Below are 72089 nucleotides of genomic sequence, written 5' to 3'. Positions count from 1 at the left end.
CATCTGTGTCTTTGGGGTAAACACCCAGAAGTGCAATTGCTGGGTCATAGGGGAGCTCTATTTTTAAATTTTTGAGGAACCTCCACACTGTTTTCCAAAGTGGCTGTACCAACTTGCGTTCCTACCAACAGTGTAAGAGGGTTCCCCTTTCTCCACCACCTCTCCAACATTTGTTGTTTCTTTCCCTGTCCATTTTTGCCATTCTATCTGGTGTAGGGTGGTATCTCAATGTGGTTTTGATTTGAATTTCCCTGATGGCTAGTGATGATGAACATTTTTTCATGTGTCTGTTAGCCATTTGTATGTCTTCTTCAGAGAAGTGTCTTTTCATATCTTCTGCCCATTTTTTGACTTGATTATTTGTTTTTTGGGTGTTGAGTTTGAGGAGTTCTTTATAGATCTTGGATACCAGCCCTTTATCTGTAATGTCATTTGCAAATATCTTCTCCCATTCTGTGGGTTGCCTCTTTGTTTTGTTGACTGTTTCCTTTGCTGTGCAGAAGCTTTTTATCTTGATGAAGTCCCAAAAGTTCATTTTTGCTTTTGTTTCACTAGCTTTTGGAGACGTATCTTGAAAGAAGTTGGGGTGGGCGATGTCAAAGAGGTTACTGCTCCTCTAGGATTTTGATGGATTCCTGTCTCACATTGATGTCTTTCATCCACTTTAAGTTTATCTTTGTGAATGGTGTTAGAGAATGGTCGAGTTTCATTCTTCTGCATGTGGCTGTCCAATTTTCCCAGCACCATTTATTGAAGAGACTGTCTTTTTTCCATTGCAGGTTTTTTTCTGCTTTGTCAAAGATAATTTGACCATAGAGTTGAGGGTCTATATCTGGGTTCTCTATTCTGTTCCACTGGTCTATATGTCTGTTTTTGTGCCAGTACCATGCTGTCTTGGTGATCACAGCTTTGTAATATAGCTGGAAATTGGGCAACGTGATGGCCCCAGCTTTGTTTTTCTTTTTCAATATTTCCTTGGCGATTCAGGGTCTTTTCTGATTCCATACAAATTTTAGGATTATTTGTTCCAGCACTTTGAAAAATGTCATTGGAATTTTGATTGGGATGGTATTGAAGGTATAGATTGCTCTGGGTAGCATAGACATTTTAACAATGTTTATTCTTCTGATCCATGAGCATGGAATATTTTTCCATATTTTTGTGTCTTCTTCAATTTCTTTCATGACTGTTCTGTAGTTCCTAGAGTATAGATCCTTTACCTCTTTGGTTAGGTTTATTCCAAGTTATCTTATGGTTTTTGGTGCTATTGTAAATGGAATAGTTTCTCTAATTTCTCTTTCTACAGTTGCACTGTTAATGTATAAGAAAGCAACTGATTTCTGTGCATTGATTTTGTATGCTGACACATTACTGAATTACTGTATGAGTTCTAGTAATTTGGGGGTGGAATCTTTTGGGTTTTCCACATAAAGTACGTCGTCTGCGGAAAGAGAGAGTCTGACTTCTTCTTTGCAATTTTGAATACTTTTTATTTCTTTTTGTTGTCTGATTACTGTTGCTAGGACTTCTAGTACTATGTTGAACAATAGTGGTGATAGTGGGCATCCTTGATGTGTTCCTGATCTTAAGGGAAAGGCTCTCAGCTTTTCCCCATTGAGGATGATATTTGCTGTGGGTTTTTCATAGATGGATTTTATGAACTTGAGGAATGTTCCCTCTATCCCTATACTCCGAAGAGTTTTAATCAGGAAAGGATGTTCTATTTTGTCAAATGCTTTTTCTGCATCAATTGAGAGGACCGTATGGTTCTTCCCCCTCCTCTTGTTAATGTGTTCTATCACACTGATTGATTTGCAAATGTTGAACCACCCTTGCATCCCAGGGATAAATCCCACTTGGTCGTGGTGGATGATCCTTTTAATGTATTGTTGGATCCTATTAGCTAGGATTTTGTTGAGGATTTTGGAATCCATATTCATCAGGGATATCGGCCTGAAATTCTCCTTTTTGATGGGGTCTTTGCCTGGTTTGGGGATTAAGGTAATGCTGGCCTCATAGAATGAGTTTGGAAGTTTTCCTTCTGTTTCTATTTTTTGAAACAGCTTCAGTAGAATAGGTATTATTTCTTCTTTGAATGTTTGGTAGAATTCCCCAGGGAATCCATCAGGCCCTGGACTCTTGTTTTTTGGGGAGGTTTTTATCACTGCTTCCATCTCATTACTGGTTATTGGCCTATTCAGGTTGTCAGTTTCTTCCTGTTTCAGTCTTGGCAGCTTATAGGTTTCCAGGAAGGCCTCCATTTCATCCAGATTGTTCAGTTTATTGGCATATAGTTGTTGATAATAATTTCTAATAATTGTTTTTATTTCCTTGGTGTTAGTTGTGATCTCTCCCCTTTCATTCATAATTTTATTAATTTGGGTCCTTTCTCTTTTCTTTTGGATAAGTCTGGCCAGTGGTTTATCGATCTTATTAATTCTTTCAAAGAACCAACTTCTAGTTTCGTTGATCTGATCTACTGTGTTCCTAGTTTCTAATTCATTGGTCTCTGCTCTAATTTTAATTATTTCTCTTCTAATGCGTGGCTTAGGCATCGTTTGTTGCTTTTTCTCTAGTTCTTTAAGGTGTAGAGTTCGTTGGTGAATTTGGGAATTTTCTATTTTTTTAAGTGAGGCTTGGATGGCTATGTATTTCCCCCTTAGGACCGCTTTTGCAGTATCCCATAGGTTTTGGACAAATGTGTTTTTGTTCTCATTGATTTCCATGAATTGTTTAAGTTCTTCTTTGATTTCCTGGTTGACCCAAACATTCTTGAGCAGAGTGGTCTTTAGCTTCCGAGTGTTTGAATTTCTGCCAAAATTTTCTTGTGATTGAGTTCCAGTTTTAAAGCATTGTGGTCTGAGAATATGCAGGCAATAATCTCAATCTTTTGGTATCGTTTGAGACCTGATTCGTGACCCAGTATGTGGTCTATTCTGGAGAAAGTTCCATGTGAACTCGAGAAGAATGAGTATTTTGTTGTTTTTTTTTTTTTTTTTTTTTTTTTTTTTAAGATTTTTATTTATTTATTTGACAGAGAGAGAGATAGCGAGAGCAGGAACACAAGCAGGGGGTGTGGGAGAGGGAGAAGCAGGCTTCCTGCCGAGCAGGGAGCCCGATGTGGGACTCGATCCCAGGACCCTGGGATCATGACCTGAGCCGAAGGCAGACGCTTAACGACTGAGCCACCCAGGCGCCCGAGTATTTTGTTGTTTTAAGGTGGAATGTTCTGTAAATATCTATGAGGTCCATCTGGTCCAGTGTATCATTCAAAGCTCTTGTTTCCTTGTTGATTTTCTGCTTAGATGATCTGTCCATTGCTAAGAGTGGAGTATTGAGGTCTCCTACAATTAATGTATTGTTATCAGTATGACTCTTTATTTTGGTTAACAGTTGGCTTATGAAAATGGCTCCTCCCATGTTGCCGGCATAGATATTTACAATTGTTAGATCTTCTTGTTGGATAGACACTTTAAGAATGATACAGTGTCCTTCTGTGTCTCTAATTACAGACTTTAGTTTAAAATCTAATTTGTCTGATATAAGAATTGCTACCCCAGCTTTCTTTTGAGGTCCACTGGCATGGAAGATGGATCTCCATCCCTTCACTTTCAGTCTGGATGTATCTTTAGGTTCAAAATGAGTCTCCTGTAGGCAGCATATGGATGGGTCCTGTCTTTTTATCCAATCTGCAACCCTGTGCCATTTTATGGGAGCATTTAGGCCATTCACATTGACAGTGATTATTGAAAGATATGAATTAATTGTCATCATGTTGCCTGTGAAGACATTGGTTTTATAGATTGTCCTGTAAATTTCTGTTCTATAGCACTCTTGGGGGCTTTCTCCTTTTATAGAACCCCGCTTGATATTTCTTGCAGGGCCAGCTTAGTGGTCACATATTCTTTCAGTTTCTGCTGGTCATGGAAGCTCTGCATCTCTCCATCCATTCTAAATGACAGCCTTGCCAGATAAAGTATCTTGGCTTCATGTTCTTCTCACTTAGCACCCTGAATATGTCTTGCCAGGCCTTTCTGGCTTGCCAGGTCTCTGTGGATAGGTCTGACATTATTCTGATGTTCCTCCCTCTGTACGTAAGGAATCTCTTCCCCCTAACTGCCCTTAAGATGGTTTCCTTGGTTCTAAGATTTGCAAGTTTTACTATTACATGCCGGGGTGTTGGCCTGTTTTCCTTAATCTTGGGATTAAGGTCCTCTCTGCCTCTAGGACGTGAATGTTTGTTTCATTCCCCAGATTAGGGAAGTTTTCAGGTACAATTTGCTCAAATACATCTTCTAGTCCTCTCTCTCTCTCCACTCCCTCTGGGATTCCAATTATTCTGACATTGGAATGCTTCATGGTGTCACTTATTTCTCTGATTCTATTTTCATGGATTCTGAGTTGTTTTTCCCTGGCCTCCTCTTTTCCCTTTTTATCTATTATATTGTCTTCCAGGTCGCTTATTCATTCTTCTGCCTCACTTACCCTAGCTGTTAGATTACCTAGATTGGATTGGACCTCATGGATAGCTTTTTTAAGTTCTGACAATTCAGTTTTCATTTCTGCCTTTAGAGACTCTATTTGCCATTAATTGATTTCTCCATTCTAGCCATTGTCTTCACAATTGCTAGCCTGAATTCCATCTCTGACATCTTGGTTATATCTACATCCATTTGTAAATCTGCAACATGTTATAATCTCTGAATCTTTTCTATCTGGGGGGTTCCTCCTCCTAGTCATTCTGTTGATGGGTGTTTGAGGGACTGTATAAAGTCCAAATTATTAACCAGAACCCAAGCAAGATGCACCTGTTTTCTTGGGACCTTAGGGTTACTGGCCTCTTGTTTTCCCAGCCTGTCTTCTGGGGGAGGGGCCTGCTGTGCTGTTACTCAGGCAACCCTGTTTGGGCGGAGTTGCCCTGCCCCCCTGTGGCAGGGGTGGGCTCAGTGGGAATCAGTTTTTGGGGCTTTTGTTCTCTGGCCAATTTCCCTGGTGGCTTTCCGCGTCTCTTCCGTGAGTCAGAGCAGAAGAGACCGTTTCCAACCCTCTGCCTCAGAGCAGAGAGACCGCAGTCTGTTCTTCAGTGAGCTCTCCAGGCCACACCGTCTCCATTTTTGTCCATGCTGCTATAAATTGCAGCATCCTGGGTTGTGTGCCCCTCCGCAGCACCCCCAGTCCTGCCTCCAGGTCAGGACATGTCTCTGCCCTTTGTGCTTCTAAAACCACCAGCTGCTCCCAGTTCGTATGCATGACTCCGCTGCTCCAGGTTTCTGCCCCGGGGGCTGCCCTAAAGTCCTTTCCCCACCACTACTGGGCTGCAAGTCTGTGCCCCATCCCCAGCGCGTGAGGCTGTTGCTCACCAGCAGTGTAGGATCCCCACGGCCAGGCACCCTCCTGCTGCCATTTATCCTCCAATATCTGCCCGCGGAATTATGGCTCCCCGCTTCATACCCCAAAACCAACCGCCTGCGATATTCTGTTTGCAGAGATAGAGATCTTCTTACATCTCAGGCTGGTTTTGTGGGTGCTCAGAGTGGTCTGGTAGATATCCAGCTCAATTCTGGGGACCAGTTGAAATAGGGTCTCCTACTCCTCCACCATCTTTCCTTCTCCTGTTTCTTTAACTTTATTTAAATGTAATTAAATTTAATTTTTACTTCATTTTTGGCAAGTTATCCTTTCATGATATTTGTTCCTTTGTGTGTTGGATTTGCAGTTCCTGTCACTTGTACGAGTTTGACATCTACTAAGGCTTTTGTCCCATTTTGATGGCTGTACATATTATGTGTTTGTGGATTCTTTGTTTATATCTTATCATATTATGGAAGGAATTTGAGTGTCCATCTTTTCATCCTGAGTGGATGGAGAATATATGTCTTTTCATTGTAATGAAAAGACAACCAAACTGGCCATACTAATTTCAGACAAAATAATCTTAAGTCAAAAATTGTCCCAAGAGACAAAGAAGAACATTATATATTATAAAAGGGTCAGTTCATCAAGAAGATATGACAATTTTAAATACATATGCATCTAACAACAGAGTTTCAAGATACCTGAGGCAAAAATTGAAAGAATCAAAGGGAGAAATGGAAAATTCAATAATAATGGTTGAAGAATTTAATAATGGTTAGAACAATAAGACAAAATTAACAAAGAACTAGACAACTTGAATAAGAACATAAACCAGTAAAACATAACAAACACTGAAAGAACATTCCAATCAACAACAGCAAAGTACACATTCTTTTGAAGTACACATGGAACAATGTCCACAATAAACTCTTAGGCTCTAAAAAAAAAATCTCAATAAATATAAAAGAATTAAAAAAATACAATTTTTTCTCATACTACAATGGGATATTAGAAACTAATAAAAGAAGGAAATTTGGGAAATGCACAAATATATAGAAATTAGACAATATACTCAAGAAATCAATGGGTCAAAAAAGAAATCACAATGAATACAGAATCAAGTATTCTTTTTTTTTAAAAGATTTTATTTATTTATTTGAGAGAGAGAGAGAATGAGAGATAGGAAGCACGAGAGGGAAGAGGGTCAGAGGGAGAAGCAGACTTCCTGCTGAGCAGGGAGCCCGATGTGAGACTCGATCCCGGGACTCCAGGATCATGACCTAAGCTGAAGGCAGTCGCTTCACCAACTGAGCCACTCAGGCGCCCCAGAATCAAGTATTCTTAACAAATGCTAGAAACCAAATCCAACACCATATAAAAAAGATTATACAGCATGAGCAAGTGAGATCTATCCAAATGCAAGTTTAGTTCAACATATAAAAATCAATAAAATTATACAGTATTAATAGAATAAAACAAAACCACAAGATCATTTCAAGAAATGCATAAAATATACTGAAAAAAAAACACTCTTCCATAATACCCAAAAACCAAGAAATAGAAGGAAATTTCCTCAACTTGATAAAGGGCGTCTATGACAATGCAGATAACATTGTTCTTAATAGTAATAATAGTAATTGGTCGATTACTATTTGTAATCTATTAGTACTCATTTAGCTTTCACTAAATTAGAACATAACCTGATGTCTCCAGCAAGGTCTAATGGGGGGTGGAGCTAAGGGGATAAGGGTGGGGAATCACAGTGAGAAGTACAGACAGTCAGGGTTTGAGTCTTGTCTTTGCCTCTCACCAGCCAGTGAATTTGGGCATCACTTAAATTAGCTGAGTCTCAGGCTTCATACCCATAAAATAGGGAATACTGAGACTTTCCCTATAAGCTTCTGGGGATGATGGCATCACTTGAAGTATGCAAACTACCTGTAGGGCTTGGCATAAGGTTATAATAATTTTATTTTCCTTGAGAAGTTTCTCATTTAATTATAAAGAAAATGTGTAACTGGTTGAACCATTTCTATATTGGGTTGTTTGCCTTTTTTTGCTATTGAGTTTTAGACATTCCTTTATTTACTCTGGACGTTAAAACCCTAAAACAGATATATGATTTCTAAATATTATCTACCATTGTGTGGGTTGTCTTTTCACTTTATTTTAAATCTCCTTTGAATTGCAAAATTATTGATGGGGTCCAATGTATGTTTTCCTTTGGTTATTTCTGTTATGGCATCATATACAAGACATCATTGCCAAATCCAAATTCATAAAAGATTTCCCCTATGTGTTCTAAATTTTAAATTGTTTTAATTTTTATATTTAGATTACTGATCTAATTTGAGTGGATTTTTGTATATGGTATAAAGTAGGGGTTCAACTTTATTTTTTTGTTTGAATATCCGTTTCCAGTACCATTTGTTGTAGAGACCAACCTTTACCCCCAGCAAATGGTCTTTATATTCTTGTTGAAAATCAGTTGGCTATAGATGTATGGTTTTATTTTGGACTATCAATTTTAGTCCATTGGTCTATATATCTATGTTAGGGAAGTACCACACTGTATTCCATACTCTATCTTTGCAGTAAGTTTTGAATTCAGGAAGCGTGAGTCCACCAACTTTGTTCTTTATTTTCTTTCTTTTTTATTTTCTTTTATAATTTTTTAAAGATTTCATTTATTTGAGAGAGTGCATGTGCACACACAAGTGAGCAAGCTGGGGGAGGCGCGGAGGGGGAGGTAGAGAGACAAGCAGACTCCACACTGATCATGGAGCCCCACACAGGGCTTGATCTCACAACGCTGAGATATGACCTGAGCCAAAATCAAGAGTTAGACGTTCAACTGATTAAGCCACCCAGGCACCCTATGTTCTTCATTTTCAATATTGCTTTGTCTATTCAGGGGCCCTTGAAATTCCATATGAATTTGAGGATCAGCTTTCCCATTTCTGCTCCAAAAGATCACTGGAATTTTGGTAGGAATTGCATTAATTCTGTAAATCACTTTGGGTAGCATTGCCATCTTAACAATATTCTATCTTCCAACCCACAAATATAGATGTCTTTTCATTTATTTAAATCTTCTTTAGTTTCTTTCAGCAATGTTTTAGAGTTTTCAGTTAACAAGTCATTTGCCTCCTTAGTTAAATTTATTCCTAAGTATTTTATTCTTTTGGGTCCTATGATAAAGGGAATTCTTTTCTTAATTTCCTTTTTGGATTGTTCATTGCTGGTGTGAAGAAACACATCTGATTTTTGCATTCTGATCCTATACCCCGCAACTTTGCTAAAATTATAAGCTTATAGTAGTGTGTGTGTGTGTGTGTGTGTGTGTGTGTGTGTGTGTGTGTGTGTATTCTTTAGGTTCTTCTACTTATACCATCATGTCGTCTATAAAAGAGTTTCATTTCTTCATCTCCAGGCTGGATGCCTTTTATTTCTTTTTCTTGCCTAACTGCTTTGGTTAGAACTTCTGGTACAGGGCTGAAAGCAGGCATCCTTGTCATGTTCCTACACTTATGAAGAAACTTTCAGTCTTTCACCATTAAGTTAGCTTTGAGTTTTTCATAAATGCCCTTATCATGCTGAGCAAGTTCAACTTCTATCATTAGTTTCCTGAATGCATTTTGTTTTGTTTTGTTTTGATCATGAAAGGGTGTTGGATTATCTCAAACACCTTTCTGAGCCAGTTGAGATAATGTTTGTTTTTACCCTTAATTCTCTTAATGTGAAGGATTACATTGATAGCTTTTCATATGTTGAAACACTCTGCATTCCTGAGATAAAGCCTACCTTGATCATAGTGTATAATTTTAATAATATGCTCTTTGATTTGGCTTGTTATCATTTTATTGAGGATTTTTGTATCTGTATTTATTGGGTGTATTTGTAATTATTTTTGCATATTAGCTTTCTGTATATCTTATACCTTTTTTGTTTCTCTTCTCCTCCACTTGCCTTGTTTGTGCTTAGTTGATTATTTGTGGTATACTTTTGATTCCCTTTCCATTTCCTGTTGCGTATGTTTTCCAGATATTTTCTTACTGGTTACCATAGGGGTTAAAATTAAGATCCTAAATTTATAACAGTCCAGTTTAAATTGAGGCCAATTTTGGTTCAATAACATAATAACTCTGCTCCTATACAGTTTCATTCTTCACCTTCATGCTGTTTTTTACCCCAAAAATTACATCTTCAGACATCATATGCCCACTAACATAGATTTATGATGATTTTTATATATTTGTCTTTTAAAATCATATAGGAAATAGAAAAAGGAGTCACAAACCAAAAATGCAATAATATTGGCTTTTATATTTACTTATGAATTTACCTTTATCAGTTCTTTATTGTTTTATATATATGGCTTCAAGTTGCCATCTAGGTTTCTTTCATTTCAGCCTGAAGTATCCCTTTAACATTTCTTGTTAGCCAGATCTACTAGCAATGAACTCCTCATCTTTTGTTTATGCTGGTGTGTGTTCATTTCCTTTTCAATTTTTAAGGATAGTCTTGCTAGTTATAGAATTCTTGACTGACAGGAATTTTTTCCATTCCTTTATAAATGCTATCTCAACTGTCTACTGTCTTCCATGGCTTTAGGTGATAAATTGGCTCTTTTATAGATCTTATTGACAATAAAATCAATAATTTCATTGATCTCATTTCCTGTATGCAATGAGTTGCTTCTATCACTTTATTGATCTTTTCATTTGTTTTTACATTGTTTCTCTGGTTTCTTCTAGTTCTTTGATTATATTTAAGGCAGTTAATTTAAAATCTTTGCCTAGTAAGTCCTGGGCTTCTTCAAGTATGGTTTCTGTTGATTTATTTTTTTCCTGTAAATGGACCATACTTTCCTGTTTGTTTGAATGCCTTATACAATTTTTTGGTGAAAACTAGACATTTTAATATTATAAGGTGTTAACTCTAGAAATCAGTTTATCCCCTTTCCCCAGAGTTTGCTGGTGCTGATTGTTGAGTTTTGTTAAAGGAGTTATGTGTTTATTGCCTTTTCCAAACTATCTTCACAAAGATTATATTTCTGGTTACATGTGGTTTCTGAAGTCTCTGATTTATTGTCTTGGTGATCAACCAGTGACCTGACAGAGATTCCCTTAAATGTCTGCAGCCAGAGAGATGGGGGCGGGGGGAGGGAGAGAGAAAAAGAAAGAAAGGAAAAGAAAGAAAGAAAGAAAGAAAGAAAGAAAGAAAGAAAGAAAGAAAGAGAGAGAGAGAGAAAGAAAGAAAGAAAGAAAGAGAAAGAAAGAGAGAAAAAGAGAAAGAAAAAGAAAAATACTTCTTTCCTGGTCTTTGTGGCTTAGCACTCCTTTACTACTAAACCAGGTCATCCATAACTCTTCCTTATCCTTCAAACCACCTGATTTTGCATAGCCCACTGATCTGCAATGTGAATATGTGAGTTCTTCAACTTTGAAGAAACTTGTTCTTCTTTTTGAATATTATATTGTCTAGGCTTTTGCTTTTTCAGAGGTCAAAAATAGTTTAAAATGTTCATTTGCAACTCTGGATTACAGCAGCCTTTTCCACAAATCCACCCCCGTCCTTATTTAGCCAGTTCTTCACAGCTTGGCAAAGCAAATCTACTCTAGTGAATGTAGCAGGTTGATAATTCATTTTTCTCTAAATTTTGGTGTATGGAGATAATAGTGTAGATTCCTAGCCTAATAAGTGGAACTAATGATCAGGCTGAAAGAGGAAGCAATTTCAGGACCTGTTAATGGCACAGCTACAGCTCAGATCCCACTGACTGTCGCTATGTAAAAACACAAGCCCAATGTACAAGGTATGATAGATTATACTTTGTAGAAATGATCATAACAGTATTTCCAATCCAGATGCTCTTCAAGAACTTTGCCTTTCCCTATTAAGAACTGGAGTCTATGTCTCCTCCTTTTGAAACCTTGGGGGAGAGATTCTATAAATGGACTATGGTAGAAGTAATACTATATGATGTCCAAGGTTAGGTCATAAAAGGCAATATAACTTCTGTTTGGCTCTCTCTTGAGACATTCATCCTTGAGAGAGTAAGCCTGGTATGAGTAAGCCCAGACCCGTGGGTGCCCATGTCAAGAGAGAGACTGAGGCCCCAAAGCCTGAGCCAGCCATGAGAGAAAGCCATTTTAGAAGTGGATCTTCCAGCTTCCAGTGAGCTCCTCATGGCAAATATGATGTGATTTGAGCAAATGACCTTTCCACACTGAGCTCTACCCAAACTGCAGATTTGTGGGCAAAAGAAATGATTGTGTTCTTTTTTTTTTAAGTCATTAAGTTTTGTAGTGGGTTGTTAGACAACAATGAAAAACCATAACAGCAGGTCTTCCAAATTTTTAAGAAAAACCTAAAATCTAAATTTTCAAGTGAAATTTCTAAATTTTAAATGTTAGCAACTAATTTCAAATTTAAAGTACTTTCTGCAAGTCACAAAAAACATTTTTAGGTCATTTTCAGCCCTCTGACCACAGTTCAGAGTTTACACAGTATCTCAGTTAATTGTTACAGTAATGATAAAGCTGCCAGGTAATTGCTATTATATTCATTTTTCAGATAACCCAAGAATCACTGAATAAACCAGTCCAAAGTGACAGAGCTGGTAAGAAGTATAGTCATGATATAAACTCAGCAAAATCTATCTGCTTTTCCCTCTACCATACCACATTTTTAAGCTTAATATAGAAGACAGATTATTTCCTGCTCCATTTAGTGCTTGCATATCTATCTTATTTAGAAATAGTCCCAAGGTAATTTAGTTTCTTTCACTCTCTATCCTACTGGAGCTGTTTTCTTTTTCTTATACTTCATTTCCCCCACACCCCTCACCTCCAGCTTCACTCTTTCTCTTGGGTTCCAGAAAGAAAATGATTAAGCCAAGGAAGGTATTGATGACTCTTTAACCCAGGGCATTTGCAGTGAGGCAGGGTCATGGTGTGGAAGAGTCATACAAAGGCCAAGTTAGACTAGCACACATCCCAGCCAATTCACTGGACAGTGTTTTTCATGCCTTTAGGATTGCTGTTTTGTGATTTGTTTTGTTTTCCTTATTTATTCTTTATGACCAACTATCATTTCCCAGGTCCCTTTTGCTATAAGAGTATAACCAAAATGCGACCCAAGATTCAATATTTGGAAGTCTGTGTCAATATATCTATTTGACTATAGGTTAAAGACACAAAAAGAGATTGTGGTTTTTATTTTTTTGGTTTGTTTGTTTTTGTGGGTTTTCTTTGCTGTTGTTTTTGTTTTGTTTTGTTTTGTTTTGTTTTTTTGGTCACCTTTGAAAGATAAAAGGAGGAAGACAGTGAGAGCCACCATTATTTCCTAGGTGATTACAAACCAAGAAAAAGGAGGTGGGGCCTATCATTATTTTTTGGACAACAACTTTATCCTTGGGACAAAGTCAACAAGATCAAGAAATACTTTTATACTTCAAATACAGTGTGATAAATAGGCTTTAAGGATAATGGTCTTATTTTCTTTTTAACTATCTAGATACTTTGGTTCTACCTTAGTGCATTTTATTCTGGTTGGTATAGGTCTGAAACACATTTTAAATAAACTCCACAGAAAAGCTGCTCTTGTAGCTTCTAAACCTACTAAGTGCAGCTTATATCATTTTGGTACAATTGAACTCACATGACCATGGGGCATGGTTTTCTGAACTGACTGGGGAATGGAAACTAGGATTTGGGACTGGTACTACTGCTTTAATCTGGAAAATTCCCAATATCTATGGGATTCAGATTTTCTATTTGTAATAAATGGAGTGTAATAGTTTATCCACAGGGTGTTTTGAGAATAGAACAAAAATATATCACTGTGTCAGTCAATAAAATTCTTTTTTTATTATGTTATGTTAATCACCATTCATTACATCATTAGTTTTTGATGTAGCATTCCATGATTCATTGTTTGTGTATCACACCCAGTGCTCCATGCAATATGTGCCCTCCTTAATACCCATCACCAGGCTAACCCATCCCCCCAACCTCCTCCCCTCCAGACCCCCCAGTTTTTTTCTCAGAGTCCATAGTCTCTCATGGTTCATCTCCTCCTCAGGGTCCCCCCTTCATTTTCCCCCTAAATTCTTTGAAATAAAGAGTCTTTGCAAATTCAAAGTGTTATTATGATTGGGGTGCCTGGGAGGCTCAGTTGGTTAAGCCTCTGCCTTTGGCTCAGGTCATGATCCCAGGGTCCTAGGATTGAGCCCCGCATTGGGCTCTCTGCTCAGTGGGGGGCCTGTTTCCTCCCTCTCCCTCTGCCTGCCACTTCCCCTGCTTGTTCTCTCTCTCTCTCTCCCCCCCCGTCAAATAAATAAATAGACTCTTTAAAAAAAAGTGTTATTATGCTTTAATTATTTTCTCTGAAAAAAGCCTCACATCAGAGGCTATTTTATATTTCTGTTAATTAAAACATAGTACTTCACAAATAAGAGATTTTTTTTTTTTTTTTACAATTCATCTCAAATTCTGCTCAGGGAACAGTTGCATCTTGAGGTTTGGAGAAAAAAAGTTGTTTTCTTTTAAAGAAAAGTATTGTATGATAACATAAGTTTGTGAATCTGATCATATAGCATCAGTGTGGAATGTATTAATGTTAAGTAAATATACACATCTTCTCTCCCTGCTCCATGGGAGGAGCTGTCTCCCACCACCACATTGTTGTTGGGCTTGGTCCTGTGACTTGCTTAGACCAATGGGATGTGAGTGGACATGATACATGCCACATCCAAGCAGAAGATTTAAATTCAAATCATATGTGTGGTTTGACTTGGTCTCTTGCACTTCTGCCCACCATCATGAGAAAAGGGTAAGCATTGCTCCTTCAGCCTGGCTCACAGAAAAATGTACATATGCAGCAGATCTAGGTATGACCTGCACTTTCCACCTGAACCAACACAGCTGACCTGCAGACTTGCAAGAAATACATAATTGTAAGCTGCTGAGATTGGGGGTGGTTGTTATGCAACATTTTTGTAGTAAAAGCTGATTAATTCACATATTAAACACCTTTTTACCTACAAGAATTCTCAGGGCATATATTATGCTAATGACCATTGTGGATCCCAAAATTAATTGGCCCTATACTAGACTTATGGGTTCCAAGGAAACACCATTTTAAAATACAACTTTTAGCATGACTTTTTTTTTTTCAGCATTCTGTCTTTTCAAAAGTGGAAAGATTTAAGGTATAAACATCCTATTTTTAAAATTTAATTTAATTTAATTATGTTGTTAGTCACCATACAATATATCACTAGTTTTTGATGTAGTGATACAATTCAGTAATAGCCATGGCTTTATTGTATGGTAACATCCACTAATATAGACTAGTAATCTAATATAGGGGTCAAGAGAAATAGTTTTGGAATAAGACAAGCCTTGCATTTAAATCCTAGCTTCATCACTTAGGAGTTAAGGAATCTTGGGGAATTCATGTACATTCTCTGAAACTTACTGTCCTTATTGGTAAACTTGGGATCATAATAGTGACTACATCAGGCAATTGTTGTGAGAATTAATTAAAATAATAGATTTTGCACCGTGCCTGACCCAGTGCAGGAACTTAATAAATATTAGCTAATGCCACTATTTTTAAAAACCCAGTTGTATAAAATTTTGTTTAGATAAATTGGAAGTAGAAAAAGTGTAGGACTAAAGAATATAGAACAAGTTGATTTTACCAAAGAAGAGATTATTCAGGGGAAAATATCCTCTGCATCATTTGGGGGGTCATTTTTGACTGAATTCATCTGTCTAGTTTCCAAGTTACATTTTTATATTATGGAATTCAGGTTTTCCTAACATTCACCCCCCTCCATGGATAGCCTTCTATTCCCTCACTGCAGGGTAAAAGCCTGGAAAGATGGTGACAGTTGGTATTCTGTCTGCATTTACTTACATGAATGGAATAAGCACCCTGCCCCTACCACCCTAGGTGGTTCCCAGGACTTCCCATTCCTACAAACCACCTGCCCAGGACAAATTAGCAATTTCTGCTCCTATTAAAATCTGAAGACAGAATTTGGAATCACATAGAAAGTTTCAACATTCCAAAGATTGAAGTAGAGCTTCTCTAACCCCTGCTATGATTACTCTGCTTTAAGTGTTAAGAGGAAATGATCTTTTAAAAGGTGGAATAAGCAAAAGGGGCAAACAGTCTCTTCTGGCCTTTCTTGGGGATTTTTAAGGCATTTCCCCAAAGAGCCCTGCTGTCCCTCTAGCCTTCCAAGGCTTGATCATTGTGCCAGAGAAGGAAATGTACCTAGAATTGCTCATTGGGGTAATATTTAAGTCAAGGCTAGATTTCAAGCTCAGTTTAAGCACAACATTTTGATTTTTTTAAGAAGAAAAATTTGCCTGTAAAAATGCTGCTTTTCTTATAGAGAGATCCATAAACATGCTTTGACAACTTTCAAAATGGGTTAGAAATAGGCTTATATTTCTAAATGTAGATACCTTGGGTCAGGGTGAGTAAGCTAAGTGAATTCATTTTAGATATATTTAAAACTCTCCTTACTCTGCACTGAAATTCTCCATAATTTCCAGTGATTCTTTCTCATATTTGACACCATTTCAATCTTTTCCCTCCAACAAACAAACAAACAAACACTAAAGTCAAAATGTAAGCAAAAGGCATTGGGAATTTTAGGAGGGTGAAGCAAGATGGCAGAGGAGTGGGAGACCTGGATATTGTCTGGTCTCAGGAATTCAGCTGAATGGGGATCAAACCATTCTGAACACCTACGAACTCAACAGGAGATCGAAGAAGAGAGTAGCAACAACTCTCTGAACAGAGAAGCGACCACTTACTGGAAGGTAGGACGTTTGGACAAGTGAATCAGAGGCGATATTCGGGAGGATAGACAGCGGGGGAGGGGGCCTCCGTCGGCCGCTTCCGGCAAGTGATAGAGCCGTGGAGCACAAAATCGGAACGTTTAGAGGTCGGCTCCACTGAGGAACGTCGCTCCAGTGGCTAGGTGGGGGGTGGAACCCTCGCGGGACAGTGTGGTCTCAGGACCCTCAGGGTCACAGAAAGACCGGGGGTGCCTGAGTGCAGCAGAGCTCCCAGGTATCGGAGCAGGGAAGCCGGCTGCAGAGACGGAGCCGAGGCGTGGGCTCCCAGCTTGGGGTTGCCATAAACTGTGATCTGCGGCCCAGTCGGGCCACTGCTCCTCCAGCAGGGACCCAAGCAGCAGGACAGGGAGACTCCCCTTCCTCCCCCGGGAGGAGCGGCGCGGGAGCGCACCGCAGGGATCTGCTAGGTTTGGAGACTCCACACGGGGTCGGGTGCCACAGATAGAAACGCTCGGTCACAGGCCAGGTGAGCACGGAGTGCGGCCAGAGACGAGGGAGATGGGAGTGACTGCTTTTCTCTGGGGGCGCACTGAGGAGTGGGGCCCCAAGTTCTCAGCTCCTCCAGGTGGAGATTGGGAGGTCACCATTTTCACCCTGGTCCTCCAAAGCTGTACTGAGAGCTTGCAAGGAACAAAAGCTCCCAAGAGCAAACCCGAGCAGCTTGCTTAGCCCAGACCAACAAGAGCAGGGCAATTCCCCCTCCGGCAAAGACATTTGGGAAACATGGCAACAGGCCCCTCTCCCAGAAGATCAGAACAATAGCCAGCAAGCCAAGACCAAGTTTACCGATCAAGGAGAACCGGAGAACTCCAGCGCTAGGGGAATACTGCACATAGAATGCATGGCTTTTTTTTACAATGATTCATTAGTTTTTCAAAGTTAATTTTTTAACTGTTTTTTTTTTTAATTTTTCTTTTTCCCTTTTTCAACCAACATCTAATCAATCCCTTTTTTAAAAAAACATTTTTTATTTTTCATTTTGAGAGTCATATTTCATCCCTTCATAGTAGTTACCCTTATTTTTGGCATATATATAAATTGTCCTTTCTTTAAAATTTAAAGATACAGTTTCTTCTAACAGATCAATATATACCCTAAATCACTAGTGTATGGCTTTGTGCTGGTCTCCTGCCTGATCACATTCTCTCCCTTTTCTTTCAAATCTTCTTTCTTTTTTCAAACAACTTCTTATCTTATCAATTCCTTTTATAAAATCTTTTATAATTTTCATCTTTACAGTCATCTTCCATCCCTTCATTGTGTCAACCCTTATTTTGTACAAAGATAAGTCTTTCTTCCTTTAAAATTTTAGGAGGCACTTTTTTCTAACAGACCAAAATACGCCCAAAATCTAGTGTGCAGCACTGATCTATGCACTAGCCTGATCATATTTGATCATATTCTGTTTTTTTTGTATTGTGCTGTTTTTGTTCATATCTTTTTCTTTTTTTTTTCTTTCTCTTTCTTTTTCTTTCTTTCCCCATGGTTTCAGGTCTTTTCTGATTTGTATAGAGTATATTTGCTGGGGACGTTGTTAACCTGGTTAGCATTTTGTTCTCTCATTCATCTATTCTCCTCTGGACAAAATGAAAAGACGAAAAAAATCACCTCAAAAAAAAGAACAAGAGGTAGTACAGTCTACCAGGGACCTACTCAATACAGACATTAGTACGATGTCGGACCTAGAGTTCAGAATCATGACTTTAAAGATACTAGCTGGGCTTGAAAAAAGGATGGAAGTTATTAGAGAAACCCTTTCTGCAGAAATGAACTAAAATCTAACCAAGTCAAATCAAAAAGGCTATTAATGAGGTGCAATCAAAAATGGGGGCACTAACTGCTAGGATAAATGAGACAGAAGAGAGAGTAAGTGAAATAGAAGACCAAATGATGGAAAATAAAGAGGCTGAGAAAAAGAGAGAGAAACAATTACAGGATCACGAGGGCAGATTTCGAGAGATAAGGGATATGATAAGACAAAACAACATTAGAATAATTGGGATCCCAGAAGAAGAAGAAAGAGAGAGAGGGGCAGAAGGTATATTGGAGCAAATAATAGCAGAGAACTTCCGTAATGTGAGGAAGGAAACAGGCATCAAAATCCAGGAGGCACAGAGAACCCCTCTCAAAATAAATAAAAATTGGTCAACAGCCCGACAACTAAGAATAAAACTTACGAGTCTCAGAGACAAAGAGAAGATCCTGAAAGCAGCTCGGGAGAAGACATATGTAACCTACAATGGTAGAAATATTAGATTGGCAACAGACCTATCCACAGAGACCTGGCAGGCCAGAAAGGACTGGCATGAGATCTTTAGAGCACTAAACGAGAAAAATATGCAGCCAAGAATACTATATCCAGCTAGGCTGTCATTGAAGATAGAAGGAGAGATAAAAAGCTTCCAGGACACACAAAAACTAAAGGAATTTGCAAACACAAAACCAGCCCTCCAAGAAATATTGAAAGGGGTCCTCTAAGCAAAGACAGAGCTTAAAAGCAGCATAGATCAGAAAGGAACACAGACAATATACAGTCACAGTCACCTACAGGCAATACAATGGCACTAAATTCATACCTTTCAATAGTTACCCTGAATGTAAATGGGCTAAATGCCCCAATCAAAAGACACAGCCTATCAGATTGGATTAAAAAACAACAACCATCGATATGCTGTCTGCAAGAGACTCATTTTAGACCCAAAGACACCCCCAGATTGAAAGTGAGGGGGTGGAAAACCATTTACCATGGTAATGGACATGAAGAGAAAGCTGGGGTGGCAATCCTTATATCAGACAAATTAGATTTTAAACCAAAGACTGTAATAAGAGATGAAGAAGGACACTATATCCTACTTAAAGTGTCTATGCAACAAGAAGATCTAACAATTGTAAATATCTATGCCCCTAACGTGGGAGCAGCCAAATTTATAAGGCAATTAATAACAAAAGCAAGAAACACATTGACAACAATGCAATAATAGTGGGGGACTTTAACACTCCCCTCACTGAAATGGACAGATCATCTAAACAAAAGATCAACAAGGAATAAAGAGTTTAAATGAAACACTGGACCAAATGGACTTCACAGACATATTCACAACATTCCAACCCAAAGCAACCGAATACACATTCTCTCTAGTGCCCATGGAACATTCTCCAGAATTGATCACAACCTAGGTCACAAATCAGGTCTCAACTGGTACCAAAGATTGGGATTATTCCCTGCATTATTTCAGACCACAATGCTTTGAAACTAGAACTCAATCACAAAAGGAAAGTCAGAAAGAACTCAAATACATGGAGGCTAAAGAGCATCCTACTAAAGAATGAATGGGTCAACCAGGAAATTAAAGAAGAATTTAAAAAATTCTTGGAAACCAATGAAAATGAAAACACAACTGTTCAAAATCTTTGGGATACAGAAAAGGCAGTCCTGAGAGGGAAGCATATAGCAATACAAGCCTTTCTCAAGAAACAAGAAAGGTCTCAAATACACAACCTAACCCTACACCTAAAGGAGCTGGAGAAAGAACAGCAAATAAAGCCTAAACAGAGCAGGAGAAGAGAAATAATCAAGATCAGAGCAGAAATCAATGAAATAGAAACCAAAAGAACAGTACAACAGATCAACGAAACTAGGAGCTGGTTCTTTGAGGGAATGAACAAGATCGATAAACTCCTGGCCAGACTTATCAAAACGAAAAGTGAAAACACCCAAATCAACAAAATCATGGGGGAAAGAGGAGCGATCACAACCAACACCAAAGAAATACAAACAATTAAAGAACATACTATGAGCAACACTATGCCAGCAAATTAGATAACCTGGAAGAAATGGGTGCATTCCTAAGGATGTATCAACTACCAAAATTGAACCAGGAGGAATTAGAAAACCTGAACAGACCTATAACCACTAAGGAAATTGAAGCAGTCGTCAAAAATCTCCCAACAAACAAAAGCCCAGGGCCAGATGACTTCCCAGGGGAATTCTATCAGACATAAAGAAGAATTAATACCTATTCTCCTGAAACTGTTCCAAGAAATAGAAATGGAAGGAAAACTTCCAAACTCATTTTATGAGGCCACCATTACCTTGATCCCAAAATGAGACAAAGACCCCATCAATACGGAGAATTACAGACCAATATCCTTGATGAACATGGTGCAAAAATTCTCACCAAAATACTAGCCAATAGGATCCAACAGTACATTAAAAGGATTATTCACCATGACCAAGTGGGATTTATCCCTGGGCTGCAAGGTTGGTTCAACATCTGCAAATCAATCAACGTGATACAATACATTAACAAAAGAAAGAACACGAATCATATGATCCTCTCAATAGATGCAGAAAAAGCATTTGACAAAGTACAGCATCCTTTCCTGATCAAAACACTTCAGAGTATAGGGATAGAGGGTACATACCTCAATATCATAAAAGCCATCTATGAAAAACTTACAGCGAATATCATTCTCAATGGGGAAAAGCTGAGAGCTTTTTCCCTAAGGTCAGGAACGCGACAGGGATATCCACTCTCACCACTGCTATTCAACATAGTATTAGAAGTCCTAGCCACAGCAAACAGACAACAAAAACAAATCAAAAGCATCCAAGTCGGCAAAGAGGAAGTCAAACTCTCACTCTTTGCAGATGATACGATACTGTATGTGGAAAACCCAAAAGACTCCACCCAAAACTGCTAGAACTCATACAGGAATTCAGTAAAGTAGCAGGATAGAAAATCAATGCACAGAAATCAGTGGCATTCCTATACACCAACAACAAGACAGAAGAGAGACAAATCAAGGAGTCGATCCCATTTACAATTGCACCCGAAACCATAAGATACCTAGGAATAAATTTAACCAAAGAGGCAAAGGATCTGTACTCAGAAAACTATAAATTACTTATGGAAGAAATTGAAGAAGACACAAAGAAATGGAAAAACGTTCCATGCTCATGGATTGGAAGAACAAACATTGTGAAGATGTCAAGGATACCTAGAGCAATCTACACATTCAATGCAATCCCCATCAAAATACCATCCACCTTTTTCAAAGAAATGGAACAAATCATCGTAAAATTTGTATGGAACCAGAAGAGACCCTGAATAGCCAGAGGAATATTGAAAAAGGAAAGCAAAGCTGGCAGCATCACAATTCCGGACTTCCAGCTCTATTACAAAGCTGTCATCATCAAGACAGTATGGTACTGGCACAAAAACAGATGCATAGATCAGTGGAACAGAATCGAGAGCCCAGAAATGGACCCTCAACTCTAGGGTCAACTAATCTTTGACAAAGCAGGAAAGAATGTCCAATGGAAAAATGGCAGTCTCTTCAACAAATGGTGTTGGGAAATTTGGACAGCCACATGCAGAAGAATGAAACTGGACCATTTCCTTGCACCACACACAAAAATAGACTCCAAATGGTTGAAAGACCTAAACGTGAGACAGGAGTCCATCACAATACTAAAGGAGAACACAGGTAGCAACCTCTTCGACCCCAGCCACAGCATTTCTTCCTAGAAACATCGCCAAAGGCAAGGGAAGCCAGGGCAAAAATGAACTCTTGGGATTTCATCAAGATAAAGAGCTTTTGCACAGCAAAAGAAACAGTCCACAAAACCAAAAGACAACGGACAGAATGGGAGAAAATATTTGCAAATGACATAGCAGATAAAGGGCTAGTATCCAAAATCTATAAAGAACGTATCAAACTTAACACCCAAAGAACCAATAATCCAATCAAGAAATGGGCAGAAGACATGAACAGACATTTTTCCAAAGAAGACATCCAAATGGCCAACAGACACATGAAAAAGTGCTCAACATCACTCGGCATCAGGGAAATCCAAATCAAAACCTCAATGAGATACCACCTCACACCATTCAGAATGGCTAAAATTAAGAAGTCAGGAAACGACAGATGTTGGTGGGGATGCAGAGAAAGGGGAACCCTCCTACACTGTTGGTGGGAATGCAAGTTGGTGCAACCACTTTGGAAAACAGTATAGAGGTTCCTCACACAGTTGAAAATAGAGCTACCGTACGATCCAGCAATTGCACTACTGGTTATTTACCACCAAGATAGAAATGTAGGAACCCGGAGGGGTACGAGCACCCCAGTGTATATAGCAGCAATGTCCACAATAGCCAAACTGTGGAAAGAGCCAAGATGTCCATCGACAGATGAATGGATAAAGAATAGGTGGTATATATACAGAATGGAATGTTATGCAGCCATCAAAGGAATGGGATCTTGCCATTTGCAACGATGTGGATGGAACTGGAGGGTGTTATGCTGAGTGAAATAAGTCAATCAGAGAAAGACATGTATCATATGACCTCACTGATATGAGGAATTCTTAATCTCAGGAAACAAACTGATGGTTGCTGGAGTGGTGGCGGGTGGGAGGGATTGGGTGGCTGGATGATAGACACTGGGTAAGGTATGTGCTATGGTGAGCTCTGTGAATTGTGCAAGACTGTTGAATCACAGATCTCTACTTCTGAAACAAATAATGCAACATATGTTAAGAAAAAAGAAAAAGAAGAAGATAGCAGGAGGGGAAGAATGAAGGGGAGTAAATCTGAGGGGGAGTTGAACCATGAGAGATGATGGGCTCTGAAAAACAAACTGAGGTTTCTAGAGGGGAGGAGGTTGGGGGGATGGGTTAGCCTGGTGATGGGTATTAAAGAGGGCACGTTCTGCGTGGAGCACTGGGTGTTATGCACAAACGATGAATCATGGAACACTACATCAAAAACTAATGATGTAATGTATGGTGATGAACATAATAAAAAAAAGGCATTGGGAATTTTAATGAATTTTATGTATAACATTCTGAAGTTTACAAATAGTTCTGAAGGCAGACACACTAGTCAACCAAAGTATTTAAGCTAATGAGTAGCAATATGAGGGTAGCTTCAACTGTTATTAGAGCTGATTTGTTAACACATTTCTCAGTATCTGCAATTGCTGTCTCCTTACAACTCTTCCTGCTGGGAGGAAAATTCATAATATCAATGTCTACAAGAAGACAAGGGAACATTTATAACATGGTCAGTTAAGCAGGTGGCAGCTGGGATGTGTCATAGTACAGATAATTTTTGTGTGCGATAAAATATACATAATATAAAATGGACCATTTTGACTGTTTTTTGGGTACAGTTAAGTGGCATTAAGTGCATTCACAATGCCCTGTATCATCACCACCATCCATCTCCAGAAATTTTTCATCGTCCCAAACTAAATCTGTATATCCATTAAATAATAACTCTCCTAGCCCCATTCCCCCAGCCCCCGAAAATCAGCTTTCCACTTCTGTTTCCATGAATTGACTATTCTAGGTACTTCAAATAAATTGTACAAATATCATACAATATTTGTCCTTTTGTGTCTGGCTTATTTCACTTAGCATAACATTTTCAAAGTCCATCCATGTCAGAGCATATATCAAAATTTCCTTTTAAAAGAAAAGCTGAATTATCCATTGTATGCAATACCACATTTTGTTCATCCATTTATCAGTCAATGGACACTCTGATTGCTTCTACCTTTTGACAGTTGTGAGTAATGTTGTTAGAAACATCGGTATACAAATACCTCTTAAAGTCTCTGCTTTCAATTCTTTGGGGTGTATACCAAGAAGTGGAATTGCTGGATCATATGGTAAATCTACATTTAATTTTTTTAGGACCCACCATACTCTTTTCCACAGCAGCTGCATCATTTTACATTCCCACCAGTGTGCACCACAGCTCCAATTTCTCCATATTCTTGCCATCACTTGCCCTTTTGATTTTTGTTTTTGTTTTCTTTTGTAATAGCCATCCTAATATCTGTGAAGTGGTATCAAACTGCACTTTTGATTTGCATTTCCCTTATGATTAGTGGTACTGAGCATCCATTTTAAGTGTTAATTGGTGATTTGAATATCTTCTTTGTAGAAGTGTCTATTCAGCAACTTGAACCATTTTTAAATTGGGTTGTTCAGTGTTTTGATTGTTGTCAAGTTAGCAAAATTTGGATTCATAGCTTAGTTATGATGGATTTGTCATCTCAAAAACTGTAAAAAAATGGAAATAAGTATTGTAATGGGTCATATTTTACTTCATTGTTGAAATGATTGTTGAATAAATATAATACATTTTTAGTCAGTGAAGGGAGATTTATTTTTCATGGAACTCATTCCATACGAATCATGTACTTCTATATTTAGTGGAATTCTCCACTTCCACAGGTATTTCTTTTGGACTCCTATAATCAGAGAACACAGTCAAGAGAAGTGTTTTCCTGTGGTATTTCTCCTCTCATCTCTTTCCTACCTTCTGTTTGCTCATTTCTTCTTGCTGTGAAATAGTAGTGTTACCGGCAGCAGGATCATTTCTGTTTGTGTTGGAAGCAGACCTCCCAGCCCTGCTGGGACACTATGGGGCGGCATTCAGCATCCTTCTGGCCACACCGAATTCTGTCACCATGCCCTGTATCATGCCTTCACCTGACCGCTTGTTCATCTGGGCCTTGGACAGGTCTCCTCAGCTCTTAAAACCCCTTTCCCCATGTGTAAAGCTGTATCTGACATCGCCTCACAGAACTGTGTGCCTGGCCTGGCAGCTGCTGTAACTGTCTAGTTGCACCCTTACAATTACCTCCACAAAATGGACTGTGTTGTGGCTCAGCCCAGCCCACTAACTCCCTACAGCCTCCAACAGCCTCACTGGAAATTTTAAACACTTACATAACACCCTAAGTCAGGCATTGTCCTCAGCATTTTATAATAGTAACTCATTGAAATCTTGTAATAACATTATGCATCCTATTATTAGTCCCATTTTACAAATGTGGAAACTAGGGCAAGGAGAAGAAAAGCAAATTGCCTGGGGACACACAACCAGTAAGTGGTGGGAGCCAGGGAGTAGCTCTTATGACTTCTTTTTTATTTTATTTAATTTATTTATTTGACAGAGAGAGAGAGAGAGAGCACAAGCAGGGGGAGCGGCAGGCAGAGGGAGAGGGAGAAGCAGACTCCCCAAGGAGCAAGGAGCCCGATGCAGGGCTCGATCTGAGGACCCCGGGATCATGACCTGAGTGGAAGGCAATTGTTTAACCAACTGAGACACCCAGGTGCCCCAGCTCCTATCACTTCTTAACCACCACTTCAGGCTGCCTTTGGAATTTGCTTGGCCCCAAGGGAACCGTGTCCAGGTCCTTCTGCCTCCCAGCCTCAACACTTGCCACTCACCAGCCCTCCCCCCACCCACTTTAAAGCAAGTCATCAGGAGGAATTATTGCAACTTTTGAGTCTTTTTATTGAAGAATACACTTGTAGGCTGAAACATAGAACTTGGCCATAAAGATATTTTTATATCCATCTCTCAGCTTCATCCAATTTGCTGTCATCTCTCTTCCTCATATTCTTGATTGATGGACTGATACACCATTGAGGAATTGCTAAATTGAAGCAAAAAGAGATCAGGGTTGAATTAATCTCGTAGCTGATTATTACATAACTCTTGTTTCTCATGAGATGAGAATCTCAAAGATGAACCATAAGGATGGCTGTATGTGGCAAAAGACGAAGACCAAAAAGCTCAAATTATGATTTATCTTCTTTTTGGAGAGAGATTATTAGAAAGGGCAAACATTTGTAAATAATACAGTGATCATAGTCTGTGGTCAGGAATCTAGAATATTAATATGTGGCAACATTATAACTGAAAATCCCCTGCTAATTCATCACAGCTTATATTTGAAGTTCCCTCAAATCACTGAATCCAAAGCCAGACCATGTCTTTCCAGAATTTCCTGAATTGAAGATCTTTGAAGATGCCACAATTCTGAATTCATCAAACCACAAAGGGATTTCAGTTCTTTCTTTCAACCCCCAGCCTGGAACTGAATCTCAAGAGGAGGCTCCCAGCCCAACAGTGTGGACAGGCAACACCTGTCCTCTGGTGAGAGAGGAAAAAATGAGCAGTTTCAGAGAGACGGTAAAATTCTGGTCTGAGAAATAATGGCCATCTGAGGGACTAGTTGTAAAAAAAGAGGGAAGGAGTCCAGGTGGAAGGAAAATGTCAAATGGGTAAAGAGAGAAGGAAGGAGAGCGAGTATAGGCAGATGTAGTAATGAATGACAGGAAGGATTGATGCTGTTAATATTTACCTTAAATCAGTGTAGGAACTGAGGCACAGGGAAGAGTGGATGCAAGATTGCTCAGCATAGAGGCAGAGACAGAAAGTAAAGAAAGGGCTACTCTGCTCTGCAGGATGACTTCCAACACTACTGTTTCCAGTGTTGTTCTGGGTGTTGTAGATGATTCTCCAAGATACATAACAGAGGAGAAGCGTTAACTGAAGAGAAGGGATGGCATAGTTATTATTTGCAGATGATATAACTGAAATTTTTAGAAAGCCTGAAAAATCAGTTACAATCTTAGAATACCAAAAGAAGGTATTGTTGCTAGATACAAAGCAAATACACCAAAACTAAATAGCTTTCCAAATATAAGCAATCATTTATTCAAAAAAAGATAAGAAAATATATGAATCACATGAGCAAAAAAAAAAAAACCCAAAACAAAAGAATGACTTTAAGAGAAATTGTGCAAAAATAAAACATAAACACTACAAAATTTGCCTGAAGATCATAAAATCTTAGGAATTGGAAGACATATCATGTGAGACAGAGGATAAGTGATTATGGCACAATGTCAGTTTTTCCCAAATGAATGTATCAGTTGAGTAACTTTCATCAAAATCTTGATGGAATTTCTTTTGAAAATGTTAGAGAATTTTTTCTGAAAAGATAAGGAGGCCAAAATAGCCAGAACTTAAAAAAAGAAAAGAACACTGGGAGTGGCTCCTCTTTGCAGATACAAAATGCAACACATAACAGTAGCTACCATTTGTAACCCATCTGTGGCAAATACCATGCCATGACTTTCCTGAACTGCCACATTTCCCTTCCTCCAACGACCTTATGCAGAGGGACCATAAGTACTCCCTTTCAGCAGGGACCAGGGAGTTTGTGTACCACTTCACAAAGTCACACAATTAATGACAGGTTTTTGCACAGCACCATCTAATTCAGTACCCACCTACTAAGTTGCCATGCTTTGAGCTACAAAAAGTCAAGCCAGGTAGCATCAGTGCCTAATCAATGAAGGGTAAATGGACCAGAAACGGGTAGCCTGGATTAATTGTTAAAAGAACCCCTCCAAGCAAAAAATATTTTTAAAGAGGTGTTGAGCAATTACTTGCTTATTTTAGAAAAAGAAAACAAAACATCCTCACATTATGTGACCTACTAAAACAAAGTCTAACCAGATTAGGGAGCAAAATGGAAAAAAAATGAAAACACGTACAAAAGAATTTACAATACAGAAAAAAATATGTGGAAGTCTAGCGGCTCTCATGTTGGAGAAATGCTTTCTATGAAAGAAATCTGAAGGGAAAATTAATAAGAAGATTTAATGACTGAGGGGCGCCTGGGTGGCTCCGTCGTTAAGTGTCTGCCTTCGGTTCAGATCCCAGGGTCCTGGGATCGAGCCCCGCATTGGGCTCCCTGCTCGGCGGGGTGCCTGCTTCTCCCTCTGCCTCTCCCCCTGCTTGTGTTTGTTCTCTTGCTGTGTCTCTGTCTGTCAAATAAATAAATAAATAAATAAAATCTTTAAAAAAACAGATTTAATGACTCAACATGTCAAAGATATCTTAACCAAATATCTCAAATTGGTTAAAATTATAATCAAATGTACAGACTGAATGTAGGAAGTGCCCATATAAGCTTAATAATATGTATCAAGCTGATTGAAAGTTCTTGTCCTGTGATTCCTTATTCTTGTCCAAAGACTTTATTCTAAGGGAAGCCACCAGCAATGAGGCCAAAGATGAGAGGGTCTGCCCAGCAACAGACTTAGTAAAAGGTGTTAAATAATCCTACGGGAGAAACAAATTCAATAGGAGAAAAGATTAACAAATTCTGGTGCATCTCTATGATACATGTGTCACCTTTAGCATAGTATCTTTAAAGAACATGTAATGACATGGCAAGCTCTCAGGACAAAAGTTTAAGAGTGTATGTAGAGCAGGAAAAAAGAAAAATAATCGTCAGATTATGCACTAAAACTTCAAAGATGGTGATTGGAGGGGGTGGGAATAACTAGAAAGTCTTTTTTTAATTTTTATTTAAATTCCAGTATGTTAACATACAGTGTAATATTAGTTTCAGGTGTACAATTTAGTAATTCAACACCCCCATACAATACGCATGGTTCACCACCGGTGCACTCCTCAATCCCAGTCAGCTATTTATCCCATCCCCCACTCTAATGACCATCAGTTTGTTTTTTCAGAGTCTGTTTCTTGGTTTGTCTCTCTTCTTTTTGTCCCCCTGCTCATTTGTTTTGCTTCCTAAATTTCACATACGAGTGAAATCATATGGTATTTGTTTTTCTCTGACTGACTTATTTCACTTAGCAGAATACTCTTTAGCTTCATCCATGTTGTTGCAAATAGCAAGATTTCATTCTGTTTTTATGGCTGAGTAATATCCCATTGTATATATAGACCACATCTTCTTTATCCATTCGTCAGTCAATGGACACTTGGACTGTTTTCGTAATTTGACTATTATAGATAATACTGCTATAAACATATATCCTTTTGAATTAATATTTTTGTATTCTTTGGGTAAATATTCAGTAGTGCAATTGCTGGATTATAGAGTAGTTCTATTTTTAAATTTTTGAGAAACTTCTATACTGTTTTCCAAAGTGCTGCATCAGTTTACATTCTCACCAACAGTGCAAAAATGTTCCCCATTCTCCATATCCTCGCCAGCACCTGTTGTAGAAAGTTGTACTTTTATGTTTTTTTTTAATTTTTGCAATATTTTACTTTTGCATAATAAAAATAATCTATATTTGTAATTGGAAAAGGAGAAGAAATTTAAAACTAAAACACTAGATTCAAAATTGCATATCAAATATGATTATAAATTTTACTTATCTATCCATACATAAATGTAAATATATTTTTTAAAATCATAGCAATTATCAGAAAGGAAGCATGATTGGTAGCTTTCTATTTCTTTTTTTTTAAGATTTTATTTATTTATTTGACAGAGAGCATGCTCACAAGCAGGGTGAGCAGCAGGCAGAGGGAGAAGCAGGCTCCCCACTGAACAGAAAGCCCGATATGGGGTTTGATCCAGATCATGACCTGAGCTGAAGGCAGTTGCTTAACCAACTGAGCCACCCAGGAGCCCACTTTCTATTTCTTTTTTATTAATTTTTATACTTTTTAAAATCTGACGTGTATTATCTTATTAATAAGAAAAATAAACAATGTGCTAACGTAAATATAAATCTCAAAATCATTCAGCTTTTCAGCTTCCTGCAAATCAGATTTTTGTGTGTTGTTTTACGGCATGACTGGACAAGCCATTTCATATACTTGTGTCTCCAGTTTAAACTATACAAAAGCCATCCCATTTTCCTTTGTAAGTGTGTCATTTAAAGGTTCAGGTGTAGGTGGGTGTAGTATGAGTGGGGAGGAGAAGTCCCCTTTCCCCAGCATCACATTCTGCATTCGTGGTGCAGCTAGAAAGCCAGTGGGGAAGAGCAGAGACCTTCACAGCTCAGAAGGACATCAGCAGAAGAATGTGGGAACTGGATATTTTAAGACCTTGACCCAAGGAAAACCTTCTGGACAGAGTAGAATTTTCCCTTCTCCTGCACTAGGGCGAAGTCAGCTTTGCTGGCAGCATCTGGATCTGCAGGTGAGACAGATTTGAACACCATGGGGATGGGAAGCCCTTTACTGAATTTTTTTATAGAAATATTCATATTCAAAAATATGACTTGTTGCTGCTGACAGCTACAAGTTCTCTTCTTCCCGCCTTATGCCACCAGAGTGAAATGAGACAGGCCTGTGGAATTCTGTAAACAGTGAGGGGCACTGAAAGTAGGAGTAACCGTTCAGAAAAAGAGAGGAATGTTGATTTGCCCAGCACTTGTCTCTCCGTGTATCAACATCCCTTCCCTGCAGAACATGTTTTCCTACCTCCTCACACCCTGGACTCTTTTTACCAACTTTTCTTTTCACACCATGCTAATTCATGCCTTGTGTGTCTTTTTTTATCCCGCTGTGTGGCTGACAAACCTCAAAGTCAGTAGGTGGTCATGGAATTGTGCCCCAGATCCTGTAAGGGAAGTAGGTGCAGAGTTGAAATGACTCAGGACAGGATCTTTCAACACCAGTTCTGGGAGCTTCCAGATTGTAGAACGCACGTCCTATCAGCTGCAAACCTACAAGGGCACCTCATTTGGGCCCCAGGCGGGCACAGAGGCCAGACAGCACCTGTGTTCCATGAGGTGGCCTTCCTCCCATACCCACGATCGGCGGAGCCATGTCTGCAGACTTGGCAGCCTAAACAGGGCAGGATGTTTCCAAACATAACCTGCCATTGAAGAAATCAGTTTTATTTTGTCTACATGGGGGTGTCGTTGGCGCCAGTCTCTCTGACTTCAGCTGATACACCGCTACGGTAGGCAGCCAGGCCAGGTTCAGCCAAGTCAGAAGTCTCGCTGAGGTTTCTGTGCTTCTTGAACACCACCAGGAAGGAGCTGTTCTTTCAGATTGCTCATTAATTGGCAAAACAAACATTTTGTTCTCTAGAGTGATTTGGGTACCAGTTCCAAGACAGATGTATATTTTTAGATCTCCTTATGTGACACTTAGATCTTCTTGTCATGTGAATTCTTTTCCTTTTCTTAAGTCCAGTGGTGAAATATTCTGCTCACAAAGCAGTAAAACCTCATGCAGCCAGCTCAGGGGGGCAGAACTGAACGACGAGGATGGGATTCGAACCCACGCGTGCAGAGCACAATGGATTAGCAGTCCATCGCCTTAACCACTCGGCCACCTCGTCACTTGCACTTGTCTTCTCTTTTATATATGATTTAAAGAGTAGTCAGAAGAGCTGTTTATTACCCCAGTCCTGGGAGAATAGAGACCCGGCAGTCGATCTGGGGAGATGAAAGATTGAACAGCAGATTATTTAGGCAGAATGTTCCCCTCAATACTCAGAGTATTCCACGTGCTTTTACCTTTTGTAAATCTGTTCAGCATGCCTGCAAAAGTGATAGAAGGTATAAGCCTTTTTGCTTTCCATGGAAAATGCAGGGAAAATAAAAGGGAGAGAGGAATAAACAATCATTGACTTTGGTACAACTGAAAATAGATGTCTTTTTTTGTGATATTCTCATTCTTCCCTGGGATATGGGGGACTTTTAAACATCCCCAGGTCCAGGCCACACCCAAGACCCATAAAGTCACAATTTCAGGAATTTGAGCTTGCAGAGAGCCACAGTGGGCAACCAAGTCCAAGAACTATCATTTTGTTAACGTTTCAGGTGACCTGATCTCTCTGTATACCTGAGTGTTTGGAGGGGATGCCACCTCAAGCTGGCATCTGATTTGGGGTTTGGAGGAGGAGAGGGAAGCTGGTGGTATAGAAGGGCAGGATTCCATTCCAGCCCAGGAAGGCACAGCAATACAAGCATGGATTCTGCTTTGTCACAGCAATCTTGTTCCCCAGTAACTCCAGAGTATCTGCAGACCCTCAGGAGACTTCCATGGCTCTGCTCACATCACTGCCTGCGGGAAGTCTCTAAATGGCTCTAGGTGCCTAGAGACATGGGCCATATTTGATCACTTCTCTCTCACTCCCGCATCTCCTAGAGATTGCCATGGGGGACAAGGACTGCATTTTTCCTGTATATTCTCTACATCAGCTATGTTTTAGGATCCACTAAATATTTTAAAGGGAATGGGTAGATGAATTAATCAATCGATATAAATATTCACTCTATTTGTTATCAATTCATTTCAACTCAGTATATGTTTATTAAGTGCCTTCTATGGAGCTGGCCCCCTGGTGTAAACTCTGGGGCTATAATTCTAAACAAGAGCGAGCCCCTGCAAATCTTTGGTACCCAAAGTATCCCCCAGGACCCCTCCACCTCGGGGCTCCTCTGTCCTGTAATGTGCATATTAATTCTCATTCTTCCTTCAGTTTTTCTCACACTGGCCCCCGCTTCCCCATGGAAGGTTTTGGACAGGGAGAAGAAAAGTGTGTTTGGGATTGAATCAGCTCCACAAATGGGCACTGAAAGTCCTGCTTATTTTAGCACATGTGTTTTACACCAGGGCTACCTTCAGGAGTCTCTCTCCAACCAGCTGGGTGGGGGCGGGGGGAGTACTTATTCAGAGAGGAATAGAATTTAATATAAACATTCCTTGCCCTCCCTCCCACCCCCACCCCCCAAAATTACCTGACACTGAAGGCAAAATCCTGGTCTCAGATTGTCTATAAAACCAGCTGTTCCAATATCTGAACTCACAGAACTGCCCTCCAGTTAATTTGGAGTTTGGATTGAAACCATGTTCCAAGTTTTGCCTTAATTCAGTCAGCCAACAGGTATTTCTGGGTCCTGCATACAGGCCTGGTACTGTACCCTTAGGTTTTATTTCTCTGGAACCCAAAAAGGTGAAATCCTCAAAACTAATCCATGGGTTATGGCAAAATGTGCAGATTGGTGTAGCCCCTGCCCCGTGTAAACTCTGTGCACCTTCTCCTCCTGCAGGACACATGCATTGTCTTTCTTTAACAGAACTTTACACCAATCTAACGTAGGTGCTTTCTTTGGCAATAAATGAATTTTTATTTGAGAAAGAATTGCCGAAAGGTCTTGAGACAGCTGCTGTTTGAAGCTCACATAGAAATCAAAGATTCACCTGGCCATGACTTTGAAGGAAATGTCTTTGTCTAAAATCTCTCAATATTGTTTATGCCCTGACCTGTCAGCAGAGATTTCCAGAAAGCTAAATGTCATGAACTTTAAGATACAGGAAATAGAATCTTGTTAGCAAAGGCTTGTGTTTAATTTTGTCTTATCTCTCATAATATGGAGAAAGTCACCTAATGTTACATAAAAACTCTCCTATGTTATTACAGATCTTAGAGCCTCTCTTAAAACAGCCCCGTCCAGGAAATTCCAAGTCAGGGATAAAAGCGGTACGGAGCGGCCTGAAGTGTGATGAGCTGGTGTATAATAGATATTTCATTTCTAAGAAAATTGACCAATTGAAAGTGCAATAGTTTATTTAAAAAGTAATGATAGAACTTGAAGATTGAGTGACCGTGTTGACATTTTGACAACATGTATGCAATTTATAATATGAGTCATTAGAATAGTTGCGGTTTCTGCAAATTTTACATGGAAAAACTGGAGAATGCTTGATGCTTAGCTAATCCACTCCGGAGGGCCCTCTGAAGAAGTGGTGGGCTATGTAGCAAGTGCCCACAAGTGTAGGTGATTCAAAGACAGTGAGGGTGTCTTTAATAATCGTCCTGTAATAATTTATATTTACTTAACAATCGTGTGAGTCGATCTCAAAGTTTAGGCATAATGTTTTTTAAATGCATGGTTTATTTCAATGCTTATGAGCCATAATTAGAAATAATATATGGTGTTGTATTTTGTTTCTTTACTACTCTCTTTTGTTTCCTGAAATTTAAGCTGGGCCCATATGAACAAAATGGGACAATTTTCTTGGTGGAACATCAGGGTGACAGAACCACCACGACAAAAAAGAACTCACAGGATAGTACTTGGATAATTAAATTCTAATGTAAATGATACTGTCTGCAACCTTCTATTCCAGCATTGAGAAGTAGGCAGTAGACTAGCATGTAACCAACCCTGGTATGATTGGTTAATGGCTAGTGTATGGCTAAGACAGTATGCCATAGGGGCACCTGGGTGACTCAGTCAGTTAAGCATCTGCCTTCAGTTCAGATTATGATCCCAGGGTCCTGTGATCGAGCCCCACATTGGGCTCTCTGCTCAGTGGGGAGCCTGCTTTTCCTCTCCCTCTGCCTGTGGTTCACCCTGCTTGTGCATTCTATTTCTCTCTGTCAAATAAATAAAATCTTAAAAAAATAATAAAATAGTATGCCATAGCTCATTATACATATTCATTAGCTTTTAACTATCTGGTGAAATACAATTTGAAAATACTATAATATCCTGAAAGTACAAAGAAAATACTTTTTTTTTTATTTGAGAAAAGCAAACAAAGCAATCTTTTCCTTAATCCCTTTAAAATTTTCTGTAGTTTACATTTTTTGAGAATGCATTTCCTTCTAGATTTAAAAAATAATGTAAATATTTATGCAACTACCAAGATATGCTAAATTGAATATATATTATATTTATATTTATTTTTTGGTGGTTCTGAGCTCACCTTATGGACAACATAATTTTGGGAGACTCACACAAACTACATGAAAAATACTTTTAAATTTTATCCTATTTTGGTTTCATTAATAAATGAATTTTTCAATGTAAACAACAACAAAAAATAGATATGGAATATCTCCTCTATGCACCTAATCGAGGGTTAATGTAATTTTTGTAACCAAATTCTGTGGGTTTGGTTCCCAAAGCCATGTTTTAAATCCCTTTCCCTACGCCCCAAAGTCCATGTTCGCATTCCTACTGCAAACACACCGACCATGCACGGCATTGTAGGTGTTAGAGTGAACATTGAAACGTGAAAGGAAAGTTCTTTAGAACCACTTCGTAATCTTGAAAATAATCAAATATAAAAAGTATCCAAAGTATTTCTATTTGTCTAGTGAAAGAATGTTAGAAAGTAGACAGTGATTCTGAATCATCACCAGTTTGATTAGTTTCTGTCTTTTTAAGTTTGAGAATTTTTTTTTTTCCTCCTAGGTCTCAAAAAGCAGCCTGACATAAAATGTATCTTTGTCAAGCTGATGCTTTACATTGTGGTTTTTGAAAGGTGTTGGAGGAGTTCCTGGAAGAGAAAGAGTTTGACACAAAATACAAGTGTCATTTCCCTGGGAAGAGAGTGTCACAGTTGTCCCTGTGATTTTAGCAGTGACAGCATTTCAGAAGGATAAAACTGAAATGGGCCTTCTGAGTTTGGAACTGTGTGGGTAAATCTGGGGCTGCTTTGCCCAGTTTTTCACTCTCCTGTGTAAACCGACACAGGGGAGTTCATCAAAGAGACTGGATCCTCTCTCCGCCGCCCGCCAGCCTTGCCCAGGACACGGGCTTCAGAAATCAGAAAGGTGGCCCCGGGCTGGCTAATGCTCGGCTATCTGAGAGACATCTGGGGACCCATCCATGGTTTTTTTCTTTATTATGTGTCCTACATTTCAGGGTGGATGAAGACCCAGTTCAACCTTTTATTTATTTCAGGAGGGAGGTATCAAAACCACAACAAATAGAAAGAACTTCCCTCCACCTGCCTGGCATGACGAAATAATCCATGGAGAATTCCCTATGTTTCATTTTCTTTGTTTTGTCTTAAGAACAGTGCCCCCTCCCCACACCTTCCGTGAGTGTACTAAGTGAACTAATTGTTGCCTTGTTTTTTTTGGAGTGATTTTCGTGTTTTATTAGTTTCTCCACTTCACATCGCCAGTGATTTAACTTCACCCCAGCATCTAAAATGTTGCAGTTCGATAAAATAAGTAAATGAATAAAGTCTATAGTGCTTCCAAGCCGGGCAGACACCTTTTTGTATGCTGTGATTTTACTGTTCTTCCCAGCTGATATTTATAACTCAGCCATATGTGGTTATAAAGATTTATTATGAGCCTGTGGAATAAGTTCTGTTAACGTGTACAGTAAACGTCCAAGTTTTGACTCTGTAAGCCTTGGGGATTCCTAATAAGATGAAGCCATTTTGATCGCCCGCCAAGCAGTGTGCAGTTGGAGTGAGGCCTCAGATTGACAAAGGGCTTAGCTATGTACCCTAGACTATACTCGCCCTGTGTGGGGGTTCGCTCAAAATGTTTGCAGAGCTCAGGTAGGTATTTTTCTTCTTCATCACCATCCTCATCTGAGAAGAGTTGAAGTTTGAGAATCTGTAAAGGTTGGAATGGAAAATTTTAAGACCATAAATAAAGGCCAAACTAAAAAGTCAGGGCAGAGCCATCCGGGAGTATAGTGAATAGGGCATCTGTACCTGATCCCCCCCACCCTTGTCTGGCAAGAGGATGGTTATTCTGAGTACATCAGGAGAGAGAAAGCTGCAGACTCCAGCTGGTACTAACCCCACCACCTCCCCTTACATGGCCAGTGGAAAAGGAGGACTGGGCCTCTCCTTTTACGCCCTTCCTCCATTTTCTGAAACTTCTCTTGCCCTTAATATATATGTATATTTTCCAAGCAAATTCATGCCATGTGGGGAAAAGAAAGGTCTCAAAATAAAACAACAGAGTGAGACAGCGTCAAAAAGTGTGCAGCAACTTTCTCAAGCTCGACTGCGTTAGAATCACCTGGGGAATGCTTTAAAGATACTATAACGTCCAGTTTGGTTTTTTCTTCCCGAATGCTGCCTAGGCATTTTTTTTTCCCTTGAAGATCCCAGGGTGAAAAAAGAAGAAGAAGAAAAAGGAGAAGATATCCAGGTGATTCTAACGTGAAGCCCGAGTCACAACCCACTGGTTTAAAGCCCAATTTTAAGTGATTTTTCACCGAAGTCTTGAAAATAAGTAATATTTTCTACTCCCAGAACTTGGCAATCTCTGAAGATAGCTCAAGAAGCAGTATTCACTAACATGGAATTGCTCAGGTCCTGAAAAACTCTGCTCTGACAAAAGAAAACCGATCACCTGAGAGAAAGGATAGGACCTGAGCATGCCAGAGTGGGTGTCTTGAAATTTCTGGAGGGTGTTGTGAAATTTCTGCACAGCACCATGTTTTTAAAAGATTTTATTTATTTATCTAAGAGAGGGAGAGAGCACGAGTCATGGGCAGAGGCAGAGGGAGAGGGAGAAGCAGGCTCCCCGCTGAGCAGGGAGCCTGACGTGGGGCTTGATCCAAGAACCCCAAAATCATGACCTGAGCCGAAGGCAGATGCTTAACCGACTGAGCCACCCAGGTGCCCCTACCCTTTCTTCTATTGATGTGGTGTATCATGTTGATAGGCAATTACTTAAAAATAAAATCTTTAAAAAATAAAACAAAATAAAAATACAGTGGACTTCCCAGAGCTGTTAAGGATTAAATAAGACAACTTACAAGGTGGTAAGCATGGTGCCCAGCCTGGAGGGGCCCTCATGAGTGGTGCGATGTGGGGGAAGTAGTATAGCATCAACAAGAGCCACCAGGGCACCCTTTGCACAACACCATTCCCCCTTTGTGCCTCCCCTCCTCAGGTGCCCATAAAGTTCTAGATCTTTCCCCAGTTTTAGCTTATGATTGAATTGCTCCCCATCTAGCTCTTTTTCTAGCAGATCTGTGGAGTGCCATATTAGATTGTGGTTAATTAATCCCCAAATATCTGTATATGATGATTTAATATATGATTCTTTCAATTATCATCAACATTACAAGATGATTTTGATATTTATCCTAAATAAGCAATGAACATAGACTTTTGGTCATTCAGTAATCCTAGACTGACAGTACACAAATTCCTAGTACCTCCCTTTAGTATACCTCTGACCAAACAACAATCTTCTCCAATGGTTATCCATCCTTTAAATAGGCAGGGAGCTCTGAACTTTAGAGGGTCCTGTTCATAATTGGACAATGTGATCTTTCCTGTCAATTTCCTTTCCAAAACATGTCTGAAATCTGTCTGTCCTCCCCATTTCCACTGCTACCACCACTTATCCAGGCCACTGTTGTTTCCAGAGTTAGTTACCACAAGCTTCTATTTTGTCTTCCTCCAAATCCAGTTTCTGCATGAGCTGTCACCCACCTCACACTGCTCTGCACTCAAAGCTTCCCAATGCCTTTCCATTGCACTAAAAATAAAATCCAAATTCCTCACCTGCCATGGGCACTGTTGGGTCTTCTCAACCCCACTGGACATGCCCTCTGACCTCAGAGTGGATCTTCAGCTGCCTGGCCAGCCCAGGCTCTTTCCCACTGGGAGCCTTTGCCATGCTTTTCCTTCCACCAGGTATGCTTTCTGCCTGTTTCAGCCTGTAAGTCTCTGATTAACTAGAAGCTCTTCACACAGGAAAGGCCTGTTCTTTCGGATTGCTCATTAGTTGACAAAACAAGCATTTTGTTCTCTAGCATGATTTGGGTACCAATTCCATGGCACAGATGTATATTTTTAGATCTCCTATGTGACACTTGAATATTCTTGTCAGATGAATTCTTTTTCTTTTCTTACATCCACTGGTGAAATATTTTGCTCACAAAGCACTAAAACCTCAAGCAGCCAGTCCAGCAGGGGAAGTAAACAACAAGGATAAGATTCAAACCCATGCTTGCAGAGCATGATGGATTAGCAGTCCATTGCCGTAACCACTCGACCAATGTCTAATGCAGTCCATCCCTTTATTATCCTCTATCTCAGCCCACCATTCGCTCCTTTGTAAAAATTAAAATTTGCAGTTATCTTATTCATTTTTTCTATTTAGCTCTTCTATGCCTGTCTCCTCCACTAGAAAGAAAGAAGGGAAGTCCTTTGATGACATGGACCAAGACATATTGAGCACTCAAGAAATATTTGTTAAATGCTGGCAGGAATAAAAGAAAATAATCTCTCTTCTCTCCTGTCTTTTAATTTACCAGTCTTTGTTCTGTTGTTAGTGCAGTTGAGATGGGATCCAGGTGGCAACCTCCACTTTACCTTCTTCTAGAAGCAACTCAGGGCAATTTTTAACTCTTAATGTGTGGACTTGGGAACTAGGAATGAAAGTCCAGATAGTATAATAGCACCAGTGGACACATGCTGAGCTCTATGTGACATTCATCATGCTAGACATTTTACTCTTTAGTTCTTACAACAGAGTGAATCAGGAACTGATTCTTCCCATTGTATAGATTAATTAGTACACTGGGACTCAAAAAGGAGAAGTACTTGCCCAAGATCGTGTAACTGATGCAGGGCAAATAAATGTTCTGACAGCAGATCTTCCATGCTAACCCACTTCCTTACACTCCTCAGGAGACAGTATAGTTTTACGAGCGTACTTCGCAAATTGGTTAGGATGATGACACCAGATTTTACATTATGGTAAAATGGTGGTTACTTTAAGAATGCTAGTTACTGGGGCGCCTGGGTGGCTCAGTCATTAAGTGTCTGCCTTCGGCTCAGGTCATGATCCCAGGGTCCTGGGATGGAGCCCCGCATCGGGCTCCCTGCTCAGCGGGAAGCCTGCTTCTCCTTCTCCCACTTGTGTTCCCTCTCTTGCTGTGTCTCTCTCTGTCAAATAAATAAAATCTTTAAAATAAAAGAATGCTAGTTACCCTAATCTTTCCAATCCTGCACTTGCACAGTTGTGTATTTTTAAACCAAAGCAAAGGCTTTTATATTTATTTCCTTTGAATAGCATCACATTTATTTCAGTGAATCATTCTTCAAGTTCTTTTAAATGTCAGTGGATGTTTAGAATGAAAAGGACATAAATTCCAGACAGGCCTGGGTTCAGACCCTGGTACACAGTGGAGGGGTGCGTGATCTTGGACAGGCTACTTAACCTTCTTGAACATTGGTTTGCTCCTTAGTAAAATGAGAGTACCAAGGTATAGCTTTATGTAAGGGCTAAAAAGATGGTACCTGTAAAGCATGTGGCCATGTGCTTTATATGCAGGCTCTCTCTCAATGTCAGATCCTGCCCCTTGGCCTGTGCATCAACTAGCTCTTCCAGCTCTGTTATCTGAGCTTTGCAGACAGTAGATTCCTGTTCTATAGATTTTATGTCATCCATCAAGTAAACTGTTCCCAGAGGCAATGGGCTTTTAAGGGAAGCTGTCTCTTCCCCTATACACTGCTCTTCATCCCAGGGATCAACCCACACATACTTATGATCAGAACTGCCTTGATTTGCAAGGAACATGAGCAACGTTACCCTACTGCAGCTATGAATATTTTTCTCTTGGTTGTGTTAATGGTCTTTCCCTCTATCTTAAGCCTCTCGGACGTCTGAATAAATGTTGGTGTGAAGTGTTGTAAAATGAATCCTGAAAATGAATGTGTCCATCAGTGTGAGCAGGAATTCAAAACCAGGAGAAGTGAAAAATTTGTAAACCCACTTTCCATGCCCAGAAGTGACTTCATGCATAGGACAGTCATCTGCCTATTGATCCTGATTCAGAAAAGCAAAAAATGTCTCTTGTAATACATGGGAAATCTCCCCAGCAGTCTGCCCACTATTTCTAAACTAATAGAATGTGACAATTACTGAAGGGTAAGTCCATCAACGTAGGAGTCTATGCCATTTGCACTGAATCATTTATCTGATTAATTCATAATTACTCAGTGTCACCTGGCTGAAGTCAGGGTAGATAAGCTTTGATGAAGGGAAAAAGTCATCCTAGGAAGAAAGCAATCAGTGAAACAAAAAAACAAGGGAAAAAGTTCTGGATTTATAAAGCCAGAACAAGTCTGAGTAAGACAGAATGGCAAAGAAGGGGCTAAAGGAACATCCAGTGATAAAGAACCAGGGGAGGAAGGAGTGAGGGAGCATGGAGGACGGGTCCTGGGCTGCAGGGGGAGGAGAGACCCAAAGCTAAGTAGTTGGTTGGGAGGACCCATGAGAAATCTAACACATTGCTCGAGGGGAGGATAAGCTTATATGGCCATTTTTTAAAAAAATAATTTTATTGTTATGTTAATCACCATACATCATTAGTTTTTGATGTAGTGATCCATGATTCATTGTTTGTGCATAACACCCAGTGCTCCATGCAGAATGTGCCCTCTTTAATACCCATCACCAGGCTAACCCCCCCCTCCCCTGTAGAACCCTCAGCTTGTTTTTCAGAGTCCATCATCTCTGATGGTTCATCTCCCCTTCCGACTTACTCCCCTTCAATCTTCCCCTCCTGCTATCTTCTTCTTTTTTTTTCTTAACATATATTGCATTATTTGTTTCAGAAGTAGAGACCCATTATTCATCAGTCTTGTACAATTCACAGCACTCACCATAGCACATACCCTCCCCAATGTCTATCACCCAGCCACCCTATCCCTCCCACCACCCACCACTCCAGCAACCCTCAGTTTGTTTCCTGAGATTAAGAGTTCCTCATATCAGTGAGGTCATATGATACATGTCTTTCTCTGATTGACTTATTTCACTCAGCATAACACCCTCCAGTTCCATCCACGTCGTTGCAAATGGCAAGATCTCATTCCTTTTGATGGCTGCATAATATTCCATTGTGTATATATACCACTTCTTCTTTATCCATTCATCTGTCAATGGACATCTTGGCGCTTTCCACAGTTTGGCTATTGTGGACATTGCTGCTATAAACACTGGGGTGCACATACCCCTTCGGATCCCTACATTTGTATCTTTGTGGTAAATACCCAGTAGCACAATTGCTGGATCGAATAGTAGCTCTAATTTCAAATGTTTAAGGAACCTCCATATTGTTTTCCAGAGTGGTTGCAGCAGCTTGCATTCCCACCAACAGTGTAGGAGGGTTCCCCTTTCTCCACATCCCCGCCAAAATCTGTCGTTTCCTGACTTGTTAATTTTAGCCATTCTGACAGGTGTGAGGTGGTATCTCATTGAGGTTTTGATTTGGATTTCCCTGATGCCGAGCGATGTTGAGCACTTTTTCATGTGTCTGTTGGCCATTTGGATGTCTTCTTTGGAAAAATGTCTGTTCATGTCTTCTGCCCATTTCTTGATTGGATTTTTGGTTCTTTGGGTGTTGAGTTTGATACGTTCTTTATAGATTTTGGATACTAGCCCTTTATCTGCTATGTCATTTGCAAATATTTTCTCCCATTCTGTTTGTTGTCTTTTGGTTTTTTGACTGTTTCTTTTGCTGTGCAAAAGCTTTTTATCTTGATGAAGTCCCAGTAGTTCAATTTTCCCCTTGCTTCCCTTGCCTTTGGCGATGTTTCTAGGAAGAATTTGCTGCGGCTGAGGTCGAAGAGGTTGCTACCTGTGTTCTCCTTTAGGATTTGGATGGACTCCTGTCTCACGTTTAGGTCTTTCAACCATTTGGAGTCTATTTTTGTGTGTGGTGTAAGGAAATGGTCCAGTTTCATTCTTCTGCATGTGGCTGTCCAATTGTCCCAACACCATTTGTTGAAGAGACTGTCTTTTTTCCATTGGACATTCTTTCTTGCTTGGTCAAAGATGAGTTCACCATAGAGTTGAGGGTCCATTTCTGGGCTCTTGATTCTGTTCCACTGATCTATGCATCTGTTTTTGTGCCAGTACCATACTATCTTGATGATGACAGCTTTGTAATAGAGCTGGAAGTCCGGAATTGTGATGCCGCCTGATTTTCTTTTCTTTTTCAACATTTCTCTGGCTATTCAGGGTCTCTTCTGGTTCCATACAAATTTTAGGATGATTTGTTCCATTTCTTTGAAAAAGGTGGATGGTATTTTGATGAGGATTGCATTGAATGTGTAGATTGCTCTAGGTATCCTTGACATCTTCACAATATTTGTTTTCCAATCCATGAGCATGGAACGTTTTTCCATTTCTTTATGTCTTCTTCAATTTCTTCCATGAGTATTTTATAGTTTTCTGAGTACAAATCCTTTGCGTCTTTGGGTAAATTTATTCCTAGGTATCTTATGGTTTTGGATGCAATTGTAAATGGGACTGACTCCTTGATTTGTCTCTCTTCTGTCTTGTTGTTGGTGTATAGGAATGCCACTGATTTCTTTGGATTGATTTTATATCCTGCCACTTTACTGAATTCCTCTATGAGTTCTAGCAGTTTTGGGGTGGAGTCTTTTGGGTTTCCCACATACGGTATCCTATCATCTGCAAAGAGTGAGAGTTTGACTTCCTCTTTGCCGATTTGGATGCCTTTGATTTCTTTTTGTTGTCTGATTGCTGTGGCTAGGACTTCTAATACTATGTTGAATAGCAGTGGTGAGAGTGGACATCCCTGCCGCGTTCCTGACCTTAGGGGAAAAGCTCTCAGCTTTTCCCCATTGAAAATGATATTCACTGTAGGTTTTTCATAGATGGCTTTTATGATATTGAGGTATGTACCCTATATCCCTATACTCTGAAGAGTTTTGATCAAAAGAGGATGCTGTACTTTGTTAAATGCTTTTTCTGCAGCTATTGAGAGGATCATATGATTCTTGTTCTTTCTTTTGTTAATGTATTGTATCATGTTGGTTGATTTGCAGATGTTGAATCAGCCTTGCAGCCCAGGGATAAATCCCACTTGGTCATGGTGAATAATCCTTTTAATGTACTGTTGGATCCTATTGGCTAGTATTTTCGTGAGAATTTTTGCATCCATGTTCATCAAGGATATTGGTCTGTAATTCTCCCTTTTGACGGGGTCTTTGTCTGGTTTGGGGATCAAGGTAATGGTGGCCTCATAAAATGAGTTTGGAAGTTTTCTTTCCATTTCTATTTTTTGGGAACAGTTTCAGGAGAATAGGTATTAATTTTTCTTTAAATGTCTGATAGAATTCCCCTGGGAATCCATCTGGCCTTGGGCTTTTGTTTGTTGGGAGATTTTTGATGACTACTTCAATTTCCTTAGCGGTTATAGGTCTGTTCAGGTTTTCTATTTCTTCCTGGTTCAATTTTCGTAGTTGATACATCTCTAGGAATGCACCCATTTATTCCAGGTTATCTAATTTGCTGGCATAGGGTTGCTCATAATATGTTCTTATAATAGTTTGTATTTCTTTGGTGTTGGTTGTGATCTCTCCTCTTTCATTCATGATTTTGTTGACTTGGGTCATTTCTCTTTTCTTTTTGAACGTCTGGCCAGGGGTTTATCAATCTTGTTAATTCTTTCAAAGAACCAGCTCCTAGTTTCGTTGTTCTTTTCTACTGTTCTTTTGGTTTCTCTTTCATTGATTTCTGCTCTGATCTTTATTATTTCTCTTCTCCTGCTGGGTTTAGGCTTTATTTGCTGTTCTTTCTCCAAGTTCCTTTAGGTGTAGGGTTAGGTTGTGTATTTGAGACCTTTCTTGTTTCTTGAGAAAGGCTGGTATTGCTATATAGTTTCCTCTCAGGACTGCCTTTGCTGTATCCCAAAGATTTTGAACAGTTGTGTTTTCATTTTCATTCGTTTCCATGAATTTTTTTTAATTCTTCTTTAATTTCCTGGTTGACCCAGTCATTCTTTAGTAGGATGCTCTTTGGCCTCCATGTATTTGAGTTCTTTCCGAATTTTCTCTTGTGATTGAGTTCTAGTTTCAAAGCATTGTGGTCTGAAAATATGTAGGGAATAATCCTAATCTTTTGGTAGTTTTGAGACCTGATTTGTGACCTAGGTTGTGATCAATTCTGGAGAATGTTCCATGGGCACCCGAGAAGAATATGTATTCCATTGCTTTGGGATGGAATGTTCTGAATATGTTTGTGAAGACCATTTGGTCCAGTGTGTCATTTAAAGTCTCTATTTTCTTGTTGATCTTTTGCTTAAATGATCTGTCCATTTCAGTTAGGGGGGTGTTAATGTCCCCCATTATTATTGTATTGTTGTCAATGTGTTTCTTTGCTTTTGTTATTAATTGCCTTATATAATTGGCTGCTCCCATGTTAGGGGCATAGATATTTACAATTGTTAGATCTTCTTGTTGGATAGACCCTTTTAGTAGGATATAATGTCCTTCTTCATCTCTTATTACTGTCTTTGGTTTAAAATCTAATTTGTCTGATATAAGGATTGCCACCCCAGCTTTCTTTTGGTGTCTGTTAGCATAGTAAATGGTTTTCCACCCCCTCACTTTCAATCTGGGGGTGTCTTTGGGTCTAAAATGAGTCTCTTGCAGATAGCATACTGATGGGTCTTGTTTTTTAATCCAATCTGATAGGCTGTGTCTTTTGATTGGGGCATTTAGCCCATTTACATTCATGGTAACTATCGAAAGGTATGAATTTAGTGCCATTGTATTGCCTGTAAAGTGACTGTTACTGTATATTGTCTGTGTTCCTTTCTGATCTATGCCGCTTTTAGGCTCTCTTTTTGCTTAGAGGACCTCTTTCAATATTTCTTGGAGGGCTGGTTTTGTGTTTGCAAATTCCTTTAGTTTTTGTCCTGGAATCTTTTTATCTCTCCTATTTTCAATGATAGCCTAGCTGGATATAGTATTCTTGGCTGCCTATTTTTCTCGTTTAGTGCTCTGAAGATATCATGCCAGTCCTTTCTGGCCCACCAGGTCTCTGTGGATAGGTCTGTTGTCAATCTAATGTTTCTACCATTGTAGGTTACATATCTCTTCTCCTGAGCTGCTTTCAGGATTTTCTCTTTGTCTCTGAGACTCGTAAGTTTTACTATTAGATGTTGGGGTGTTGACCTATTTTTATTTATTTTGAGAGGGGTTCTCTGTGCCTCCTGGATTTTGACGCCTGTTTCCTTCCCCACATTAGGGAAGTTCTCTGCTATTATTTGCTCCAATATACCTTCTGCCCCTCTCTCTCTTTCTTCTTCTTCTGGGATCCCAATTATTCTAATGTTGTTTCGTCTTATCGTATCGCTTATCTCTCAAATTCTGCCCTCGTGATCCTGTGGTTGTTTCCATCTCTTTTTCTCAGCCTCTTTATTTTCCATCATTTGGTCTTCTATATCACTGATTCTCTCTTCTGCCTCATTTATCCTAGCAGTTAGTGTCCACATTTTTGATTGCACCTCATTAATAGCCTTTTTGATTTCGACTTGGTGAGATTTTAGTTCTTTTATTTCTCCAGAAAGGGTTTCTCTAATAACTTCCACACTTTTTTCAAGCCCAGCTAGTATCTTTAAAGTCATGATTCTGAACTCTTGGTCCGACATCGTACTAATGTCTGTATTGAGTAGGTCCCTGGCAGACGGTACTACCTCTTGTTCTTTTTGCTGAGGTGATTTTTTTCATTTTGTCATTTTGTCCAGAGGAGAACAGATGAATGAGAGAACAGAATGCTATCAGGTTAAGAACGTCTCCAGCTAATATACTCTATACAAATCAGAAAAGACCTGAATCCAGGGGACAAGAAAGGGAAAGATAGACAAGGAAATAAAAGGAAAAAGAAAAAGATAAAAACAAACAAAAACAGAACAAAACAAAAAAAAAACAGAATATAATCAAATATGATCAGGCTAGTGCATAGATCAGTGCCACACACTAGCTTTTGGGCATATTTTGGTCTGTTAGAAGAAAGTGCCTGCTAAAATTTTAAAGGCAGAAAGACTTCCAGAAAGTGGTCGCTTTTCTTTTCAGAGTGTTGTTACTATTCTTCTCTTCGATCTCCTGTTGAGTTCGTAGGTGTTCAGAATGGTTTGATACCTATTCAGCTGAATTCCTGAGACCAGACGAAATCCAGGTCTCCTACTCCTCCGCCATCTTGCTCCTATATGACCACTTTGGAAAGGAGAGAGAAGATACTAAGATACCTCTCATATTGAAAAATTAATGGGTTTTTGTATAACTTTGTTAAATGTTAAGGCATTTAATGAGCCAGTCATTAAACCACTGGAAGCTTGAAATCGGCCAGAGTGAGAATATTTACAATACAGGAAGGGGCAAAAGTTACAAATTAGGAAGCAACCATGATAGGAACTAAAACTGTATTGGTCAAAAGAAATTGCTTCCAGGGCACCTGGGTGGCTCAATCGGTTAAGTGTCTTGACTCTGTATCTCAGCTCAGGCCTTGATCTCAGGGCTGTGAGTTCAGGCCCTTTGTTGGGCTCCATGCTGGGTGTGGAGCCTACTTAAAAAAAAATTTTTTTTAATTAAAAAAAAGAATTAGCTTCTGGAAGTTTAAGTCTGAAGAGGTTAGCAGAATGTGACTATTTACTCATTGGTTCCTATAGGAACTCATTAGTTCCTATAAAAATATATTTTTATATACATATATATTTATTACATATTTATTTCTATCATATATTACTTGTGTTTATGTATTATATTGTATAAATTTATTTATAATATGTGTTTAAAACAAATATGTCTTTTTTAAATCACCAGGTACTGGGGTAGAAGTGGGACTCAAGGGGCAGGTAACCAGAGTTAGTGACTAATGAGTACTGGGAAGCCAACAGAAGTATCAGAGTCAGAGGTGGGAGTGAGAGAGGGATACTCCCTGGCAAAAGAAAGCATGGGCGGAGGCTCAGAGGCTAGAAATAAATAGTTAAGCGAGAAGATGGGGAACAGATCATGAGGATGATGAGAGGTAAGATTGAGGGACTCAATCTCAGAAAAGCAAGGCTCTGGATATTTGGATATTTTTAGGGCACTTGATGGCTTCAGATCATTATGTAGAAAGGCTTTGCTGTGTTGTGTACAAGACTGCCTGCTATGTGAGTGCTTTTTTTTTTTTTTTCTTTTGCTATGTATCTTCCTGAAATTGGAATGCATTTTACGATTCTGGTCAGCCTGGCAGTAGTGACAGCTTGTAGAATGAATGTCTTCAACTTGGAAGAAGATATTGTGGAACGTCCTTTTAAGAAAGGCTGTGTCTTCAATGTTCTCAATGGTATTGGGGATGATACTGTGTGGAAAAACAAACAAACAACACCCATAAGAACATCAAAGTCTCCAGGTTGAAAAGTGATCCAAAAGAGCCAAACTCAGCACGAATAGGTCTTAGAAAAACATCATCCCATTTATTTAACTGATGTGCCTCCTTTCCATACATTAAAGAGTGATAGGGGCACTTGGGTGGCTCAGTTGGTTAAGCAACTGCCTTCAGCTCAGGTCATGATCCTGGAGTCCCAGGATCGAGTCCCACATCAGGCTCCCTGCTCAGCAGTGAGTCTGCTTCTCCCTCTGACCCTCTTCCCTCTCGTGCTCTCTATCTCTCATTCTCTCTCTCTCAAATAAATAAATAAAAATCTTAAAAAAAGAAAGAGTGATAGACAATAAAAAAGTCTATGTGTAAAAAGTCTTTAAAATCTCATTAAATTAAATTAAACATAATTAAAATTAAAATGCCAAGGGATAAGAAATACTTGTATCAAATTTAATTGATAATATTTTCCTTTGGTGGCACATAAAATTACAACATTACTAACAATTATAGTATTTTATAGTCAGTGAAATGAAGCATATATATATATATATATATATATATATATATTCTTCTTTGTTAAAGTAGAATTATCTCTCTCCAAACCTGCATTTTTTTTTTCTTTTACACTAAGTACTTGTTTGACTGAATCAAATTAACAACAGTTGTTAGAATGGCAGCAAAATGTTTCTGGCTAAATTCACTCACAAGAATGCTCTGCCCTCCGGGACACTTTGTTCCCTGACCCTCCACTTTCTCTATTGTGAGTTACTGCAAACTCTTCTCAAACAGGGAGTCAGAAGAAAATTGACAAAACAGGTGTCTGAAGAGTCCCATTACCTGTTAGCCACTAGGAGGGTGTAGCAGGGGATGAATATTCTGTCCCAGCTTTCTTTTTGTGAAGTGATCCTAGGACTTTGCTCTCCTTCTACCTGCTTCCCAAACCAAACAAACCCCAAATAGCAGCCACCCCTGCTGGCTTTGTAGTGGTCTAAGCGTTCGGAGCTGCTCCCTTGGGTAAGGGGGATATGAGGTTTGCTCTCAGAGCACAGGAACTTGCAGGGAGAGGCTTGTCTAAGCCCTGTGTACATTAGTTGCCTGAGGCATGTTTGGAAAATAAATGATCTTGGGGTCTTGGCTTTGGAATGTCATTTCCCCCTGATATCTGTTTTTGAAAGGCAGAGAGTGACAGTAAAGCAAAGTGGGTATGAACACTGGGCCCAGGCTTCAAGTCCGTCTGCCCTTTTCGCTTATGGAGTATATGAATGAGAGCACTCAACTTCATTTTCTCTGAGACTCAGTTTCCCCATTCATAGACAGGGTAAGCATTGCTTCTTTTGTATGCTAAGATCAAAGATTAAATGAGGTTCTGTACATGGGGTGTGCACCACAGTTCATTGCATGCACAGTGCTCCCCAAGTGGCTCCTGCCATTTGTCATCAGAAGGAAGGAAGCAAGGAACCTGAGAATAGTAAAGGATTAATAATGAAGGGTTATGACTTTTAGAGATTGAAAAGACCCGAGAAATAATCTAGTCCAAACCTCTCATTCTACAAACAAGAAAAGTGAAATTCTGACCCAGACCATGACTTTCATGAGACCAGAGGAAAAGTTTGGTGGCAAAGCTGGGCCTCCTCTGTATACTTGGTAGAAATTTCCTACAAGTAAATGGCAACCACACATGGACTTGGACAGTTGGATTTTTAAATTTTATTTTAATATCCCAGACTGAAAGGATGTGGCTCAGTCTTTTCACATTTCTGGTGTAGGCCATTTGGGTCAAAGGCAGTTAAAATAAAAAAGCGTAAGCTTTCTTCCTTTTTTAAATTTTATTTTTTTAAGATTTATTTTTTTAATTTATTTGACACAGAGAAAGAGACAGCGAGAAAGGGAACACAAGCAGGGGGAGTAGGAGTGGGAGAAGCAGACCTCCCACTGAGCAGGGGGAGCCTGATGCGGGGCTCGATCCCAGGACCTGGGGACCATGACCTGAGACAAAGGCAGATGCTCAGCAGACTGAGCCACCCAAGCACCCCTTAAATTAGAATTTTAAATATAAAGCTCAGGTGAAGATGGGAATTCAAATTTAAAAGGCCAAGAGAAAGAATATCAAAGAACTAGAAGATAAACATTTTGTATCTCACAGGAAAAGAATTCTTCATTCTGTTGTACAGCCAAACGTAGCCTGCAAGACGAATGACGCTGCCAATGGCATGGTTTTCCAGTGACAGGAAACCCTGATTCTGCGGGACAGGCTCTGGAGGTGCAGCCACTGTTGGCATCTGTGGCTGACTCTGTTGCACATCGTGTCCTGAACTTTCACAGCTTCCTCTGGAGCCAAAGCTGGGTACACAGAGCACTGTAAGGTTGATGAGGAGTCTGACTCTGAAGTATTAAACCACCACCCCAGACACTGACACCACTCCTCCCCAGACCGTCACCAGCACAGGCTGCATCACTTTGATCTCAGATAAAGTGAAGAATGATGTGGGAAACAATGGCAGAAGAAAAATTATTAAATTTCCTTACTACCTACAGCCCACTGACAAGTCCTTGAAACAGGCAGAGTGACATTCTTCCAGGAACTCAGCTGCCTTGACACTGACATTTTGCTAAGGGCAAAAGGCCATCTTAGCCCAATCCACACTGCTCCCCCCCCCCCCCCACAGGATGCTGTAAGTCTACTTCTACTTTAACATATAAAAATCCCTTTGGAAAATTTCCTTTATCTCTACCCCCCAAGATACATGTTTGCCATCATCCCCCAAGCATATGGCCCACCCATATACATCCGAAGGGTCTCATGACTAAGGTTTCATTATATGGTAATAAATGACCTTTTCCCAACAATAGCAGTCCCCTCAAGGTCCTGGAAACCTTGCTTCCAAAATGCCTTAGAGACTTAGGCTATCCTTAACCCTCTCCCAACTTGAAAGTATATAATGGGCCACTCCTCATAAGCCCATTGCAGCTCTTCCTGCCCACGGGTCCTGTCCCCATGCTTGAATAAAATCACCTTTTTTGCACCAAAGACGTCTCAAGAATTCTTTCTTGGCTGTTGGCTTTGAACGCTAACGTTCTTTACTACATCAAAGAGAACAAGCTTTGCAAGCGTTCAGGCACGTCTCTCCCACCTCCATTACTTTTGCCATTTCTGAAAAATGCCTATACATTCACTCATTATTTTTGAAATCAACTTATGTTTATTGGTTACATACCGACTTCATCTGGTTCCTAAGTGATAACATGAGGACACACCCAGGTTCTTTATGCTAGTTAGGTATTTTCAGTGAGAGAAATAAAGAGGAAAAACAATAAATGTCTATCTGAGATAGAAGCGTTAAAAAGCAGTCACGCTGTATCCCAGTTGCACCTGGGGTTACAGGGACCTCAACATGTGTTAACACTCATGGGCCTGCATGCCAAAAGAATCTATTTTATTATAAGTGAATTAAAAAAGGAAAGCTATTACGTCTTCCTCATGTCCCAGAAAATATAAGGGAAAAAAATCACTATTTTTCCCGAAAATTGTTGCACAGAGTTAAGGAAAGTCACCTGGCCTTATTTCTTATAAAACTAAGAAAGGTTACTACTACAGCAACGGCAAATCCAAGGACGGCGAGTGGAGGTGCGAGTTGCAGAGCCTCATGACAGGCGGTCAAGTCCAGTTTCCAAGTGCGGCTGCTCGGGGGTCGCAGGGTCCCGGGAGGCCTCTGGGTGGCCGCCCTGCACGGCAGCTCCAGAGGAGCCCTCGCTGGCTGGCTGGCTGTGACATTTGTCCCTCTTGTCCTTTCCCTACAACCTGCTCAGGTTTCTTTCCGAGGACCTTGGTTTTGAGGTCCCGGTTTCAGAAACAAACAAACAAACGAAGACCCTATAGGATTTAACACAAAACAAGAACCTTCCCCTATGTAATGTTAAACTGAAATTTGTTTTCTTTTGACTCTAAAACCAGAGTCGCACATCTGTCGGGCGCATCAATAAAGAGAAGAATGGATTACTTAGGAAATGACATTCTGAGGCAGGGGAGGCCCAGACAACTTCATCTACTTGTTCCACCGGCAGGAAAATAGGCTGTCCCTGTGTTTGTTCCTGTTTGGGCACATGGCAAGGGAGCCTCTGGGCTACACTGCACAAGATGTTTTCTTGGCCCTGCAGCAGGTGCTGGATCCCCATGGCATTCCCTCTACCTGCTGAAGGTGGGGGCTGCTGTCACCTGGGAGTCTCTGCCTTGAGGCTTTGTCCTGGCCACATAGCAAGCCACAAACAACCACAGACAGGAAGTGTGTGGATAAAAATCATTGTTAAGGGTGTTCTACACCACTCCCTGCAGCTCCGCAGAGGGACTGAGAGGCACTGCCCAGGGTGCTTAAAAGCAGGCCTATAACTTCCTTCCCACCTCACATCCCCTTCCCCCTACCAGGGATGCTTGAGGTCACTTTACAACTAAACTCCTTGCGCTTGAATCTTGGCATCAGGGTGCGCTGCTGGGGGAACCCAGCCCAAGGCATAGCTATGTGCGTGCACGCGTACACACACACACACACACACACACACACACACACACACACACACACACACACGTGCAGACGCTGGCTCTCTTGAGCACGGTCTTCATCTTTTCTCATGCCTGAGTACCATTCTCCTGTCACTTGCTATAGAAAGGGCGTCCGCTCACGATGCCTGCCTATCTGAGATGTGTCCTCTTTTCTTCCTGCTTAAATGGAATAGTGCAAGTTCCGGCCACTCATGACAACAGCATAAACAGACCCTTGCGGTTAAAAAGAGTCTAAATGTTGGTGTCCATAAGTACAGTATGTAAATGGATCTAGTTTTCCTTCCAAAACACCTGACCTTTTGCTTTAAATGTAATGTTAACCAGCTTTGAACCCAAAATATTTGCATCTTGCAGTTTCTGTCCACAGTCTCTGAACCAGCTGATGGGGAACATTCCTCATTCAAGGTGGTGAAAGGTGGGGTGGGTAGTGCTGAGGTAAAAGACAGGAGGTGGAAGGGGGAATTAATGGATTGCCTATAATGCTATGAGAGACATCTCTTTTCATCTACTCTGATGGCTCCAGGGTGGGATCCAGGGAAAGAAGAATGGCAGATTGCAGACCACACCCCCGCCCCCCCAGAATGGCTCTTCTTTGAACTGTGTTCTCAGAATGGCTGTTCGTAATCGGAAACATTGCCAGGAAACATTGGATCCTACCAGCCTGCTGTACTTGCCTGCTGGTATTAACAGCCATATCAGGATTCAAAAAGGCTGCTACATATCGCATTGGCTTTTCCCTATCTGAAACTGCTGAGCATTTACTGAGGGTTTACTACATGTCAGGCAGTGGGATAATGTCCTCTCAAAAGGCTAATTCAAATAATCCTCCTGAGAGCTCTCCAAGGGCTCTGCCAAGGTGATCCAATCCATGGATGAGAAGGCTGAGAGTCAGAGAGAGGAGGTAATTTGACCAAAGCCACAGGAAAAGCCTGGTGGGAGATGAGATTTGAAGTCAGGTCTTTCTGAGTCTAGAGATTCCAGTTTAAGTGAGAATACCAGCTGCTCCTTGCAAAGCAACCCCATCCCTCTCCCTGTCTGACCTGATGGCTGTGTGGGGTACACATTCTCAAAAGGATATCATGCCTCTTGAGAGGGGGTTCATGTGGACTATGGGGTATGTAAAGCTGCAGTTATAGACAAGGCACAGTTTCTGGAAAAGTCACATAGTTGATAGTTGAAATGTCATTTTCACATTAAAGCAAATGCACTGTGGATGTCAATACCAGGCCTCAAGACTTTTGACAGCACGCTGAGCTTGTGTTCAGGGCACATCTCCAGCAGGTGGCCCAGCCTCAAGTTCTTACTCATCTGAACCCATCTTCCCTTCTTGTTCCCCCCACCCCCACTACAGTGTCACAAAGTACCCATGCACAGTCACACCGCCAGAAACCCATTACCCTGACCCACTGTAGGTCACTTGGAAAGATGCACAGCTGCAAGTCCACAGGGTGACTCTGCATCCTCTTGTACCTGGGACAGGACTGCAACTTGCTGCCTGCCATTCCTTCAGTCGGTTCACACTGAAACCACCACCTTGTGCTTGGCACTTTACCAGCCCTAGAAGACTTAGCACTTAACAAAGTGGGCATGGTCCCTGATGCTTGGGCTCAATGGCAGAGAAAGATATTGACCAAAAATTTACATTTGTGAATAGAATACACAATTGTACATTCTGAGAACAGGAATGAAGGAAAAGATTATGTTGAGAGACTGAAACTTGGAAGTGGATTTGGTTTGGCAGACCTGGAAGGCTTATTGGAGGAAGTAACATTGAATAAGACCCTAAAGGGCTTGGTTGGTGAAGGATACACCAACTCAAGACTGGGACATGTATGTATTTCTCAACCCTGGCTGCACATTTCAATCACCAGGAGGACTTTAAAAATATATTCCTGTCCAGGCTGCACCCAAGACTGATTTAGATCAGAATCACTGGAATGGATATGGACACTGCTACTTTTAAGCTCCCCAGGTGACTCTGATGTTCCAAGTTTAAGAGGCTGCAGACTGGAGTAGACTCAGGTACAGGGCTTACAGCCAGGGTGTGTCTAGAGGGTGCGTGTGAAAATGGGGTGGGGAGGTGGGCAGAAGGGCTCATATGAGCACGGGCAAACTGGGCAGGAGGCCGTCCCAGTGTCCAGCCTCAAGACAAAACTTGTGGTGGTGTTAGAGCTAGAGAGAGGCCAACTCCATGGGGTCACAGTTAGGACGGGTTATATCCATCTAGGACTTGACATGCATTGGATGAGGAGCTGAGGGAGGGATGGGCCAGGCACGAATCCTGCTAGATTCTCAGCATGAGTAACAGGCATGATTTGTGTTCTGTTTGCTAATTGATTTAGCGTCATCCATGATGAAAACCGAGAGGGCCGTCAGCAGGAAGCTCACCTGCAGTAGCAATAAATAGCCCTGCTCATGTTGGGCCAGCTCTCTGTGGGGCTAGCCAGGCAGCCGGGAACAGGGCTTGCCTGTAATGACCTCCAATGTGGAAAGAAAAAGAACTTTCACATCCTGACTCTAAAACTCTCTCTTCGCCCCGTGAGTCAGTACATAAACTTTAATTCAGACATTGGCAGTGCTGTCAACAGCTCATATGTCATTAGCAGAGAGCTGCTGAGGCTCCATGTGCCAGGGAGCAGGCTGCTTCTGCTGCCTTCCCTGGAGGTTGGAACCTCCTTTATTTGTGGAAACCTCAAAGACAAGGTCTTTCTGGACTGTGGGAAAGAAGCTGAGGTACAGAACTTCGCCTCTGGCCTCTGTCTAGTGGCTGACCCGTCTAAGCCAGGGCTCACCCTCTCTGAGTGACACAGATGTCACCTTGCACACCTGGTGAATGTAACCACAGTGCTGGAGGCCTGGGCTGGATCTCAGCAGGTTGCCACTCCTAGCCCAGGAGCTCTGCAGACCATGTTGGGAGAAGGCAGCATATTAGCCCTGACACGTGTGGGTATAGGTGCTACCCCTAGTAACAGCACAGGTAGAAAAATGAGCAATAGCCTCTTCTAACTTGGTTGTCCTCAAAAACTGTGTCTGCTGACTCCTCCTCAGAACTGCTAGAGGTAGGGATTGGCAAATGCCCCTGGGAAGAGCAAAGCCTGTTATCCTTAGGAGAAACTGAGCTCAAAGTTGGATTCTACTTGATAGGGAAATTTTAATGAAACCTCCAAAGCACATGACATGAAAATAAAGCTCAGCACAGGTTGTTAATGAATTGAACCCACTGCACACATTACAAGTCTTTATAAACTAATACCAGACCAGGCAAGTCCTAACTTGTTTGTGGGTGTTAGGAGGGGGGAGCATGAACTGCAATTTAAATTGTAACATTAACTGCATACACTAGCTGAAGAAATCACCCAACAAAACCACCCCTGAAAGGTTTTTAAAGTAGAAGGTGGTGTAGCTATTGTCAATTGATGCTGAGGAAAACCAGAAGCATTTCGAAGGTTTTGAAGTCTCATTATATTTGAAACAGCCTAGGTTTGCTGCTATATAGTTTATGAGCCTGAAAATGAAATTACAGGACATAAAATATAAAAAACCTAATCAATATCATATAACCAGGAAACTTGGAAATTTAAAGGACTTCTCATGTGCTACAGTTGAGGCCCTGAATGCCAGAAGAGAGCATATGGAGAGGCAGTTGGAGGTCAGATTACACCCCCGTTACCTTGTCCAAGTGTAACGGTTCTCCCATCAGCTCAATTTTGAGGTTGTCCAAGACATGGATGACTTCAGCGGCTTCACCTCCTCATTCTCGTTTGTATTTTTTCTCATTGCAGGCAGATTCAGTGTGAAATGATCAGTTATTTTGTCATTCGGAACTTGTAAAGACTTCCTGATCTTATTTCCACATGAATAGTAAATTGTTAAGAGATGTTCTCAGAAGACAAAGGGAAGATAAAGTTTTCCCTTTCCTCCATCACAAGAGATGATTGAAGCTCTTCATAACTGCTCCCCTCCATCCTCTAAGGGCTCAGAACAGCTTTTGCAAGTTGGGGTTTTGGTGAAAAATGTTGGCCACAAATTCCAGGTATCACAGTTCCTAGATGTGTGACCTGTTCACTCCTTGAAACTTACTTTTCTCAACTAATAATGGAGATAGGTCTCTACTCAAATATTACCCCCTCGGAGATACCTGACTCAGCCACCTGATCAATAATGGCCCCATCCCTCCATTTAAAAAAAAAAAAAAATCTCCTTAACCTATTTTATTTTTAATCACTGACATTTGACTGTATTTCTCTTTGTTGATGTGTTAACAATCGAAGGCACACCCTCCCCCCCACCCCGCCTGGGTACTGCATTCCTGCCCCTGGAACAAAGTCTCATCTTAGTAACAGCAAGTGTAATCATGAATAATAAGGTAGGTAATAGATACATGTAGAGGCAGGAAAGCTGTAAGATAAATGCAGGAAATGTCAACATGTATGGGTAGAGAAGGGGAATACAAAGCTCACAGTGAAGAAGTAAAAAGGGTGGTCGGAGTTTTAGGAGGTAAGTCAGCAGAAGATGGTATCAAGGGAGCCAAGCGTGGAGAGACTGAAGGAAGAGGGCAGCGATAATGTGGCAGATCCAGACACTGCAGATGTGGGAGGCCTATTCCAGTCCCTTGATGTCCACTTGTGAAATAGTAGCAAAGACATACATTGGTCTCTGCTCCTAGTTCCTTACCCAGAGCTCCTAAAACCCTTGTACCCTCCTTAGTAATAGGAGTAATTTTGTTCTCTGGACAGTCTCCTAGTTGGGGGGGGGGGGGGCTGGTCACCAGAAAAATCAAGTCATGACTGGAGAAGGGAGACAGGCTGTAGTAGAGTTAATAATTGACCATACCAGTGCAATGAAGCCTCCATAAAAAAAAAGAATTGGGAGTTTGGAAAACTGGATCGATGAACATATTCATATCGTGGGAAAGTGGTGACTCCAGCTCCATGGAGACAGAAGCTCCCTGCTCAGGACTCTTCCAGACCCTTCACTCCATGTACCTCTTCATTCATGTCCCTCATTATGTCATTTATAATAAATCAGTAGATGTTCCCTGAATTCTGTGGGCCATTATAGCAAATTACTAAACCCAGTAAGGGGGTTATGGGAACCCTGATTTTAAACCATAAGCACAGGTGACACCTGGACTTGTGATTGGCATCTAAAGTAGGGGAGGGGGAGTCTTGTGGCGCAGAGCCCTTAACCTGTAGGGTCTACACTAACTCTGGTTAGTATCAGAATTGAATTGAATTGTAGGACACCTGGATGATGTCATGGAATTGCTTGGTGTGGTGTCAATGCACATCAGGTCACAAAAGTATTCTGTGTGAGTGTGTAAAGGACCACAAAATAGTGTGTTTTCTCAGACACTATTCAACATTAATGAGTATTTGTGCATTGCCCTTATGTGCAAAACCGAGTATCGAGGGGCACATAGAAAGAATGGCTTCACTATTTATCATCCGGGTGGGGAGAGGAGGGGACACTGCAGATGCCCCACCCTGTGCCCCTCCCACCCACCCTTGAGTATACCTGCTCTGTGGTACACAATCCCAGGCATACCAGGTGGTTTCTTACTACAAGCACCCTCTTGTGTCTTTTTTTTTTTTTTTAACTTTTTTTATTATGTTATGTTAATCGCCATACATTACATCATTAGTTTTTTTCTTTTTTTAAAAATTTTTATTGTTATGTTAATCACCATATATTACATCATTAGTTTTTGATGTAGTGTTCCATGATTCATTGTTTGTTCATAACACCCAGTGCTCCATGCAGAATGTGCCCTCTTTAATACCCATCACCAGGCTAACCCATCCCCCCACCCTCCTCCCCTCTAGAACCCTCAGTTTGTTTTTCAGAGTCCATCATCTCTCATGGTTCGTCTCCCCCTCTGACTTACTCCCCTTCATTCTTCCTCTCCTGCTATCTTTTTCTTTTTTCTTAAAATATGTTGCGTTATTTGTTTCAGAAGTACAGATCTGTGATTCAACAGTCTTGCACAATTCACAGCGCTCACCGTAGCACATACCCTCCCCAATGTCTATCACCCAGCCACCCCATCCCTCCCACCCCCAACCACTCCAGTAAAACTCAGTTTGTTTCCTGAGATTAAGAATTCCTCGTATCAGTGAGGTCATATGATACATGTCTTTCTCTGATTGACTTATTTCATTAAGCATAACACCCTCCAGTTCTATCCACGTCGTTGCAAATGGCAAGATCTCATTCCTTTTGATGGCTGCATAATATTCCATTGTGTATATATACCACCCCTTCTTGATCCATTCATTTGTTGATGGACATCTTGGCTCTTTCCACAGTTTGGCTATTGTGGATATTGCTGCTATAAACATCAGGGTGCACATACCCCTTCAGATCCCTACATTTGTATCTTTGGGGTAAATACCCAGTAGTACAATTGCTGATTCATATGGTAGTTGTATTTTCAACTTTTTAACGAACCTCCATACTGTTTTCCAGAGTGGCTCCACCAGCTTGCAATCCCACCAACAGTATAGGAGGGTTCCCTTTTCTCCCCATCCTCACCAACATCTGTCATTTCCTGACGTGTTAATTTTAGCCATTCTGACTGGTGTGAGGTGATATCTCATTGAGGTTTTGATTTGGATTTCCCTGATGCCGAGTGATGTTGAACACTTTTTCATGTGTCTGTTGGCCATTTGGATGTCCTCTTTGGAAAAATGTCTGTTCATGTCTTCTGCCCATTTCTTGATTGGATCATTTGTTCTTTGGGTGTTGAGTTTAATAAGTTCTTTATAGATTTTAGATACTAGCCCTTTATCTGATATGTCATTTGCAAATATTTTCTCCCATTCTGTTTGTTGTCTTTTGGTTTTTTGACTGTTTCTTTTGCTGTGCAAAAGCTTTTTATCTTGATGAAGTCCCAGTAGTTCAATTTTCCCCTTGTTTCCCTTGCCTTTGGCGATGTTTCTAGGAAGAATTTGCTGCGGCTGAGGTCGAAGAGGTTGCTGCCTGTGTTCTCCTTTAGGATTTTGAAGGACTCCTGTCTCACGTTTAGGTCTTTCAACCATTTGGAGTCTATTTTTGTGTGTGGTGCAAGGAAATGGTCCAGTTTCATTCTTCTGCATGTGGCTGTCCAATTTTCCCAACACCATTTGTTGAAGAGACTGTCTTTTTTCCATTGGACATTCTTTCCTGCTTTGTCGAAGATTAGTTGACCATAGAGTTGAGGGTCCATTTCTGGGCTCTCTATTCTGCTCCATTGATGTATGTGTCTGTTTTTGTGACAGTACCATACTGTCTTGATGATGACAGCTTTGTAATAGAGCTGGAAGTCCAGAATTGTGATTCCACCAGCTCTGATTTTCTTTTTCAACATTCCTCTGGCTATTCGGGGTCTCTTCTGGTTCCATACAAATTTTAGGATTTTGTGTTCCATTTCTTTGAAAAAAGTGGATGGTATTTTGATAGGGGTTGCATTGAATGGGTAGACTGCTCTAGGTAGCATTGACATCTTCACAATATTTGTTGTTTCAATCCATGAGCATGGAAGGTTTTTTGATTTCTTTGTGTCTTCCTCAATTTCTTTCATAAGTATTTTATAGTTTTCTGGGTACAGATCCTTTGCTTCTTTGGTTAGATTTATTCCTAGGTATCTTATGGTTTTGGGTGAAATTGTAAATGGCATCAACTCATTAATTTCTCTTTCTTCCGTCTTGTTGTTGGTGTATAGGGAGGCTACTGATTTCTGTGCATTGATTTTATATCCTGCCACTTGACTGAATTCCTGTATGAGTTCTAGCAGTTTTGGGGTGGAGTCTTTTGGGTTTTCCACATAAAGTATCATATCATCGGCAAAGAGTGAGAGTTTGACTTCTTCTTTGCTGATTTGGATGCCTTTTATTTCTTTTTGTTGTCTGATTGCTATGGCTAGGACTTCTAATACTATGTTGAATAGCGGTGGTGATAGTGAACATCCCTGCCGCATTCCTGACCTTAGGGGGAAAGCTCTCAGTTTTTCTCCATTGAGAATGATATTCGCTGTGGGTTTTTCATAGATGGCTTTTAGGATATTGAGGTAGGTACCCTCTATCCCTATAATCTGAAGAGTTTTGATCAGGAAAGGATGCTGTACTTTGTCAAATGCTTTCTCTGCATCTATTGAGAGGATCACGTGGTTCTTGTTCTTTCTTTTATTAATGTAGGGTATCACATTGATTGATTTGTGGATGTTGAACCAACCTTGCAGCCCAGGGATAAATCCCACTTGGTCGTGGTGAATAATCCTTTTAATGTACTGTTGGATCCTATTGGCTAGTATTTTGGTGAGAATTTTTGCATCCATGTTCATCAAGGGTATTGGTCTGTAATTCTCCTTTTTGATGGGGTCTTTGTCTGGTTTTGGGATCAAGGTAATGGTGGCCTCATAAAACAAGTTTGGAAGTATTCCTTCCATTTCTATTTTTTGGAACAGTTTCAGAAGAATAGGTATTAATTCTTCTTTAAATGTTTGATAGAATTCCCCTGGGAAGCCATCTGGCCCTGGGCTCTTGTTTTTTGGGAGATTTTTGATGACTGCTTCAATTTCCTTAGTGGTTATAGGTCTGTTCAGGTTTTCTAATTCTTCCTGGTTCAGTTTTGGTAGTTGATACATCTCTAGGAATGCCTCCATATCTTCCAGATTATCTAATTTGCTGGCATAGAGTTACTCATAATATGTTCTTATAATTGTTTGTATTTCTTTGGTGTTGATTGTGATCTCTCCTCTTTCATTCATGATTTTGTTGATTTGGGTCATTCTCTTTTCTTTTTGATAAGTCTGGCCAGGGGTTTATCAATCTTGTTCATTCTTTCAAACAATTATCTCCCAGTTTTGTTGATCTGTTCTACTGTTCTTTTGGTTTCTATTTCATTGATTTCTGCTCTGATCTTTATTATTTCTCTTCTCCTGCTGGGTTTAGGCTTAATTTGCTGTTCTTTCTCCAGCTCCTTTAGGTGTAGGGTTAGGTTGTGTATTTGAGACCTTTCTTGTTTCTTGAGAAAGGCTTGTATTGTTATATGCTTTCCCCTTAGGACTGCCTTTACTGTATCCCAAATATTTTGAACAGTTGTGTTTTCATTTTCATTTGTTTCCATGAATGTTTTTAATTCTTCCTTATTTCCTGGTTGACCCATTCATTCGTTAGTTGGATGCTGTTTAGCCTCCACGTATTTGAGTTCTTTCCGACTTTCCTCTTGTGATTGAGTTCTAATTTCAAAGCTCTGTGGTCTAAAAATATGCAGGGAATGATCCCAATGATCCCAATCCCAATGATCCCAGTCAAGCCTGATCAGGCCTGAGACCTGATTTGTGACCTAGGTTGTGATCTATTCTACAGTATGTTCCATGGGCAATAGAGAAGAATGTGTATTCTGTTGCTTTGGGATGGAATGTTCTGAATATATCTGTGAAGACCATTTGGTCCAGTGTATCATTTAAAGTCTTTATTTCCTTGTTGGTCTTTTGCTTAGATGATCTGTCCATTTCAGTGAGGGGAGTGTTAATGTCCCCCACTATTACTGTATTGTTGTCAATGTGTTTCTTTGCTTTTGTTATTAATTGGCTCATATAATTGGCTGCTTCCATGTTAGGGGCAGAGATATTTACAATTGTTATATCTTCTTGTTGGATAGACCCTTTAAATAGGATATAGTGTCCTTCTTCATCTCTTATTACAGTCTTTGGTTTAAAATCTAATTTGTCTGATATAAGGATTGCCACCCCAGCTTTCTTTTGGTGTCCATTAGCATGGTATATGGTTTTCCATCCCCTCACTTTCATTCTGGGGGTGTCTTTGGGTCTCAAATGAGTCTCTTGCAGACAGCATATCGATGGGTGTTGTTTTTTAATCCAATCTGATAGGCTGTGTCTTTTGATTGGGGCATTTAGCCCTTTTACGTTCAGGGTAACTATTGAAAGATAGGAATTTAGTGCCTTTGTATTGCCTGTAGGGTGACTGTTACTGTGTATTGTCTGTGTTCCTTTCAGGTCTATGTTACGTTTAGGTTCTCTCTTTGCTTAGAGAACCCCTTTCAGTATTTCTTGTAGGGCTGGTTTTGTGTTTGCAAATTCCTTTAGTTATTGTTTGTCCTGGAAGCTTTTTATCTCTCCTTCTATTTTTAATGAAAGCCTAGCTGGATATAGTATTCTTCGCTGAATATTTGTCTCATTTAGTGCTCTGAATATGTCATGCCAGTCCTTTCTGGCCTGCCAGGTCTCTGTGGATAGGTCTGTTGCCAATCTAATGTTTCTACCATTGTAGGTTACAGATCCCTTCTCCCGAGCTGCTTTCAGGATTTTCTCTTTGTCTCTGAGACTCATAAGTTTTACTATTAGATGTTGGGGTGTTGACCAATTTTTACTGATTTTGAGAGGGGTTCTCTGTACCTCCTGGAATTTGATGCCTGTTTCCTTCCCCACATTAGGGAAGTTCTCTGCTATAATTTGCTCCAATATGCCTTCTGCCCCTCTCTCTCTTTCTTCTTCTTCTGGGATCCCAATTATTCTAATGTTGTTTCATCTCATGGTATCACTTATCTCTCTAATTCTGCCCTCATGATCCAGTAGTTGTTTATCTCTCTTTTTCTCAGCTTCCTTATTTTCCGTCATTTAGTGTTTTTTTTTTTTTTAAGATTTTATTTATTTATTCATGAGAGAGAGAGAGAGGCAGAGGGAGAAGCAGGCTCCCAAGGAGCAAGGAGCCCGATGCGGGACTTGATCCCAGGACCCTGGGATCATGACCTGAGCTGAAGGCAGACGCTTAACCATCTGAGCCACCCAGCCGCCCTCATCATTTAGTCTTCTATATCACTAATTCTCTCTTATGCCTCATTTATCCTAGCAGTTAGAGCCTCCGTTTTTGATTGCACCTCATTAATAACCTTTTTGATTTTGACTTGGTTAGATTTTAGTTCTAAAAAAGATTTTTTTAAAAAAAGGGATTGATAAGATCTTGGTTGAAAAAGGGAAAAAGAAAATTCAAAAGAAAAAAAGAAAAAGAAAGTTAAAAAAATATTTAACTTTGAAAGACTAAAGAATCATGGGGAAAAAGCCCTGAATTCTATGTGGAGTATTCCCCTAGCACTGGACTTCTACCATTCTCATTGGTCAGTAAACTTGGTCTTGGCTGGCAGTTCTTGCTGATCTTCTGTGGGGAGGGCTTTTTGCCGTGTTTCCCAAATGTCTTTGCCAGTGGTGGAATTGCCCCACCCTGGCCAGGTCCGGGCTAAGTAATCTGCTCAGGTTTGCTCTCGAGAGCTTTTGTTCCCTGCAAGCTTTCCCTAAATCTTTGGAGGACTAGAATGAAAATGGTGGCCTTCCAATCACCGCCCTGGAGGAGCTGAGAACTCGGGGCCCTGCCTCACTGCGCCCCCAGAGAAAAGCAGTCACTCCCATCTCCCCAGTCTCCGGCCGCATTTTGTGCTCACCCAGCTAGTGACCGGGCATTTCTATCTCTGGCTCAGTACCCCGTTTGGAGTCTCCAAACCCAGCAGTTTCCTGTGGTGCACTCCCGTGCTGCTCCTCCTGGGGGAGGAAGGGGAGTCCCCCTGGATCTGCCGCTTGTTGGGTCCCTGCTGGAAGAGCAGTGGCCCAACCCTGCTGCGGATCACAGTTTATGGCAACCCTGAGCTGAGAGCCTGCTCCTCAGCTCTGTCTCTGCAGCCGATTTCCCCGCTCTGATCCCTGGGAGCTCTGCCACACTCAGGCCCCCCCCGGTCCTTCTCTGACCCCGAGGGTCCTGAGACCACACTGTCCCAGCGAGGGTTTCACCCCCCACTTAGCCACTGGAGTGACGTCCCTCAGCAGAGCCGACTTCTAAAAGTTCTTATTTTGTGCTCTGCTGCTATATCACTTGTGGGTAGCAGCTGATGGAGGCCCCCTCCCTCACTGTCTATCTTCCCGGATATTGCCTCAGATTCACTTCTCTGCACATCCTACCTTCCAGAAAGCAGTCACTTTTCTGTTCGGAGAGTTACTGCTATTCTTTTCTTTGATCTCCTGTTGAGTTTGTAGGCGTTCAGAATGGTTTGATCCCTATCTAGCTGAATTCCTGGGACCAGACGAAATTTAGGTCTCCTACTCCTCTGCCATCTTGGTCCTCCCCCATCCTTGGTTTTTTCTTCCCTCTTTTGTCCTTTGTCTGAGGTTTCTCCCTCACTAGTTTCTTCACAGCCATGTGTGATTTCACTGTTCAGGAAAGCCAATACTCCTGGAAACAACAAGGTCATCCCTCAAGGCAGATAGGAGTCACTGGGTCAAGGCCACAGGCTCCCTGTCCTTCAGGGGACAAGTCTGGGATGGGTCTGTGAAGTTCCTCAGAGCTGCCTGGGTAGATCTGAGCTCCAAGTGCCCATGCAGAACTTGTTCACTAACACACACATCATAGGGTTTTTTCCCTCTTCTGTCTTATTTTCCTCACTCCTCCCCAACTCACTGGGATCCCCTCCAAATAGACAACCTGCCTCCAAGGCTTTATCTCAGGACTTGCTTTCAGGGGCACCTAAATTAAGCATGTACACAGTAATTGATAACCTAGAATACATGATGTTAAATCACAAGCATAGAATTAATGTTGATTAAAATAATAAATTGACATTTCTGGGGGAAGATGACATTACTCTGGTCTACGACCATCAGTGGAAGAAAGTTTTTATGGCAGGACCCTGAATGGTTGGTAGAATTTTTGTAGTAGAATAGGGTGGAGGAGATGAGAAGGTATGGAAAAATGTGAGAAAGGAGAGAAGATGAGGGAAAGTGGACTTTGAGAACAGGAACTTGATATTGTGATGAAGAAGTTTGATGTATTGAGTAGAAGAAAGTCCCAGAAGTATTGATTGGGGTTGGATTATAAAAGATCTTGGAGCTGTAATCATCAAGACAGTATGGTACTGGCACAAAAACAGACACATAGATTAATGGAACAAAATAGAGAACGCAGAAACGGACCCTCAACTCTATGGTCAACTAATCTTCTACAAAGCAAGAAAGAATATCCTGTGGAAACAAGATATCTCTTCAACAAATGGTGTTGGGAAAATTGGACAGGCAGATACAGAAGAATGAAACTGAATCACTTTCTTACACCATACACAAAAACAAATTCAAAATGGATGAAAGACCTAAATGTGAGACAAGAATCCATCAAAATCCTAGCAGAGAACATAGGCAATAACTTCTTTGACCTCAGCCACAGCAGCTTCTTGCTAGACATGTCTCCAAATGCAAGGGAAACAAAAGCAAAAATGAACTATTGGGACTTCATCAGAGTAAAGATCTTTTGCATAGAAAAGGAAACAATCAACAAAACTAAAAGGCAATCTACAGAATGGGAGAAGATATTAACAAATGACATATCAGATAAAGGGCTAGTATCTAAAATCTATAAAGAACTTATCAAGTTCACCCCAAAAACCCAAAAAAATCCAGTCAAGAAATGGGCAGAAGTCATAAACAAACATTTCTCCAAAGAAGACATTCAAATGGCTAACAGTCACATGAAAAAATGCTCAATATCACTCAACATCAGGGAAATACAAATCAAAACCACAGTGAGATATCACCTCACACCAGTCAGAATGGCTAAAATTAGCAACTCAGGTAGCAACAGATGTTGACGAAGATGTGGAAAAGGGAAACTCTCTTATACTGTTGGTGGGAATGCAATCTGGTGCAGCCACTCTGAAAAACAGTATGGAGGTTCCTCAAAAAGTGAAAAATAGAGCTACGCTATGATCCAGCAATTGCACCAATAAGTATTTATCCAAAAGATACAAAAATAGTGATTCAAATGGGCATACGCAACCCAATGTTTATAGCAGCAATGTCCACAATTGCCAAAATATGGAAAGAGCCCAGATGCCCATTGATGGATAGATAAAAAAGTTGTGGTATATATATACAATGGAATATTACTCAGCCATCAAAAAGAAAGAAATCTTGCCATTTGCAGTGACATGGATGGAACTAGAGGGTATTATGCTAGGCAAAATAAGTCAGTCAGAGAAAGACAAATACCATATGATTTCACTCATATGTGGAATTTAAGAAACAAAACAGATGAACATAGGGGAATGGAAGGAAAAATAAAATAACAGAGAGGCAAACCATAAGAGACTCTTAACTATAGGAAACAAACTGAGGGTTGCTGGAGGGGAGGTGGGTGGGGGGAGGGGTAATTGGGTGACGGGCATTAATAAGGGCACATAATGTAAAAAGCAATGGGGTTTGTATGCAACTGATAAATCACTAAATTCTACTCCTGAAACTAATAATACATTATATGTTAACTAAATTGAATTTACATAAAAAATTAAAATGAAAACAAAAACAAAGGGAAAACAAACAAAAGAAAGATCTCAGAGTTTAGCTAAGATTTAGGAACTTGAATCCATAGGAAATTGGGAGCCATGAAGAGTTTTTGAACAGTGGTTTGACTGAGATAACAGAAGAGATTTTATATTTGACTGGGATGGAAGTATTCCAGTATATAAGAATGAAGAATCAGACCATAAGGACCTGCACTATGGTGGTCTTTCTGGGAATGTATGGGAATAGATAAATGTGAGGGAATGTGGTTGGGACCATAGCATACCACCCAGTCCCATGTTAGAGAAGGTCTCATAGCTCTAGCTGCTGGGGAGGGCTGTGGGCAGACACCCTTCAGTTCTCAGTGGCTTCAGGGGAGCCCAGAGAACCACCTCACTCAAAGGCACCTCTTCCAGTGGTTCCTGCATAGTCTGGGAGCAAAAAAGACTGGTCACCTCAATCCACCCTGGATGAACTCTGATGGGCCATTTTCACTCCACAGTTGCCCATCCCATTGACCAAGGTTGACATTGGGCATTCATCACAGCTCAGCTTCTCCCTCTGCCCACTCCTCTTCCTTTCTCTCCTCCCAGGGGTGTCAGTCCCAAAGGTACTTCTTAATAATAAACACCTTGGGTGCTAAACTCCACCTCAAAATCTGCCTCTTGTGAACCTAACCTGCAACAGGAAGAATGCAAAGGGATGGGGGTGGTGAGGACAAAGTTGTTGATTGCATTTGGAGGACAAAGAAGAAATCATTTGGCTTCCAGAATAACTGGGAGGATTTGGTAACGAATGGTCCCATCAACCAAACTCAAGGATTGAGGGTAAGGAATTGATTTCAAAAGGATTTGGTTTGTTTGGTTTCAGACATGTTGAGTTTATCTGTAAGGGATCTAAAGAATCCGTGTGATTTAATATCCTCTAACATGGAGACAATTGGTTTTACCCGACTTCTTGCAAAAGTTCTGGCCCCATGGCCACAGACTGGTTCCCAGCCAATCAGAATCCTTCAGTAGGATTTCCTAATTGGAAAGAAGGAGTCATTATCTCCTCTGGTCCTGAAGCTGCTGATTAAGCCCCAGATATCCAGGGGCCATTATGTCACTTGTTGCTGGGACAAGCCCTGCCTGGGAGTAAGAGCAAAGATGGGTACTTCTAGGATTGCATTATATTATATAAGACTCCATCTTAGCAGATTGAAAAGTCTTGTGTTCACCTCAAATGGCCATATTGCAGAGAGGATCACTGGAGGGTAGCCTGATAATGGTCCTGGTGTACAGCTATTGAAAAAACATGGACTCAGTCCCTCAACCACATGGAACTAGATTTTGCCAAGGACCTGAATGAAACTAGAAAGAGGACAGGGAGCTGTAGATGAGAATGCATCCTGGCTGACACCTTGACATCAGTCTCATGGAGCCCTGAGCAGAGGCTCCAGCAAAGTTTTGCCCAGACTCCTGGCCCACAGACACTGTAAGTTAATCAAAGTATGTTTCCCTAAACTATTAAGTTTATGATGTTTGTCATGCAGCAATAAAATACTATTATGCTGTCCTTCCCACATCTATAACTGGGAAATCCCACTTTCTCTATTAAATTTGTCCAAGTCAATTTTCTTCCTTTTCAACCAAGGGAGTTTGAGAGATGAGTGGATCATAGATGTATAGAAAACTGAGTCACCTAACAAAGAAGGGAGTTATGAATTCCAGGAAGACAGAATACTTGAGATGCATTATATTAGGGCTCAAAAATATTTGATGACCTGCTCTGGAGGAGTATATACATATATACAGCCATGGTATCTAGAATATCCAGGCCAAAACAAACATAATCTTGTTATTGCAAGCCATAAAACAATGTGTATCTGTACTAATTGAGTGCAGAGGGGAGATAACTTCATTCAATTGCTATTTATTGAACATGGACAGGGACAGGCACAGTGCTGGGGTAAAGAGGCCCTGGTGGGCTTGCTAAGTTTCTTCTTGCTTAGTTTACAGATTGATACCCTGCTGTCTTTGTCTTAGCTGCCCTGTGCACAGCTCACTAGGCCTCTCGCTGCATATATGGCATGGGGGTAGTCTGTGTCTCAGACAGCTTGGGCCCTGTGCTTCAACAGCTGTTTTATGGAGCTATGCTTTATTATACTAATTTCTAATTTGACTCAAAAGCCCCAGTACAAAAGATGAGGAGAGGAGAGTCTTAAACCCTCTTGGGGGAAAATGTTAGGTGAGAAGATGTGGCACTTGTAAAAACTCTTTTTAGTACTAAAAGGATCTGGAGTTGTAGAGGACTGGGGGCAGTAGGGGCTTTTCCTGACCTATCGCCTCCCATCTGAACTTTGTTCTAAGAAGGAAAGAACAAACTATGGAGTGTCTTTAGGGTGGCTTTCCACATTACTGTATACCAGAACTTCTTGTGGATTTATTTAAAAATAATGATTATTATTTAATGAGTCAGGATAGAGTTTTGGTTCTTACCAATCTTTCTGAAAATCTCCTTTTAGCAACACCTCTGATCTTGGCGAAAGGATCCAACATGAGCTTGATCATGTGTTTGGATCCAGCTGCCAGTTTGCTGGCAATTTGAGGAACACGTTGGGGGTACAGACTGTAAGATCCAGACTGTGGAGACTCTTCAGGTCAGACTGCTTCTTCTGTGGATAAATTAAAGGGAAAAGAAAAGGATGAAAAAAAATCTTAGAAGTTAAAAGGGATTTAAACAACATTTCAAGTTTAAAAAAATGCAGGGAAGGAATTACTATCAAAGAAGGTTGATGTGAATCTTTGGAGGGGAGGGGGCACTGAGGCTGGGATGGACACATGAAAGGCTCTGGGCAAGTTCTTTTTCTTTACTTGAGTAGCAATTACAAGAGTGTTCCCTAAATTATATGTGCTTTTTGTGTAATTTTCTGTATTTCTGTTTTATTTTACACTAGCAAGGTAAAAAGAAAAAAAAAATCACTCCTAAGGTGAGTTTGATTTAGAGGTAGCGATCCCTTAACTTGCTGTATTCCAGCCATGGTACTAAGAATCCTCACATTCCCCAGGATTAATTTAAATTGATTTGGGGTGGTATATTGGGTTATTTTCATTTTATAATAGGAAACAGCAAAGTTTTGCTGATGTGTTATAATATAGTTAAATAGTCTTGAAAGTTCCAGTTTTCTTCAGAGTCTTAATTATAGAGAACAAACTGCTGGTTACCAGAGGGGAGGGGTGGGGAATGGGTGAGCTAGGTGATGGGGATTAAGGATGAACCTGTCATGATGAGCACGGGGTGATGTATGGAAGTGTTGAATCACTAAATTGTACACCTGAAACTAATATAACACTGTATCTTAACTAACTGGAATTAAAAACTTTTAAAAAAAGAAAATTCCAGTTTTCTTGAAGGGGTACCACATGTGGGGACCAGATGAAGAAGGTCAGGATAAGCCCCTTCCTTTGGTTTCATAGAACCCTAAAACACAAGAGGTGGAGGGCACATTACAGGTAACATGCCATAAACACCTCTCCACTTTTCAATTAACACACTCAAGTCCAGAGAGAAAAGACCCCACACGCAACTAATTATTGAGAAGGCATGTGTCCAGGTTTTCAGAAGTGTGCCTCACCCTTTACTGACATTAATTCATTTAACCCTCTGCCAGTCTGTAGATGAGTAGTAATCGGAGCTCTGAGAGGTGAAAGAACTTCGAGTCATGGCTTGAAAGTGAGAGTTTGGAGTTGATCCATGTTGGGGTTCCCAGGTCCAATCACAGGATTCTTAAGCATATTCCAAGAGGACTTATTCCGCCAATGACAACCTAGAAAACCACCTTGGTGAATGTGTTGGACAGAGCTGTGCTGGTTATTCTCTTCTCCTCCCCTCCCCACTACCCCAAATCCCTTGTCCACCCTTCTCTACTCTGCCCAGGGCCTGACCCCCCCCAAACTTCATCCAGTCATCAGATTTCCTTTGGGCTCTGGTCACTGAATGAGTTCAGTCAATGAGAGGCTCTGGCAAGAGACCAGAGGGTGGGAAAAGAATGGATGGGGTATTTCTATGCCTGCCATCCCCCTGCTTCCACTCAGGTTATGTGGCAATGGCTGAGTCCTCTATCATGCACCTCCCTCCCCTATGCCAACTCTCACAGGCTCTTGCAAACACCAAGCCCTCTCCTCACCCCTTCAGGCCAGAGGTAGTAATGGCTCCCCCATGCTGCTCATCTCTGGATGCCTCAACCTTCCTTCTTGGTTCCCTTAACTGTGCAAACTTTCACAAAGAGTCTTGCCATTAAATTCTTTTCAGTTAAAGCTTTTTGAGTAGAAGTCAGTTTCCTACCAAGATCCAGACTGATACAGAGACTGACCACATATAGATGTGGAGTGAGCATGAATCTTAGTCCACAAACTTGGGAATGAAAATCATGTCATGCTACTTCATTTTCTTTTGTTCAGTTAAATTCAATCTGACTCTAGGATATCTGAAATTATCTGGTAGGGCACCCAGTGTAAGGCATCCCAGGTCTATATGAAGATTGCAGGAGTCTCATGCTCAGCAAAATATTCTGTAAGACCTCTCCATCTTCAGGATATACTGGTCACCTCTGTGATTCCACTGTCCAGTGCACACAGTCCCTTGAAGTCTGGGGGTCCTGCTGTGCTGTGGCACAGCCATCCTGAACCTCAGGGCCCAGATGCAGCCTCCTCAGATGGGCCCACAGTCATACTCTAGCCTCCAGAGTTCCTGTCACTCCCTCAGGGCCCTGTGGAGCAGTGGACAAGTCCCCAGCATCCCTGAAACCCTGGGTGTCTTTCTGTTCTCAGTCTCAATTTGCACACCCAATTTTGGCCCAGCCTCCACACCTCCTCTTGAATCAGGAAAAAATAAGGATTGGGGCTGTCTCCTTGACCAGGAGAAGAGGGAAAAATACCAAAAGGACAAAACACAAATGTAATTGGAGATAAGACTTGCAATGCACCATAAAGCCTAGACAACATAAAGTATACTCCATTGCTCCCTTAGTAAGCTCTTATGGAACCAGACACTGTTCTCACTCTCTTGGAAACAAGAATTGAAGGAGAGCAATAGGTGATTGGCCCTACAAACCTGCCATGTGTCAGGGCCTTGTGGGAATTTCCCTGTCTGCCTTATGGAAAGAAACTCAGGGGAGTTCATGAGCAAGCCAAAAATATTTCCCTGTCTTCAAGAAAGGGTCAATTCAAGATATGATTTCAGGATCGTTTAGTGGCACCAACTGAAGATAAGCTTATTTAACTTAATTCCTTTTTTTTGCTACTCAGTTTATTTCATGCTCCCCAAAGTGGAAAAACTAAGAAATGAATGATATTTCAAAAGTAGATACTCACTTTTTAAAGGTACATGATGGGTAAAAGTTTCTCCCCTCAGTTCTGGGGAAGGCAAAGCACAATTGAATTCTCATAAAAATCTTTGTTAAATACCATCATGAAGGAATTTG

At 40.6% G+C, this 72089-nt stretch overlaps 1 non-coding gene across 1 annotated transcript; it reads right to left on the bottom strand.

The window, feature by feature from the left end:
• Positions 1–31096: 31096 nt before the first annotated feature.
• Positions 31097–31178, bottom strand: TRNAS-GCU. Its single transcript has one exon. It is a non-coding gene; the product is annotated as a tRNA-Ser (tRNA).
• Between the last annotated feature and the right edge of the window lie 40911 nt (positions 31179–72089).

The sequence above is a fragment of the Zalophus californianus genome, chromosome 8 (assembly GCF_009762305.2).
Source record: "Zalophus californianus isolate mZalCal1 chromosome 8, mZalCal1.pri.v2, whole genome shotgun sequence".
Classification (NCBI taxonomy): domain Eukaryota; kingdom Metazoa; phylum Chordata; class Mammalia; order Carnivora; family Otariidae; genus Zalophus; species Zalophus californianus.
Note: the sequence above shows the minus strand (reverse complement) of the source record. Positions and strands in the feature narration are given on the sequence as shown.